The following is a 72,089-nucleotide window of genomic DNA, read 5'->3' as shown; positions in this document are numbered from 1 at the left end:
TGTATTTTTCAATTTAATTTACTGTGGATTGTGTTATATGTTTTCGTCATTGTGTTTTTCACTTGATACTTGTATAAAAGACAAAAATTAAAACAAAACTTACCTCATTATGTCTTTTCCTACTCATTTTTGTTGTTTATCATTATGTCTTTCTACTCATCGTTATGTTTTAGTAACTGTGTATTACATTTTTTGTCTTTTGTTCGGGATTAACATGTGACATTTATTTAATTTGAGAAAAAAAATATTATGTTAATTGTGTATTACATTTAAATCATTACTTATTCGTTCTTTATTAGACCGGATAGATTTATATGTAGGAACTAGGAACAACAAAGTTTGATTTTCAACCATTTTCTGTCTCTTCGTTCTTTATCCACCTTATCCACTAATCTTAATCTTCAATATGCGTATTCGAAATTGGTTTTCCTTTCTTTAATCTTAATTGATGTCACCATCATATATTCATCATCTTCACTTACTTTGTCGTATCAAATATTAATTTCCTCGATCATCGTCTTGTACACAAATATATTAACCTTTTTCTTATCATTTGCCATCATTAATATTGATCCTTTAGCTAGCTTACGTTCTTTCCACTACATTATATTGTACCCTTCTAGAGCTACTAAATCCGTGCTATAATGCCCCACCTCCAAAAGGCTGCGTATCATTGTTAAATAAGTTGAGATAACATGATTTTATAAGTTAAAAGCGTTGTCAAATCAAAGGGCTTTTAGCGATGTATTTGTCGGAAGTCTTTCCGTGAAAGTTGTTTCGTAGGTGATAATCCACGTGGCGTGGGTTAAGAATTTATCGATTGGTTACCGACTGATATTTGGGATCGATCACCAACATATAAAACAAAATCCTAAAAAAAAGAATTTTTAAGCTCATCGGTTATTTACTTGAAACATCGATGGACCTCCAAAATGAATAAAGCGACATTTTTTGACCTCGTCAATAATCCACAACGAAATTTTTTGGATACATTTTTACTGAGGTTTCCTTCAATACTTATTTTTCAAGTGAGAGTAGTTTACGACCGCAATCCATCCCAGCCTTTAAGATAAAGCTTTTTAGTATTTGACGGAAAAGCTTCTTGATTGCAGTGACCCTAACCTCAAGTTAACCCCTCAACCATCCTTACAAGGACTTATCATGACATAGGTCTAACAACAACTCGATAGAAACTTACCGTCATATTTTATGTCTTCTTAGTTAGGGTTAGATTTTAAGGGCTAGCAAATCAGGTACATGTTTAAACACGATAAGATCTGTTTAGCAAAAAATTACTGAAGAAGCGTGGATCGACTCACTGGTAGACGATCTACTTTCCTCGGGTATGATTAGACTATTTCACCGATGGTTTTCTTGGATCTGGATTCTTCCACCTACAAAATGAACAACACCGTCAACTTACCCCTCAGAAAGGGACAGAGGGGTCCTCTTTGGGGTAACCCTCCAGTGTGAGAATAAGTATTTGTGGAGAAGATAATAATATGTGAGAGTAAGGAATTCTGGAGAGTATTGCTTAATAGCTGAATACTCTGTGTGATTGTATTACTGGATGTAACTGTCTGATTGAATGTAATTGAATATGATTGAATGTGAAATGAATGTATGTTACTGGCTGTAACTGTGAATGATTGAGTGTGAATGTCTCTCCTTGTGGAGTTGATGCTGTATTTATAGTGCTAGGGTTTCCACTGATTGGGCTCAGCCTTGTTGGCCTCCTCCAATTGCTCTGCGCCACGTGTCCTCTGGGACACCTGGTGCTTTCTCATTGGTTGTAATCACGTGGTAGCACATGTGTCATGCTGAGTTGTCCACCTTTCATTTGGCAGCTGTCACATCAGCATATTCTTATTCCTTAAAAAGATACCTTCTGGAAGGTTGTCTGACGTGCACAATCAAGGTTGCCCTAATCCTGATTTGGATAAGGACGAGGTTGATTATGTGCATGTATGATATGCGCCAATCCTGAGGATGCGCGAGGTCTTCTCTTTATTCTCACGCGCAGATGTTTCATGCGCAGATGTGATATGCACGAGCATGTGATATGCGCCGCGCGCATATGTGATATGCGTGAGCATATGTGATGCGCGAGCATATGTGTGCCTGGGCATATGATGCCTGAGCATATGTGGTGCCTGGGCATATGATGCCTGAGCATGTGTGGTATGCGCCATGCGCATAGGTTTTGGCTTTGTGCCTTCGTAATGTCTTGGTTTCAAGCCTGTTGTCTATATCTTGTGGGTTGACCCGCCTTGCTCCGTGTTGAGGCGGGTACATACCTCTTCAAGCCCCCCCAGTCTAATGTGTGTCTTGTCTTGCGCGAGCGAGGCAAGATAGATATTAGACTTATCAGTTTGGTCTTTTAGTAGTGGTTTGTCTTTTTCTTCTTCTCACTTGTCATTGCGCGAAATTCTATCCTCTTGGTTGCAAACGAATCGTCCCTGGACGTGGTTGTTGTTGCTGACGTGGGCCAGTGATGGAGACGTGTCAGGCCTTTCGTGTGCTCGAGGTGCTACAGTTGCCTTTCGTGTCCCCTCACATGCTGTCAGGGACACGTGTCGCGCTCACGTTGGTCCGTTCCTGCGAGTGGTGGCGCGTGAACTCTGGCAGCAGCCGTATAGTTTCCTTTCATGTCCCCTCACACAGTGTCAGGGACACGTGTCGCGCTCGTAGTGGCTTAATCCTGCGAGTGGGGGCGCGTGAAGTCCGTTCAGCACCACAATTTCTCTCTCCTGGGCCTATAAAAGCCAGCCCTTAGATTTTTTTTATCCTTCATCTTCTTGTTCATTCTTCTGAGCTTTTCTTTCTTTGTCTTCTGATTATCTTTGTTCTGCTTCCCAAATATCTGTTGTTCAGAAGCATCATTTGTTGTTTGTCACCATTGTATGTCTGATAGCTCAGACAACACAATCACCCCCATACATTGCCGTAGAAAATCGTTAGTAATGTCTACATTGAAGAAGACCGGCAAGGGGAAGAAGGCTGCTGAGGGCTCATCGGAGGAGGTAGGGAGGACCAAGGCGGTGAAGAGGTGGAATGAAATCCCCTGCAAATTGAGGCAGGCTGATCTTGACAGCCTTATCGCCTCTCAGGGTTTTCCCACCCTGTTTGGCTGCATGTTGCCTGTGGCCGGGCAAACGGCGGCGAACCCGCCTACTGGCTATATATCCCTATATAGCCACTTTTTCACCCACTGCAACCTTCGTCTCCCGATGACAAGGTTTGTGGGTGCACTGCTTCAGTTCTATGGGATTCATATATCCCAAGTCCATCCGTTTGGACTTGTGCGCATGACTCACTTTGAGTTCATGTGCAAATCCCAGCGCGAGGAGCCCACCCCTCGGCGCTTTCAGTATTTTTACAAGCCCAAGATCCAAGACAGTTGGTTCTCCTTTGTTCCTCGCAGTCAGAAAGTGAAGTGCTCCACTGTTTCATTCAAGAGCCTTCATGACTGGTCTGAGAGGTTCTTTTACATAAGGGCTGGTGTGATCCCCATCCGTATGACCATGCGCTCGATTTCTTCTGCGCCTGCGGATGTTGGTGTCCTCAAGAACCCAACTGGCGCCTGGGTTAATAAGCTGACCGCTGAACCATCCCCCGCCAAGAACATTTGTGAGGAGGCGCTGGTGGGGGTTGGTATGAGCAAAAGGTGGGCGGACAGCGCGCTTGAGCCCGTTATCCAAGTCGACGGGTTATGTAAGTTTTATCTCATTGCTTTACCTCTGCGCGAATATAATTCTTTTTGCTGAACTCATTTGACTTGTGTTGTGCAGTCACCAAGGAGTATATCCATGCTGCCTATGATGAGCACATGGAGGGTGGCTCCGTCGCGCTTGGCGCTGGGGAGGTTGGTTTCCCGGATCGCTTTGATGACATGTTCATCCCTGTTGATCTGGGTTTCCTCTTCGACAGCGATGCGCCTGGTAAGCCTTTGTACTTATGCATTTTCCTTTATAATACCAAATTTTGCTAACACTTCTGTTGCATGTATTGTAAACTACGAGCTGGAGCTCGCGGAAGAGGAGGAGGAGGAGGAGGCGCCCCAACTAAAGCGTAAAGCTAAGGGGAAAACTGGCGCAGGGGCCAGTAAGAAACAGAAAAAAGATGTTGCCCCTGTTGTTCAGGACCCTCCTACTCAGGCGGGGGGATTTGGGAAAACCCAGGAATTTACCACAAAGGTTTCCTTGTCTTCCCTGCCTATAAAAGTGGGCAGACCTCCTGTCCATCTGAGGCATGGTGCCACTTCTTCTTCCCTTCGCGCGGCGGAAACGCCCGCGACAGGTAAACTTTGCTTATCCTTTATGGTTCTATGAGCGCGATCCTTATAGGATTACTAATGAATCTTGTCTTACTCAAATGTTTGTAGAGCCGGCGACAGCGCAACAAGATGCCGAGGCTGCGCCGGAGGTCGCTTCGAAGTCCCCCGTTTTACCCTCAAAGAAGGGTAGGATGGACTTCATGGCGATGTTTGCTGCGCGAACGGAGTTGCGCCAAGGTACGTATTGCGTTCTTATTTTCTGACTCTTTTAGATCAAGTCCTGAACCATTTCTTGTTGTTGATTTTTTCATAGAAGCCGTAGCTGGTGCACAAGCTTCTGGCGGCACTCCTGGCGCCGTTCCCAGCGCCGTTGGCTCTGCTCCTGCTCCTGCAAGCGATGAATCTCCCCTCATCGGGATTACTAAGGAGCAGGAGGCCGTTTTGCGCGCCGACCTGGCGGCGCCGAGACCTCCATCACCTCCTCCTGCGCACAGCCCTCCTCGCGAGACCGATTTTGATTCTAGGTCGCAGGAGAAGAGGCCTATTTCAGAGGAGGATGAGGAGGTTCATGCTGAAGACTCCTACGACGCCCGCGCCAGCCCTATAGCGCCACGAGGTTTCGCGGCGGAGCCATCTCGTGGGGCTGGCGCTGACTTTTCTGCTTCGTCCCCGCATGTATAGTTTCTTTTCTTTTGCTCCGCTGCGCTTACTTCCATCTTAATGTTTTGATAACTTAGATAATTACTTTGCTTTTGCAGGAATCCGATCACATTTACCGCCCGAGATGGAATATAACTGAAGACAGCACCTTTCAGTCCATGGGGGTGTGTGCGGAATTCTGGGCTCATGCTGTGCCTCCATCTGAAAGGAGGTTCCAGGAGGACCGCGCTCGCGACGACCTGCTCAACGATCACATGTTTGCTGGGTCGGCCTTCTTTGCTGCCTCCCAAGAGCTTCGCTCTGATTACGTAAAAGTACGTGATGCTCTTGCGGAAGCCAAGCAAGAGGCTAAGGTGTCTGCTTGGCATCTTTCTGATGCTCGCGAGAGAGCTGAAAAGCTCCAAGCCGAGCTCAGTGAGAACAGAGCCAGTGCCAACAGCGCCTTCGTGAAGCGCGGGCATGAGCTTCAGGCGGCGCGGGAGAAGCTGCAGGCGGCGGAGGCGGATGCGGCCAAGTTCGCGCGCAGGGCGCGCGACTTGGAGTTAGAGGCGGAGGCGCGTGACCAAGCTCTTGTCCAGTCTATCACTGAAAAATCATCACTGGAGAGTGAGGTTGCGCGCCTGAAGAGGGAGCTGGCGGCCGCGCAGGCCGATAAAGATGAAGCCCAGGCGACGGCGGCGTCTAGCCAGGAAGCACTTGATGCTGCGCGAGCGGAGAAAGAAGAAATCTTGGCGGCAGCAGCGTCTGACAAAGAGGAGCTGAGAAAGACTAAGGAAACTGTTGAGTTATTAAACTCTCAGGTTCCTTCCCTCGAGACGTCTGTTGCTGGCCTCGCGCAGGATCGCCACTGGCTGATCTCACAGGGCATGACTCGTTGCGCTTACGCGATGAAATACTCAGGCGAGTTTCAGGCCCTGGTGATGGATTGCAACGCTGCCGCGCGCTTGGTGAGCCGAGCTGAAGGGTTCACGGATGGTTACGAATATGGCATGTTGAAGAAGAACCCATCCGAGTACCCTTATCAGAGCAACGCTGCCTGCGCGGAAATGGTCGCGATGGGGGAGAAGTATATGAACACTCCTATTCCCATCCTTGCGCAGGTATTTTAACCTTAATGAGATTACCTTGACTTATTTTCTAAGTCTTTTTGTACTCATATTTTTGCTTATGATTTGCAGATATCCGCGCTTGCTGACCAGCCCGATCTCGCCGCGCTAAAGAAGTTACTTGACGAATGCGATGGGGCTGGCAGCGGCGATGATGGCGTGGGGAATGCTGGCGTTGCTAGCGGCTCTGGCGTGGCCAAAGGATCCGCTCCTGACACTGTCATGATAGAAGACTCCATTCAAGATGAAGAACTTGACTATGGTCAGTTTGGAGATGATGAGGAGCAGGCTGCGCCAGATGCTGAGGGCGATGATGAGGATGATGAAGAGGCTGATGTCAACGTGGAGACTTGAGAAGCCCTTCATGTTTTTTATTTTTATTTGTAGTTTGTATCTCATCTTGTAAACTTGTAAATTTCACTGCTTTTGAATGAAATGTTGTTTTTCCCTTCTTCGCATCTTGCGCATTCCCCATTAATCTGTTTATATCGCATGTGTGCTTGTTGAATATAAGATATGCTTGCACGTTGGAATAAGAACAAGGTTGTAAGGAATTTATTATACTTAACCCTTGTCATATTGTAAGTGACTTTGCCATATCTTGATTATGTTGACACGTGTCTTGGCGCTTTCATTATTCCTCTTTTGCGCGACGTTATCGCGCGTTTATGGAAGTATGAGTTTTTTAGCCTTACGCGTCAATGTGTTGCTAAGATATCCATTACAATTTTATGCGCGACCCCAACCTGAGACCTTAACAACTATGTTTTGGCATTTGCTTTGCCTTAGTTGTGTTTAGGTGTTTTATGGTCAGGCTGCGCAGGATGTAGGATGGATGTTGTGAGTGATTTGAGCTAAGGCTCACATTATTGGGCTAAGGCCCTGACGTTTTAGAGTTAAGACTCTTTAACGCGTTTGCGCATGTATGTTTTACTTCGTTTTATTTTGTTTTGATGTCAATATAATGTTATCATATTGCTCAAAATTAATAAAGGGAAGTGTGAAACAAGTATGCGAAAGGTAATAGAATTGGGCTAAGGCCCTGACGCTTTAGAGTTAAGACTCCTTAACGCGTTTGAGCTTGAAGCTCGCGCATGTATGTTTTACCTCGTTTTATTTCGTTTTGATGTCAATACAATGTTGTCATATTGCTCAAAACTAATAAAGGGAGGTGTGAAACATGTATGCAAAAGGTAATAGAATCCACATTAATAGAAGATAGCGCGTATCAGTATTCATAATGGCTTAAAAAGCCTTGATTACAAACTTGACATTTACATGAAACATTTTCTAAGGTGTGCCGCGTTCCATGCGCGCGGTATCTTCTTTCCATTCAAATCTTTTAAAGCATATGCGCATTTCCCCAATTCTTCTGAGATTTGATAAGGTCCCTCCCAATTGGGGGACATTTTTCCCGGGGGTATCGCGCGGCTAGCTTCATTGTTCCGAAGGACAAATTCATTTTTCTTGAAGTGGCATTCTTTCACGCGCTGGTTGTAATATTTTTCCAGCTTTTTCTTGTACTTGGCTTCACTGATGATAGCCGCCTCTCTGCGCCCTTCAAGTAAGTTGAGATCCAACCTCCTTTCGCGCTCGTTATCAGTCTTGTTCATCATGAGCACTCTATGGGATGGGCATCCAATTTCTGCTGGAATCATTGCCTCTGTTCCATAGGTTAGGCTGAACGGGGATTCGCCATTGCTGGTTTTGCTTAATGTCCTGTGCGCCCACAGGACATTAGGTAGCTCTTCAACCCACGAATGGGATTCTCCCTCCAACCTTTTCTTCAGCCCATTTAACAAGCTTTGATTTGCGCGCTCCACTTGGCCATTCCCCTGAGGGTGATATACCGAAGTGAAGACTTGGTTGATGCGCAATTCCTTGAGCCAGCTGGATATCTTCTTGTCAGTGAATTGCTTGCCATTATCGCTCACAATTTCCATGGGCAAGCCAAAACGGCATATGATGTGGCTCCAGATAAACTGCTTCATCGCTTCGGCTGTGATTTTTGCTAATGGCTTGGCTTCAACCCATTTCGTGAAATAGTCTACTGCCACTACCAAAAATTTTACTCGCCCTGGCGCTTGCGGAAGGGGACCCACAATGTCGATTGCCCATTTGTGGAAAGGCCATGCAGAGGTCACTGGAATCAAGTTGTTCTTTGGCCGCATGGTGTTTGGCGCATAGCTCTGACATGCTTTGCATTTTTGGATCTCTTTTAGAGCGTCCAAGTACATGCCAGGCCAATAGTAACCTGCGCTCATTGCCTTGGCAACCACCATGCGCGGGCCAGCATGTATTCCATAGATTCCTTCATGTATCTCTCTGATCACATAGCTTGCTTCCTCAGCATCTAGGCATTTCATTAGCGGCCCAAGATAAGAGCGTCGATACAATGTATCATCAAGCAGTTCATAGTTCTGCGCCTTGTGTCTTATCTTCCTCGCTTGCGCGCGATCATCTGGTACCTTTACCTCCTTCAAGAATTCCATTATTGGAGTTATCCATGATGAAGGGGTTGTATGAGTTACTAGGACAGACTTCGCTACCACCGACGGGTTGCTCATTACTTCTACCCTGACATCTTTGCCAAAGTGATCAAAACTGGTTGATGCCATCTTACTCAGCGCGTCTGCAGATTTGTTTTCACTGCGCGGAATATGAATAATTCTGAAGCAGTCAAATTGCTCGATGAGCTTTTTCGCCTGCTCTAGATATAGAGGCATGGTGCTCTCCTTGGCATCATAAAGGCCATTGACCTGTGCTGCTACCAAGTATGAATCCACATGGGCCTCTAGCTTTTTAACTCCGAATTTTTGCGCGATGCGCAGGCCAGCCAGCAGGGCTTCATACTCAGCCTCATTGTTGGTGCTTTTGAAGTCCAACCTGATGGCGTAAGTATACTCATGATTCTCTGGATCCACCAGTTTGAGACCTGCGCCGGACCCTTCATTGTTTGAGGCTCCGTCAGTGAACAATCTCCAAACATTTTCTTCATCATTGGCTCGCGGAGGGTCTACCTCGCGATGAGCCTCTTCAATTCTTCCTTCTGGGACTTCTGCAATGAAATCTGCCAAGACTTGTCCCTTTATTGCTGGACGGGGCTTATAGGAGATCGTGTGCTCTCCTAATTCCAGCGCCCACTTTGTCAGCCTTCCTGAGAGCGCGGGGCGCCGCAAGACTTGCTGGATGTTGTAACCAGTCAGAACTTCAATGGGATGACCATTGAAATATCTATGAAGCTTGCGCGACGCGTGTGTTAGTGATAAAACTAACTTTTCCATGATGGAGTAGCGCGTCTCAGGATCTGTCAGCACCCGACTCACATAGTATATTGGCGTTTGGATTCCCTTGCGATCCACCAATAATACTGCGCCGATGGCGCGCTCTCCTGCTGATAGGTATAATGTCAAAGTTTCACCAGGAAGTGGAGCTGTGAGCGCGGGCAGATTTATCAAACATTCTTTAATCTCACTGAAAGCTTGCTCGGCCTCAGGAGTCCATTTGAACTGACTTTTCTTTAAGCAGTTTCTCAATGTGTTGACAAATGGGGTAGATTTGGTTGCATGGTTCGCTAGGAACCTGTTGATAGAGACCAATCTACCATTCAGCTTCTGTACTTCTTTCATGGTGGATGGTGAGGGCATGTCAAGGATGGCCTCCACCTTCTCAGGGTTCACCTTGAAACCATCCTTGGTGACCATTACACCTAGAAATTTTCCCTGTAGTACGCCGAAAGTACATTTGCTCGGATTGAGCTTCATGTTAACTTCCTTTAGGCGCCCAAGGGTTTCTTCGATGTCTTTGAGCATTTGCTTTTCCTCCCTGCTCTTGATCACCAAATCATCCACATAGACTTCTAGGTTTCTTCCGATTTGCTCGCTGAAAACGGCATCCATAAGTCTTTGGTAGGTGGCGCCCGCATTCTTCAAACCAAAGGGCATTTTTGTGTAGCAAAAAACACCCTTGTCGGTTCTGAAGGCGGTCTTGTCCTCATCTTGTGGTGCCATTTGAATCTGGTGATAGCCTTTGTAGGCATCCAGGAAACATTTAAGTTTGAATGGCGCCACGGAGTCCACCTTTGCGTCGATGTTTGGGAGGGGGGTAACAATCCTTTGGGCACGCTTTGTTGAGGTCCTTGAAGTCAATGCACATCCTACATGACCCGTTACTTTTCTTTACCATCACAGGATTGGCTACCCATGTCTGGTATCGTATCGGGCGGATGATGTTTGCGCGCAGTAGATCCTCAACCTGCTCATTCATGGCCCTCGCCTTTTCATCCCCCATGACTCTCTTCTTCTGCGCAATTGGCTCAACAGACTTGAAGGTGTTGAGAGAATGTTGTGCCAGGTCTCGCGGAACCCCAGTCATATCAGAGTGTTGCCACGCGAAGACCGACATATATGCTGTGAGCAATCTTTTCATTCTCACCCTCGTGTCGTCTGATATCGTTGCGCCAATTGTGATCTTCTGCTCCGGGAATTTTGGGTTGAGAATCCATTCCTCTGGCGCGTCTTCTGCCATTGGAATTTTCATTCTCCCCTCCCGCGGAGTACTTGTCACTGCGCACAAATGATCTCTGTATACAAAAGTTACACCTGTTGGTGTTGGGAACCCCAACGCGTCGTGCGCTGGCGACGGTATGGCGTTGAATTGGGCAATCGTTCCCCTACCCAAGATCATATTGTGGCAAGAAGTGGTGGGCAGGACCAAGAAGTTGACAACTTCGGCTCGCTTGTGTTTCTCATCCCCCATAGTTAGCTCAAATTGTATTTGACCTAGGGGATGAATGATTTCATTTGAAACACCAGAGATTGGTGCATTCACAATTTCAAGCCTCGCTTGGTCTGCCGGATCCAGTTTTCTGAAACATTGCTCATACATGATGTCTGATTCGCTGCCAGTGTCCACCAGGACTTTTGACACTTCGTAATGAGCAATGTGTGTAGTGATAACAAGAGGACTGCTGATGGAAGGGCCTCCCCTGATTCTTGGGAAAATGACTTGCTGCTCGCGCCAATCTCCTTGGATTTGCGCGCTTCTCTTTCTTGATATCTGCCCCTGCCTTCCTCCCTTGGCTACACAGATTCTTTTGTACTTTTTGCTGGCTGAGGCTCCTGATTGTTCATCGTCTGGTCTTGAGTTTTTCACCAGGTGAGCCAGCTTGCCTGATTTCACGTCCTTTTCAATCGCATCCTTCAAGTGGTGGCATGCATCAGTGTTGTGCCCTGTGGACTTGTGAAATTCACAATACTTGTCACTGTCTGATGGTCCCTTGTAGTGTAGTGGCTTAGGGCTTTTGAATTGGACATTCTCAGTGTTTAACACCTGTGAAGGCGTTTTGGTGAGGGGTGTCCATATTCTTGGCAGAGGTCTGCTTGGATCTCTGCCGCCCTCCCTCTTGTCACCCTCCCCGCGATTACGAACATCTTTTTGGGGCTGGGGTGAGCTTGGTTGCGCCTGCTTTTCTGCGGAAGAAAAACTGGTTGGTTGCAACCTGGACCATACAGAGTTCTGCTTGCCCCTCTTTTCTTTGCTGCGCGGTGACTCAGCTTGATGCGCTCTTTCTCTTGCCCTATCTTGGGCAATTTGTTTTTCATTTCTCGCGAAGACTCGCGAGGCTTCCATTAACTTGGCCCACGTGGTGGGCATGCCATCTCTGCTTACGAGCGCTCGGCGGAGTTGATCACTGCGCGCGCCTTGTATAAAGGCCACTCGCAGTAGTTGTTCAGTGATCCCTCCGATCGCCAGAGACTCCTGATTGAAACGAGTGATGTAGTCTTCAATCGTTTCATCATTCCTGCGCACGCAGTGCATGATGTCATCAGGGTCGCGCGTGTGTCTGCGCTGCTGTACGAAGTGGGCTTGGAATTTTTCCAATAGTTCCTCGAACCCATCAATTTGCCCAGTCGGCAAGCTTTCAAACCAGACACGCGCCGCGCCCGTTAGGCAGCGAGCAAACATGTGACACCATGTTGGCATCGTCCAGCTCTCGAGGTTTCCCGTGTTGTAAAAACCTTGCAAGAAATCGTCTGGATCTGTTGTGCCGTCATATTTACCCAAACCACTTGGCATCTTGGTTTTGTGCTGGATGGGAGCCTGCTCGATGCGCGCAGTGAACTTTGAATGCTTTACCAAGATAGCTGGTCTGTACGGTGTGGTTACGTCCACTTGCCCTCTAACTGGTGGGCTGTACGGCATGTGCAGATCCAGATCGGCTCTGGCTCCAGGCGCCATGTTCACAGGCGCGCGGAGCTGTGAGCCTCCTGCATGAGTATCTCGTGTCTTCCTCATGCTGTGCACTTCTTCATCACTGAACTCAGTGTGTGCAGTGTGAACAGAATGTCCTTCTTCCGGCGCGCGCGGCCTTTTTGTTCCATGAACAGTTTGCTTATCAAGCGCTTGCCTTTGTGTTAAGTCGGCTAGCTTTTTCTGCTTGACCATCTCATTATACTTGTCCATTAGACGCCGCTGCTCGTTTATGAGCCATTCTTTAGGATCATTAGTTTCATCTTCTGGACCCATTGGTCCTTTTTGTTTCGCGCCGGCAAGATTTTGTAACGTAAGATCGTCTGGAGGAGTTTCAGTCTGGTCATGAGGAGTTGTGATGAAAGGACGGTTATTGGTGGCGCGCGTAGAATCACGCGGCGCCCTCAGAAACTGTTGTCCCTCATTAACATCCTCACGTTCAATATCCTCCAGAACTTGATCAACGTTATGAACGCCAGAAACCATGGTGATTTTTTTTTTTATATATAGATCTGATGAGATCTGATTGCCGTTGTAACAGTGGATGGCGCCAATGAAGAAGCGTGGATCGACTCACTGGTAGACGATCTACTTTCCTCGGGTATGATTAGACTATTTCACCGATGGTTTTCTTGGATCTGGGTTCTTCCACCTACAAAATGAACAACACCGTCAACTTACCCCTCAGAAAGGGACAGAGGGGTCCTCTTTGGGGTAACCCTCCGGTGTGAGAATAAGTATTTGTGGAGAAGATAATAATATGTGAGAGTAAGGAATTCTGGAGAGTATTGCTTAATAGCTGAATACTCTGTGTGATTGTATTACTGGATGTAACTGTCTGATTGAATGTAATTGAATATGATTGAATGTGAAATGAATGTATGTTACTGGCTGTAACTGTGAATGATTGAGTGTGAATGTCTCTCCTTGTGGAGTTGATGCTGTATTTATAGTGCTAGGGTTTCCACTGATGGGCTCAGCCTTGTTGGCCTCCTCCAATTGCTCTGCGCCACGTGTCCTCTGGGACACCTGGTGCTTTCTCATTGGTTGTAATCACGTGGTAGCACATGTGTCATGCTGAGTTGTCCACCTTTCATTTGGCAGCTGTCACATCAGCATATTCTTATTCCTTAAAAAGATACCTTCTGGAAGGTTGTCTGACGTGCACAATCAAGGTTGCCCTAATCCTGATTTGGATAAGGACGAGGTTGATTATGTGCATGTATGATATGCGCCAATCCTGAGGATGCGCGAGGTCTTCTCTTTATTCTCACGCGCAGATGTTTCATGCGCAGATGTGATATGCACGAGCATGTGATATGCGCCGCGCGCTGATGCGCCGCGCGCATATGTGATATGCGTGAGCATATGTGATGCGCGAGCATATGTGTGCCTGGGCATATGATGCCTGAGCATATGTGGTGCCTGGGCATATGATGCCTGAGCATGTGTGGTATGCGTCATGCGCATAGGTTTTGGCTTTGTGCCTTCGTAATGTCTTGGTTTCAAGCCTGTTGTCTATATCTTGTGGGTTGACCCGCCTTGCTCCGTGTTGAGGCGGGTACATACCTCTTCAATTACACTATGCAATTTTATATTTTTTATAAAAAATAGTTAAAATTAGGAGGCCGGAGTTCACCATTTATCCTTTTTGAATTTTGATACATAAAACATCTAATTGTCAGTCTGTCATCTTAAACCACCAAAGCCAAGTGATAAACAAATCATTTTTATGATTGATATTTATTAAATCGCGCCGTCTATTTTATACAATTTCAATATTTTAGCTACAATTTGAGGTTGCTATTCGTGATAAGGAAGAGACAATCGTGAAATTCACTTTTGACTTCTTTTTAATTACGACCTGTTGGATGATGAGGTACGAAGGTAGAAGGTTTGTTTTTGTGTTTATCAAGTTCCATGGGATATTATATTTCCAAATAAGGCCAGAACATTTACTATCAAAATGGAAAAAAGAAAAAAAAACAATAAGATAATAACAGGCATAATTGCTAAAATCAATCCTTTTCATAGCCTTAACTAGATAAACCGAATATACTTTATTATTAAAAAAATGAATATTTACTAGTCTAATCAATATTTAGAGTAAATTACGTGGATAACCATTATGGGGAGGATTTTTTTTTCACAAATCCTTTTAGCGCAAGAAATGTAAAAAATGTAAGAAAGTCAATTTAAGCCGTTGATTTTATTTAATCAATGGCGTATAATGAAAATGTCATGCAGATTTTAATATGAAAATGGTATTTTGTGTGACATCTATCAATCCGTTTCCTTGACATATTCTTTGTTGCTACAAACTTATTGGTGATCCTTAATATAATTAATAAGAAAAGTTGTTTGTATTGATGATTTGATGACATAGGGTGAAACTCAAGTTAGCATGATGATTCATTTATAAAAATTAACACATTTAAATGTACCATCATGCTAACTTTGAGTTTGACCCTATATCATCAATATATTAAGGAGTACCATAAAGTTTGTGGCAACAAAGATAATGTTAAGGATGCATATCTATATAGTTTTTGAGTCAAATATAGTTTATAAACATAGCACGTCGTTTACCAAACCACCATGCATGCTGACAAAGTAGAGGAAAACATATAAGTACGACGAGTTATCATTCAAACACTTCATGGTTTATGGATACTAACCTAAATAATATAACCACTTTGTGTAAGAGAAAATATCTTTGATTAAGATGATATTGTGTGCCATGACGGACTTCATGACACCAAGTCTTGGATTTATGTATAATAATTTGTCTGATTGGTGATAAAAGTTTTTGACTAGTCAATTACATAGTTTGAGAATTTGAAATGAGCATGATCGATGGTCAAACACGAGTAGTACTACAACTACTACATGTGTGTGTAAAATAAGGCATGCTTGATTGCGAGTCGCGCTTTGATACCAACCATGAAGGGGAACTAGGATTGGATGTTTTGACACTCATTTAGCTTCTATTCTTTGACCACTTTAGTTGAGTTTGAGTACTAGATATGAGCTATGACCATCTAGATTAGTTGGTATGAACGGGAAATGGTTGAAATTGTCTATGAAGACCAAGACACTTTAGAGACAGAAAAACCACTGCTTTTGTGAGTGGGTGTTACCACAAGTCAACTTCCAACTATGAGATAACAATATTATGAAAGATCAAGATGATGATGACAATGATGTAAAAAAAAGTAGTTGGTACCACTAGATAACATATGAGCATATTTCATATGTCATTCATATGTGTCACGTCTAAATGAGAACTCAAATAATTAGCTAGGAAGCTAATGACCAAAAAGTTAAAAAAAAAACGAATCAGTTGGTTCTTAATAGTTCAATGGGTTTTCGTTGAATCATCCCATGTAACGAATTTGTAGTTTATAAACACAATGTTTATACTCTTAAAAGTCACTATAAGTGTTATTTAAACGACTAGATATTTTAAGGGCGTTTTAAAATACGGCAAATGATTAGATAAAACCTAATTAGAATATCTATGTGTAGTGGGGCTACATTGGGGGGCGATTTTGATATGTGACGTCACGTCAGCAAAGGCAGCCAGAGGGGGCAATTTTCATTTTATGATGTAGTGGGTTGTAGCCCAATATTACCCCATCACATTATATATATTTTATGTGTGCATTTGTGTGTTAGTGTTACACACACATAATAATAAAAATAATAATATTATTTTCAATATCAGACTCGGCAACAAATGTATCCCCCCTTAAATTGCGCCCGGTTGGGGGGGGGGGGGGGGTGGTTCATGGCGACAAGGGGCAATTTTGTCTCCAAAATCGTCCCATTACACCTGGTCTTATTTTATATCAAGAATTGTTTCAAGCATTACGAGAAAGTCTTTATCTATAGATGTTGTATCAAAAACATTTAACCTAATAGTATCTTGGTTGGTGTATTTTAAGATGCTTCATAGTTTCTCCCTTAAAAAATCGAGCACTGTGGGCCGTGAAGTGGAATTAGTTGTATATTAGATGGGTGTATTGTGTGAATCACAGTTTTAAGAAAAGCACTTAAAACGATGTTTTCTTTTCAAAGTAAGCAACACATTAGTTATAGAGCTAAAATGAAACACAAAAATGTTACTATTACTATGCCTTGTCAAAATATAATGGGAAAGTGGTGATAAAAAAATATAGATATTTATTAAAATCTTTATGGATGGACTTTTCTTGAGTTAGCAAATTCGTTTCTTTATTAATTTTTCTTTTCTTTTGAGTTAATTATGTTTTTCACTCTGGTAGATCAACATATTAGTCTATCTTTCATAACGTTGTTATCAATGAGTAGTAGGGTGTTACGGTCGATTTTTATATCAAATCGTGAGCTAAACCATTAGTAGGGTGATATGGGAAGTTTTTAAACGCGATGGTGTGTTTCATCATTTGCCAAGATACCAGATTGACCCAATAAGTGGTGACACAAAGGCAGGATTCTGGTAAACCATGTGGTGCCGACCAAACATCATTAGTTAAGTTGACACTCGTTTCTATAGTTCAAAAAAATTCAATTAAATCATTTTTTGCACATTACCACAATTTTAAACAATAACGTCTAAGGGTAGTACGACTTAAGTGAGTGTAGCAAGGTTGAAGCGTCTCTCGAATCATAGCCGTTAACCGAGGGTTGTCAAAGTGGTTAAACGGCAAACCTTCTTGTATCACGTACTTCGTCATTCTATCATGAACCATTTTCATGTTGTAACGAAATATTGTTCCATCCCCACCCAGTTCGGCTTGATCCGATTCGGGAATTTATTTTAGCGTCTAGCAAAATTTCCTATCAATATGTTTTTTTAAAGTTGAGTTCGTATCAAGTTTTAAGAAGGGACACGGTCTTTGCAACGGGCCTTAGGTTCCCCAATGACCAACTGCACCAAATCCCAATTGCACCATATATCTTGGTTGCGGTTATACGGGACGACCCTCTCAACCTTCAGGTCATCATGTATACTGACCGGGTCGATGAAAAAGCCGCTTTCTTCCCGCCTTTCATTTTGTTTGCACTTGCCATAACTAGTCTAGTCGTGGTGTGAGTGAAAAAATGGAGGTGTAGGTGAGTGTAAAACGAAAGTAAACGAAGACTTTTTTTTGGTGTTTTTTGTGTTTGTTAATGTGTTTTCGAGTTAGGTACTCAGCCAACCAACAACTGTTTATACACAATTACACATCCGTTCCAATGGTTAGAAACGGCGATAATGCTGTAGGAACTGGTTCCAATGACTCTTTTTTAGCTGGGTATTTTGGGTATGAACTGGTAACGGGTAGGAACCGATATCAAATATGAAGGGTGGAAGTGGAACCGGGTAGGGATTTCTCGGTAGGATCAGGTTCAAATCGGGTTTTGGGCCCACCGGGTACTACCCGGAACCGGTTATTTTGTGCACATGTAATCCAGATCAATATGCATCTGAACTGGATTCAATGAATTTTTTTCCTTTATTTCACCAAATTACAAAATCAAACATTCAAACTGGGTGATCCTTTTGTCCATGACTTACCACTTTTTATCATAACTGGGTTTGAATACAGCTATCAAGGGAGTCATGTAAGTAAACCAATTACTAGTTTGAACGGTCCTATAGTTTTGAACTAAAACACAAACACTCCTAATAAGTTGAACAAGATAATGATAATAAGAAAGCACTGTTACAATGGCAACCGTTTTTCATGAGTTCATAACTTTTATGTATAATAATATGAACTTATTTAAAATCACCTTGGAAAATATTTCATATATTACAAAAACAACTAATTTTCTAAATAAGCTATATAGAAATTCATTTCAGATGTAAATTTTTATAACTCTTAACAATCAATCACTTTTCTTAACTATTTTTATATGTTAATAATTGGTTATTACATATATATCTAATTTGTTTATGTACACATATGTAAACTTATTATTTTAAATATTTAATCACAAATTTATATATAATAAAAATAATAAATTTACACTCAAATAACATTCAATATGTTAAATCCTTAGATAAATATTTGGTTTTTGTTATTACTAAACTGTAAAAAATAGTTTGATTAGCCTACTACAGGACTTTCATTTCTACACTTACTGAAGTATGCAGTATTCCACAAAGATATCCTAATTTGAAAAGAAAAAAAAATGACAAAAAGTTCCTACAGTGCTTACTACTGTATCAACAGTAACACAAACAAACAGGGAATTACAAAAGATAACAATGAATTAATGATACAAAAGTCAGCCCTGCCTATGAACCCTGTTTTGACTTCAAATTCTCGATAAGCATCAAGCAACACGCTATTCTATATTTACTCGGGAAACACGCCTCTTTGTACACTCGTAGATAGGTCCCAAATAACACTGTTATGGCGAGGTGTGTATTATGATTATTTTTATTATTATGATGTCCCTTGAACTTTGGCACTTTGAAGATTTTGTTGCTGTATTTGTGGTTCACTTGCAAGGCCCAGAGCTTGTAGAGTAGACCTGAACAAACAAGATGTTAACCGTTAATCTCAATACACAGGTTTTCAATGCTCAATAATCGGTTTTCAATATTTGAAAAGTATTATGATTCTGATTTTCGGATACATCAGGGCTGAAACTAGATGTGTAATCGACTTGCCAAAAGCTCATTTCAAGCCGAGATTAAACGAGCTCGAGCCCGATTGTCATACGAACTTTGATTAGTTTCACGAGCCTATATTTATGTACATGTAACTTTGATAACATAACACAATGTGTAATTACATCATAAATATTTACTAGGGTTACCATCATAAAAAACCAAATGCTTTCTCATTTTTCATGAAAAATGTCAAATCTAAAAGCGTTTATGGAGAATAGATTGATTCCTTTCATTGATAACAATAATCCCTTTATATAGGGAGAGAATACAATGATACCTATCTCTAATGAGGAAACATAATCACCCTATAATTACATAAGATAAATACCAATAATACAAATAATATATCTTCTAAATATATTCTAATAATATCGGCTAAGACTCCCCCGCAGTTTGAACGGGCGTAGGACAGACGTTCAAGCTGGAACGAAAAAACTGAAACAATTGGCGTGACAAGCCCTTGGTGAAAATATCCGCATATTGCAATGGAGAGGGGACATGAAGAACGCGAATATCCCCAACATGAACTTTTTCCCGAACAAAGTGAATGTCAATTTCTATGTGCTTCGTTCGTTGATGTTGAACCGGGTTATCGGACATGTAAACAGCTGAAACGTTGTCGCAGTAGACCACCGTAGCCCGACGGAGCGGGAGATGTAATTCCAGCAACAAGTTGCGTAACCAAGTCGCCTCCGCAACCGCATTAGCAACACCCCTATATTCCGCCTCTGCACTAGAACGTGATATTGTAGGTTGGCGCTTGGAGGACCAAGAGATTAAATTATCCCCAAGGAAAACACAGTACCCACTAGTAGAACGACGGGAGTCTGGACAACCTCCCCAATCAGCATCTGAGTAAGCAACCAAAGAAGTGATGGTAGATTTACGTAATCGAATACCATAGTCAACAGTGCCTTGTAGATACCGCAAGATGCGTTTTAAGAACGCAAAATGGGGATCACGAGGTTCGTGCATAAACAAGCAAAGTTGCTGAACCGCATAAGAAATGTCGGGACGAGTAAACGTCAAATATTGTAAAGCTCCTGCAAGACTTCGATATAAAGTAGGATTAGCAAATAGTAACCCATCCGAAGCACTAAGCTTGGAAGACAAGTCAACAGGGGTGGTACATGGTTTACAAGAAGACATAGATGCACGAGGGAGAATGTCCTTCACATATTGCGATTGATCCAAGAAGAACCCGTCAGATTGTTGTGTGACCCTGATCCCCAAAAAATGAGATAGCGGACCCAAATCGGTCATCGAGAATTCCCGTGATAGCATACGAATGATATCCTGTAGTAGGTCATTGGTCGAGGCAGTTAACACAATATCATCAACATACAAAAGAAGATAGGCGGTTTGAGATCCCCTTGAAAAAATGAACAAAGAATTGTCGCACGTGCTGCTGAGAAAACCTTGCGATACTAAAAATGTGGCAAATCTGGTATACCAAGCCCGAGGCGCCTGTTTAAGTCCATAAAGAGACTTTTTCAACCTGCATACAAAATTAGGATAACGCCGATCCACAAATCCTGGTGGTTGATGCATAAAGACAGTCTCATTTAAGTTGCCATGCAAAAAGGCGTTCTTGACATCTAACTGATGTACTGGCCAAGAACGAGAGATAGCAATAGAGAGAACGGTGCGTATAGTTGCCGGTTTGACCACCGGACTGAAGGTATCGTCACAGTCAAGTCCCGCAGTTTGTGACTTACCATTAGCCACTAGCCGAGCTTTGTAACGCTCAAGGGACCCGTCAGATTTAAACTTATGGCGAAAAAGCCACAGGCACCGGATAACTGGCCGATCGGCCGGTCTAGGGACGAGTTCCCATGTCTCATTAACCTGTAAAGCACTAAACTCAGCCTGCATGGCAGACATCCAATTAGGGTCGGCAAAGGCTTTGGCATAAGAGGTGGGGACCGGGGAGATCGTGGTGGTAACAAAGGTACAGTGGGCTTTGGAGCGGGTGGTCATGGGGTGTGTGTTTGTAGGTTGGAGGGGTACGGTTGTGGTGGCAGGGGACGGCGTGGGGGTGGGGTTTGGATGGGACGGAGCGGTATTGGGCTGTTGTGAAGGTTTAGGACGACGAGCATATGTATATAGGACTGGGGGCTGCGGTGAGGGCTGCTGGGTGGGGCTGCTGTGGGGCTGCTGTGAGGGCTGAGTTTGTGGGTAGGCTGTGGGAGATGCTGGTGGACTGAAAATGAACCCGGGGGGTATGGCATCATCAAGGAATGAGTAGCGGGATGTTGGTGTAGAGATGGTGTAAGGGAATGTGTGCTCGTCAAAGGTGACATGACGGGAAATGTGGACCTTACCCGTGGTAGGGTCAAAACACCGATACCCACGGAAGTCAGATGGGTATCCGAGAAAAATGCACCGGACTGCCCGTGGGTGGAGTTTATGTGGTTGGTTTGCCGATGTGTTAGGGTAGCAAGCACAGCCGAACACTCGTAAGTGGTCGTAGGTAGGGTGGCGAAGGTATAAGGTGAATGTGGGAGTGTAAAAGTTTAGTCGTTTAGTTGGAAGTATATTGTGTAAATAAGCGGCGGTGTGAAGTGCTTCTACCCAAAATAAAGGTGGAAGATGGGCGTGAATGAGTAAGGAGCGTATGATGTCATTAAGTCGACGAATCATGCGTTCCGCACGGCCGTTTTGGGAAGAGGTTTGAGGGCAGGAGAAACGGAAGAGAAGACCGTGTTGGTGAGCAAAGTCTTTGAAGGCATGGTTATCGAATTCCCCCCCGAGATCACACTGAAAGGTTTTGATGTAGCGGTTAAACTGGGTGGCTATGAGGCGGTGAAATTTGGTAAATGTGGTAAAAGTTTCGGATTTATATTTTAAAGGGTACACCCACACGAAGTTGGAAAAATTGTCTATTAGGACCATGTAATATTTAAAGCCGGTTTTACTAATAATAGGAGATGTCCACAAATCACAATGTATGATATCAAAGGGAGCAAACGTAAAAGTAGATTCATAAAAAGGTAAACGTTTACTATTGGCTAAATGACAAGAATTGCAAAAAGTAGAAAGCTTGTTCGAATTACATGGAAAATTAAAATTGCGAGACAAAATATCAAAAACTTGTTTGCCGGGGTGGCCAAGACGGTCATGCCAAGGCAAAGTAGCAGCGGTGATGAAGCAAGCTTGTGGTGGTAATGTTGGAGGAGTGACTGGATAGAGGTCGCCCGTACTATTGTGGCGGGAAAGGAGCCGCCCCGTTTTGAGATCCTTCAAGGAAAAACCAAAAGGATCAAATTCAATAGAAACATTGTTATCACGGGTGAATCGGCGGACAGACAATAAATTTTTAATGATATGTGGGCTATAAAGTAGGTCAGGTAGGATATAATTTCGGTTATGTATTGGTAGGTAACCAGTGCCGGAACCCGCAATTGGTAAGTACTGTCCGTTGCCGACTAATAGTTTAGTGTTAACAGGAAATAAGTCAGGGCGATGAATCATACCTTGGTTGTCAGTGACATGACGTTCAGCACCTGTATCCATGAAGGGAGTCGGGTCCGCGTATCCAAGATTAATGTTGTTCACGGCAGCACTTAAGTCAGATGGGCATAATGCATTGAAACCAGGAGGAGCTGCCATTTGTGGGCTGTAGGGTGTAGGACACGGGTACCCGGTGAAGTTGGCGGAGGGTGCCGGCTGAGGTGTATTGGGCCGCCAATTGGGCTGAGTCGGGTATGGGCAAGGTGGAGTATTCCACCAAGCCCACTGTGGGTAATATTGCTGGCCCGAAAAATTGTTAAAGGAATGAGTAGAACTGTTACCTCGGTAGCCTCTCCCGCGGGATCCTCTGCCACGATAAGGTTGATTGTTGCGTCCTCGACCACGACCACGGTACGGAGTTCCGGATTGTGGGGGCGGGATGTTGTCCCGAGGCTGTGGAGATGGATGTTGGGTATCAGCCGAGTGTTGAGGCTGAGGTGCTGCGGGGGTTAGAAGTACCGTGGAGCCGAGTGTTGAGGCTGAGGTGCTGCGGGGGTTAGAAGTACCGTGGACTGGTGTTGTCGTGCTGCCTGTCGAATGACTTCATCATTCAGCATAGCTACAGCCGTGTCCCAATCAACTGCTTGAGAGTTGATCAAGGAAGCGGTTGTTTCGAATTCCTTAGAGAGGCCACGAACAAGCTGTAGTACGAGACGATCTTCGGTTATTATCTGGTCTACATCAGCGAGTTGATTGGCAAGATTTTTGAGTTGCTTGCAATAATCATCAACGGAACTGCAAGCGGGAAGAGTGAGGTTAACAAACTGAGTTTCGAGGGCAGCAGCTTTGGCACGCTTGTTACTACGAAAAATCTTTTCGAGTTTCAGCCATGTTTGACGAGCCGAAGCTTCGGTGTCCAATATGCGGTGTAGATACTCATCTGAGACGCAGCTGTAAATCCATTGCGAGACCAGCGCGTCCAACTCTTTCCAGGCCGGGTAAGCAGGATCGGTGACAGCCGGAGGAGGGGTATCATCGAGATGATCGACCACCCTATAAGCAGTCGCATTAAACTTGAATAATTTGATCCAGGCTGAGTAGGTCACCTTATCGCCATCAAGGGTTCGAATTTTGGACTGAATATTGTTTACAGAATATGCAGGATGTAAAGAAGGGTTTGAGTTGGGAAGAATGAGGGGCGTATCTGGTTTAGACATGGCTGCCGAATGCTTTTGTTACAAAACTAGGGTTTTGTTGGAAGAAGAAAAGAGATAGGTATTCAGAACCGAGGCTCTGATACCATAAAAGCGTTTATGGAGAATAGATTGATTCCTTTCATTGATAACAATAATCCCTTTATATAGGGAGAGAATACAATGATACCTATCTCTAATGAGGAAACATAATCACCCTATAATTACATAAGATAAATACCAATAATACAAATAATATATCTTCTAAATATATTCTAATAATATCGGCTATGAAAGGAATCAATCTATTCTCCATAAACGCTTTTAAAATCGACATAAATTTGGCATATTCTTTACGCATTTAATAAAAATATGAAAAAGTGACTTAAACAAACTTTGTTGTATTAAAGTCCCTACACTTGTCTAGTATGCTTGCACTTGTGAAAAGAATATTTAAAACAATGATCACACGTGTTTTTTTTTGTAAAAAGTTAAGCGTCATGTCATCAAACTTTAAATTAAGACATAACGGGTCATTGTGTTACAATTTTTTTCATAAGTACATGCATTCTAGAAAACTGTACACACCTTAATATAGCAAAATTCGATTGAGTGATTTTTTCATGTTCTTTTTTACATGTGCGGGGACTTTTTGTCTTTTTGATGCTAAAATTATGTTTGAGAAGCTATGTTTTTTGAGATATTATCCTTTACTATTAACAAATGACGGTGGTTGTTATATGAAAAACATGTTATATGAAAAACATATATACCTAGGCAAGGAGACTTTTACACTTGGTTGGTTTGCATAGGCAGCAAGTGGGCTCCGGAGACTACCATATTTGTTCAATGCACCCTCGAGTTGTGGTGTTGGCAACTGAAACAACAACTTGATATTAATATTTAAAACCAACAGCTTGAAAAGAAAATAAGCCATTAAAAGACCAACAAGATGATTGAAAATACAAAACATACTTGTAATAATACACGAAACGAATGCGGCTGCGTTTGTGAAATACATTTTAGAAATCCAACCCACAATTTTGGCATCCTCCAAACCTGAAGAAACACGAAAACAGTTATATGACTGGACAAAGTTAGATTATTGTTAGAAACATAATATTATTATTTTAGAAAATATGACTAAACGAATATAATCAATTTAGATGAAACTTTTCAAGATAAAGAAATTAGCTACAAAAGCACTTAGCATAAAAGAGCAAAAAATTGGTAAACTTTGGATCAATAGACATCAAATTTATATTTTGAAATGCAATTTAAAAGTACGAGTAATTGCATAAAACCACACACCTGTCTGCTAACAAGTTTGGAAAGTATCTCCATAACAAATTCCAGCTGCCAAATATACCATCAAACATTAAATTTCAAAGTATTAACAGAAAAATATAAAAACAAAAATATCTATCTAAATATCTATATATATATATATATAAATATGTGTGTGTGTGTGTATTATTGTATAGATAGTTAAATACCAGCATGGGGAAAGCATCAATCGCCTGGATTATTGTCCTCATGAATAAAAGAGGTAAAGGTGTTTGATCGACCTAAAAGTTATAAAAAGATTACAATTACGAAAAATCTCAAAACACATGATATATACACTAATTTATAAGATGAAAACGAAAAATAACAATAATACCATTTGATTCAATGCTTTTGCCAGAACTTGTTGTGTGAAAACAGTACGCTGCTCAAAACAAGCTGAGCATGCATCCATTACCTGCAATAATGTACAAGGTAAAAGTGTAAGTCAAACAAACAGTTTACTTTACAAATAAGTTAAAGAGTAAGCGTGCCTTTTTAAGTGGAACGCCATCTTTCTCGGGGTTAATGTCATGAATTGCAACCAATACTTCTGCTGGAGTTAATGCAGGACCCATATGAGCTGAACCCTGCATAAAATTACAAGCTTTTAAGTACTATTCATTGTTTATTTAAAATCTTTAAATTGGCCGGTTTGACTAGAATAACTGAAACCTGTAGTATATGAGCCATAGCCGTCTGAAACTTGTCTAATGGAAGCTGGACAAGACGAGGGAAAATAGGCAAAACCTGAAATAGAAAAGTAAAAAGATCAGAATTCCAAGAAAACTAAACAGTTTCACATTACAATACGAAAAGTGAACTTTTAACCCGAAAACCTTATGATTTCTTATTTAACCAAATACCAACCAATAAACATAGTAAAGGTAAGTAAATAACCTCGCTTTTGGTAAAGGAATTCAAGATTGGAATAAGTATTGTAGCATCCTGCAAAAGAGATAAATAATAAAAAAAATATTAGAAGTTCATGTCATGTAAAATATTGGCAGTAAAAAAATCATAAAATATATATTACCTTAAGTTTGGTTTCATATAACTGCTTGACAATTGAAACCAGATCAGGGGAAGGAGTTGTGCCTTCACATAGAACATGCAGCACCTTGTAGAAACCATAAAATTATATTAATAAATACTTTGTCACAAAAACATATTTAGAAAAAAATAAGAATATATACCTGTGTCAGGAGGTTTTCACTTCCTTGGGGTGGATCGGATATTATCTTGAGTAAATAGGAATATGATGGACCTAGGGCCCGAACAAGAATAGGAACATGGCGATGGATAGCCTGGATTTATTAAAAAAATAAAAAGAGATTAGTGAAATGTGGTTTCTTAACTGATGTTATAGCATACAATAACATACACGAGAGAAATAATGAAAATTGAGTTTGGATAACAAAAGAACTATAATTCCCACCTGCTTAACAGCCTTTGGAGCATGATCGTATCTATCAAATACAAGTTGAAGAAGACTAGGTTTCTGCACAAAAGTAGAACACACAGTATGTATGTGACATCAGCAATGCAAACAAATTGAAACAGTATGTGTGACACCAGCCACGGGGAGCCCGGGCTCAGCTCTTTCATCTTAACAGGCCGAAATGTTGAGCTCGGGCTCAGCTCAGTTTATCAAAAACTAAAGCCAGCTCAAAGCTCATCAAGCCAGGTTTAACTTTTTTTTTTATTTACACATGGATATAGGGACGCATTCTTTACAAAACCAATTTTATGTTGAGAGTTGTGAGAACCGCATAAAGCACTTGTAATCTCGCATACATCTTTTGCAAGAATATGATGATCTAAACAAGTAAATGAATCATAACTTCTGCTTATTTTTATGATAAAGCTGTTGGTTGGTATGTGATTATTAATTATTGCTACACTCACAAATTTTGTAAGTTAAACGACTCAACAAGCAAAATAATGAGAGAGCCACGAGCTGAGCTGAACCTGGCTCGTTTACAGACCTAGCCAACTCGGCCCGATTCGTTTACAATTGAGACGATTTCAAGCGAGCTATTTAAACAGCCCTAAAATTTAATACGAGTAACTCTAGTGTAGTAATAATATAAATGACAAAATAACCTTGGTACATAATGCAAAAAACAACGAAAGGTGTTGCTGAGCTTGAGCAAGTGACATTGATGAATCACTTTGCGAATCAGATTGTGGCACCGTCGCTGACTCATTCTCAGAAGTCCCGGACTCTGAAATTTGAGAACCACTAATGGATGTTTCTTGTCCTGTTTGCTGTTCATTTGCCAGCTCAGCATCTGAAACTGGTCTGTTAACAGCTGAAAGCAACTTGTTTGTAGCAAATTCCTCAATTTTCTCTGATATGAAATCAATAACATAAAGTTTGTTTGCCACCTGGTAAAAGAAACAAACATATCAAGCATTAACTTATAACTTGCATCACCAAAGTATCAAATTGTAATTTGCCTTACCAGTCGAATAGCTTTTGCACGAATGTCATCTTTTGGATGAACAGCACACTGTATTTGAAAAGATCCATCAAATGTGAGAAACAATACAACAATCAACATATTTTGTGGAACTTGTAGAACAAGTTACCTTCAAAGCAATATCCAAAAACGCCTGACGGTTATTAGGGCGTCCTAAAATCAAGCTCCACAAAGAACCGAGACCTTGATGCACACGATCACCGTCACGAATATCTTTTCCATAATTATTATCTGAGCAACATATTTCATCAAGCAGCTTAAATGCTGACTCAGGCAATACAGGAGCTTCACAAAATAATTTACTGAACGATTTATCATTTGCTGGCAAAACATCCAGCAAACACTTTGCCTACAATATAAAATCGCATAACAGTCAATCTCAAGTTTATTGTAAATTTATTACGTCAGTATATTTTATTTTTTTACCACTCCCAGAAGGAATTTCTCATATACAAAGGCCACTGAAGAATCTTGAGATGTATCTGACATTGTGAGAGCATGCAGGTGATATAGCACATGCATAACGAGCTCGTGTCCCTGATGAAAATGCAAATCAATAATTAAAAAAAAGTTTTTAGAGATTTAAATATATTTAAATCAGATACCTTTTGATTTTGGTAGTCTGAAACTATATGCTTTTGTATCAAGACAATTACATCGTCATCAGCATCAACCTGCAGCATTTAAACGCACAAATTATCGTTATGAGTTTATTATAATTAACCCTAGAATTATAACTAAAAATCAGATTTAGAAACTGTCAGTTGTAAAACTTCATTATAATTTGGAATAATCTTTTACATGAAACTAAGACATTATATGTGAAATAGCTTTTGCTTGTTACTCACTCTTCTTAACTATGTTTCAGGTTGACTTACTTCTGGTCAAAGGAATCAAAAGTTCTAAATTTAGACAAATTCTCCCACAACTGTCAACTCAACTTGAGATTCTTTTTAAAAACAGAACTTGCGTTATCACTGAAACCAAATTTATTAAAATTGTACAAAAAGTAATGCTGATTTATATATTGCTCGTTGATCATAAAAGCTCACACGATAACATGAACATGCCACGTCACAAGAACCACATTACACTCAAAGCATTAATATTTTATAATAAAAACATATTATTATCTCGGATATAAAAAAATGTATGGTCACTTTTACAAAGTTTTCATACAATGTTAGAAACGATAACAATACCGCCTCAAAAGCAGAACATAAAAAGCAGTCAAACTCAACCCCCACCTGAGCAACCAGCCGAGATAGTAATGACATACGGGTCTGCATAAACTCTGAACCGCTTAACTGTTTATAAGAGTCAATAATCCTTGTAATTGTCAAATTCTTTATATCTTTTTGTTGCTGTTCTGTTAATTCCACATAAGATGGAACCACAGGTAACTCAACAGAAGTTTCCTCCAATACCGGTGTGCCAACTGGACTTGGTGAAAGCTGATCAGCTTCCACCAACGGAATTGGCAGGTCATCATCTGCCATATCAACATCCATTGAATTCTGTGCATTTGACTTTTGTGTGTTTGACTCCTTGTTGACAGAATCACAATTAGGGATATCAAACTCCATGTCAGCTTTAACTTCATCTGGAGCCTGTTCTTGAAAAACTGTTGAATTATCTGGTATGCGTGTCTCGGTTTCTGCTTTGGGTGTAAGAATATCCAATGAATACTCGATACCAGGTGGCATAGGTTGTTTATTAATCAAGGCAGACACATCAGCCTCGGACTCGGTAACATCTTCCATAAAATGCTCAGATTGGGTTCCAGCTGGCGGTGTCACACGTCGCGGGTCATGACGCCGCGGGTCCTGTAAAACAGTTTGTTAGGATCTAACTCCAATATTAAACAATATTTTACTATTAACGAATCGAACGAACACGAACAGAGCACGTTAGTGTCCGTCCATTTAACGTTAACCGAACAAACAATCGACATGAACAATTTATAAAACAAAGTGTCTTGTTCTTGTTCGTTAAGAAAATGAATGTGTCCATGTTAGTTTATGTTAGTTCATTACATATAAACGAAAGGTTCACAAGCGTAAACAAACAAACAAACATAACTGAACATAGATGAAGCAATATAAAAAATACTAAAACCAATTAAAAGTACTTGTGAAACAATGTGTTTAAAAAAAAATAAAAGTAAATGTGAATAACAATGTGTTGTGCCAAACTAGACTAAATTGCAATGAGACGATAAAAGTTAAATGGGTACACTAACAAACGTAACCAAAAAAGCTTAACTAAACCTACAGTAACGAATTTAAATGAACAAACGTAAAAGAATGTTGACGAACATAAATGAACATCCTACCCAACGGTTCCCTAAACGTTCAGTTCGTTTACAGGCCTACCGAAAACACAATTCTTCTATGCATAAGTACAGTGCTCTTCAAGGATGATTTGAAGAAATATGTAACGTTGCAAGTTTAGAGGGGGGGTAATATGAAATTTCCCCATTCTTATTACAGAATATTATTACTTCAACAAAAATCCAACTTTTCAGATAACAAGATTAAGGTGGTTTAGAATCAGCTTCAGGTGACTATTAAAACGTTTACTTACTAGCTAGCATTTTCTAATATTATCCATTTAACCTGTAAATGAGTCAAAAGTGTCACCTTTAAGAAAACAAAATACAACCAATCACCATAAGGGTAAACTCACCCTTCGGGAATCACGTTTGGGATCTGTTTGGAGGTTAATTGCAGTGGATAAGGATGTGCTAACTGCATTTGTAAGCACGGGATTCTGTACAGTTGGTGAAACCTGGGAAGTGTTTGAAAGACCACTTTGCCGGGTGCTAATCTTGGTTAACGGTGGAGGGTTTTTAGGCAAATGTTTCATATTTGTGACAACGATTTCAGCTAGTAGTTCAGGGTGTATTTGAGATATCAAAATCTCAAGTGATTGAGCACCCCCGTTCTCCTTCAGCAAGCAACGCACCAATCGCGGAAATTATTTGTTCGACAGGTGTCAGACCGTTATCTTGTGATGGCCCCTTGGTGGGGGGGCCTCGGTTTACTGAGTAATCATGTCTTGAATCACTTTGAATTACAGTGCTTGTGTTGGTATTAAAACCAGAACCGTAACGACTCCTCTTTGATGCTGAATCATTGGAAACTGTGTGCTCTTGGTCCATAGGGGTTGATCGTTTAAGCATGTGACTTGGCTGTTGCTCGTCCTGAAGAAAAATTAAAAAATAAATAAGTAATAGATAGGCGGTTTGGATGTAAACATTATTTTTAGTAACCTTTCAAGACTTGAAGTAAAAATACCTTGTTTGCACGAGAAGCCCGCTCGTTATTTCTTATCATTTTGTCAACTTGCCTCATCACCTGGTCAGCTGCATCTCCAGCATTGATTGCCTTCAAAGCCTTGATCAGTTTGTCTCTCGACTGGTTTAAAATTAGAATAAATTATCACATATCATCTAACATCATTATCATAAAAAGAAACATAAATATGATTCATTTACTTATTGAATCATCATATTCTTGCAAAAGATGTATAATATGCAAGAAAAAACATTGGACAACACTATGGAAAATTACCTCCATAAGAACAGGGTGTGTAGATCGCAAAAATCCTAAGAACGCAGATCTTAAAGAATATCGTATGCTAGGATTGTGGGCCCCTTTGACTTCGAAACTAGCATCAAAATCAAGTAGTGCAGAAAGAACAGAGCTATAGAGGGCCTGCCTCCTTCGACCTATGATAGCAAGGCTGAAAAAAGAAAAACAAATCATAATCAAAATTATTTTGATTTTATTTTGTTCTGATAAAAATAATCATGCAAGTAATTACAGATTAGATGATCAACCTTATTAATATAAATAATGTCCATAAAAAGAGCTATAAAACTTATAATATCAGATAACCAACGTTTAATCACATTACTATACCACATCACACTATGTAAACTTAAGAAGAGTATATACTACCAAAACACAATATCAGGTACTGAAAGTATTTCATTGATGTGAACTAAGTACAATGCAGCGAATAACATAGTAATAGCAGTGCACAGTAAAACTGCAAATTAACTGTCAGCAAGCACGCGTCACCCTAAACTTATTCCGTCTGTACAACCAGAAACAATTATTAGTTGTACTGTAAGCTACACAACTGTACACTCATCAATCTTCACTTTGCATAACCTAACTTTAACACATCAACTTGGTGAAATATTGGTTTTGAAATATTAGTGTTTGCAGCATGGCAGTATGCATCAAAATTGTGGCAGGAACAGCTGCAGTAACAATCCCAAAAGATCATATGCGGTGTCAACTTAAAATGTATTCCCGGCTCATGCAATTTAGTTTAATATTAATTAATTTAGAATTTCTGTTTCCCTTAATAAAATGTGTTGGTTTCTTGTCCGTTTATGTTTTAACTTCTTGATTACCATTTGCACTAAAAAACAATCACTTTTGGTAAATAGTTGGAAGTATTTAGCATACTTTTTTAAGACAACCCCGTAAAGCAAGGTGTGACGGATGACAACGAAGCAGTGTCATAACAAATATAAGAAGCTTGATTAATAATGATTATTCAATGTATGTCAAAGGTCAATTAAGTTACATTTGTACAAGAGTATGTACAGTTACAATAGAACACTGAGAGAACAGTAGATCTCAAAAACAGTTTAAAACCTATAAACTGCATTGACATGCTACCAAAGCACTCAGCAAATAAGCTATCGCCGATTGTGCATGTACGCTTTATCTCCCAATATCTGTACCGCCAATTCAACAATTACATGCATACATCCGATCTGATTAACCTTGCACATTGCTGCCAAACATGCTGCTTACTGCAACAATATTACAAACAAGCACTTCAAGGTGTACTAATAACCTTCAGTTTGTTTTAAGCGCATTTATTTTCATAAATCCCCAAAGCTATATGTTTTACAGAGATGATAATAAAAGTACAGCTGACTTCAGCAATAGACATTCACAGAGATAAAATCAATTAGCATCGGTTACAAATATGTTTTCCGATGTTTTCCGTAAGTCAGCAATAGATCTATAGTTCTACAAAAAGAAGCACATAACGGTAGACATAGTATCATATTCAGTTACAATTGTATTTTAGAAAGCGTGAGACGATCCAAGATGATGGGGTCTACGGAGCCAAGACGAAGGTGCACGCAGTACAAACACAAAGCACTAGTTTTCAGAAAGTGCTATAAGAATATGCATCTTAGTTTCTACACCATTGGTGCTTAAACATCAAAAAGATAAAAATATGCATAAAAAGTAGTCCAGAAACAAAGTGAATGTTACAATCCAAAACATAACACTCTGTTAGCTGAAAAAAAAACACAAACGCACACATTTAATAGCATATGTTAAATTTTTGACAGAAAAAATTTTGACTGTTAATAAATATATTAAAAATACTGAGTTTTTAACTACTAAATAAAATTTTACAAGTATGGTACATATTAAAAACGCATGTATTGCCACAATTTAGAAGTAGGCGAGCTTGCAACTTTCAATATTTCCTTTTTTACTTCTCAAGAATTAGATTAAAAGAGAAAACATGGAATATCTAATCCAACAAACAAAAACTATACATAGGTAAAGCTGATACAAGTATTCAGTGTATACTCCATTCACACCAAATTTGGCAAACAACACTATCAAATAAATGTATACAATTACGTATATTTTTTACATTTGACCTAAATATATGTATCACAAGAGAACCGTGTGGTGAAGATGAAGAAAATGTCAACTTAACGCACACAGACAATAAGAACATATGGGCAGTATCTCACCTATTAATAACAGAAATTGTAATGGAACCCGGGAGACCACCAGACAAACTCAAGAGGTCAAGTAAAACCAAGAAGCATCTATTAGCTTCAGACTGGAGTGCAACTGAATCCAGAACAGGATGACCACCAGCCACCCGTATAATATTAAACATGTGTGCATTTCTACCCACTGCGATTAAAACCAAGTGTGATTAAAAAAAACATGAACATATATGCAGGATAAACAATACCTTCTGTAATTTGCCCTCTAGAATCATTGTCAGGCATGAAGAATAACACACAAGTTTCCAAAAACTTTATAGCAAGCAACCTTGGCCCAACAGACTTAGCCTAAAACAGCAAATGCAAGTTAAATTCATTTCAGAAAACTAAAATGCAGTTGTTGAGGCTTGTTGCAATACCTCTAATGCAATCCGAAAGACAGTGTCCTTAAACTTGATCATCCAAGACCAGATTTCTTCAAGCCATCTCTCCACTAAACCATGCCGCTGAAACTATAATTTACCATAATAAAGTTTCAAGATCTCAAGGTATGTGCAAACCAATAAAATTAACACATATATAAAGTAGTATAGCCCCCATTTTTATTGTTGTATATGAGGATCCAGAGGCAAAGAAAAAAAAGAGTGAGAGACAGACCTGCAACGCTAACTCGTCCAAAGCCTTGCAAAATATATGTGAGCCGGCAACAATGGTTTGTCTAGCAACAACAGAATCATCATCATTCAGTAGCGTCAACAACACTGGCATCAGTACTGGTGAATACTCCATTGTTTTTAAACTAATTTCCTCAATTGTCCTACAACAGCATAAAATCATATTAGCATAAAAAAAACCTAACAATGGGGAAATATCCCACGTTCATACAGCAACACCAGCATTCAATCAGTCATAGTATTTGTTGCATGGAACATTCAAATAAAAAACATCCTTCTGCCAGCAAGTTAATTTCATTCAGATGCATAAATATCAAATAACAAACCTAGTGGCTAGGGGTACTTCAATGATATATTAATGTACTACGTTCAATAACATACGTCCCCGTATTAAAGTGACATCTCTTAATAACTTTACCACGTTCTGATAGATTAAAAAAGTGCACTATAAATTAACTCATCAAATCTCAACCAGAAAATAACCATCATCAAGACGTCTGTCCATAGCCGATAACCGACTCAAATCATTGACATTAGCATAAACATGTAGCACGCATCACACACTGCAAAAGTAAAAGTTTAATAACAATAGCTACTCTATGAAGACAGTTGGCATGTTAAGAAAAGACAGAGGCTACACACGAACGTCCCTTCTTCGTATATAACAAAACAAAAAACAGTCTTTTAACACTACTTATAATGAGAGGCTTATTCCTACAAGAGCAGTTGTATCCTCTTAAATTAGCCATTTTGACCTTCAATGTCAAAGTGACTAATTTGTGGAAATCATTCCTACTATTTCAATTTATATAAAATGAACAATTAAACCTAACTAAACTAAAATTTAACCCTAGGGCTCTACCCTATCAAAACATCATTATCAAAAACACTACATCACCAATTTAATTCCACATAAAACACATAACCACTCACTCGACTAGGGTTTTTCGAACAAGCGGTTCATGAGACGATTGAAGCTCAACCAAATACGGAAACAATTCAGCAGCAAGCACCGATAGATCCGCAGCGAGTAAGATATCCTTGGCTTGCTTCAAAGACGAAAGCTTCACGGCCAAATCGCCGTGATTGTTTGCGGCGGCGAGGAGCGAGAGCGTCTGGTCTCTCTGTGACACAGCCATGGGGACACCGTGTGTGTAAGACCTTGTGATGAACGGAATCAAACGGACGTGAATGAGTATGAGTCGGATATAAATAAAGGTTTTAAGAGTCCAACCTTTTACCCTTTAAATTCTTTTTTTGCATTTACAAGTTGCATATCTAATAAATGACTTTAATATATGAATCATAGAACAATTATACTTTCATTTAATAACATAGTAAAAAATAACTTCGAAATTTTATCAATCATTTGAACTAATGCAAGCAATATTCACATTCACAAATTACTTGTAGATAACTATTCAGCGATTTCCATATATATGTTTCCATTCAGTAGTATGACCCTTTATTTTTATTTTTCTTAGTAGTTGGAAATTTCTGATGAATCATATATGAAATACAAACCTCTCGTAAATTTTATATTAATCGTGAATCTGATGTATATCTATCTAGTAAAAGGGTCAACCGTTTGAAAAAGGGTCGGACCCTTGAAACCATTTTACCCTTTAAGGTGAAATTTAAATACCCTTTACTCTACCCATATTATTTATTCGGGTCTAATTATGGGTTTTAAGAGTCGGGTAACCGGGTTTCAAGGGTCCGACCCTTATCTTGCTCACTCCTATGAATAAGGGCATGTTCATGTTTGTTTATTTGACTTTAAACGAATGCTTAATCGGATAATATTTGTGTTCGTGTTCGCTCGTTTAGAAGATGAAAATGTTTGTGTTCGTTCATTTAAAATAGGTGTATTGGTCTTTTTAATCCCAATTATCATCTTTTGGTTCATGTCGGTCCCAACTAACGAATTGGTTGATAAACGATTTCACCTTCTATCATATTTGTTCCCAACAGTCCGCGACCAACAGAATATAACGTCGTTAGTTGCAAGTCGCCGGAAAAGTCACAATTTTAGCTAGAAAACTCAATCTGAACACTACTACCACCACCAACCAACCAACCACCACCACTTGAGCACCACCGATTCCAACAATGGTCATAAGGTTTCGACGACCTCAATAACTATGAGCTTTTTAACAAAAATGTGTGGGACTATTTGAGTTTTCCAATCAAAAACGTTTTCCCGGCGACCTGCAACTAACGACGTTAGCATTTTGTTAGTCGCAGATCGTTGGGAACAAATATGATAAGAGTGAGATTGTTATTAGCTAATTCGCTAGTTAGGCCAACAATGACCAAAAGTTGATAGTTGGATTAATAAAAACCAATACACCTTTAAAATATAAAATTCACGAACATAAATGAATATACGTAAAAGAACACCCATAAATGGATATAAACAAACAAATATAAAACATATTATGGTGATATATTTTATAAAATACATATAGTATTTCATTATTTTCTATTAATATGTAAAGCAACATGAACGAACGAAACATGTGTTCATGTTCGTTTAGTTAAATTAACACAAGCATTTTGTTCATGCTTTCCACCGAATAATTTACAAACAATATATTGAAATTTCAGTTGGCTTACAAGCCTAGGTTTTATGAAATTGATTAACCAACTAAGCTAGATCAGTTATGTTGTGATAGAAATCAAACTTAAACTGACACGTTTGTAAAACATCCTTATCATAGTGTGATGCATGTCATGTGTGGAGTTGAAAATATGTATCCTTTTAGTTGGGGGCGTGTTAATGGTACATGCCTTAACTAACCACGCACGTGTCCATGCTCACCTACATGAAGTTTTGATAGTTGTCATTGCTAACTCATTATTATCTTTGAAGTGTTAGGTGGTTATAGTTAATATTGAGAGGATAATAATGAGAAGCACAAAAACATTTATACACAGGGTTTGACAAGTATAACGGGAGAGATATTATTATGTGGCCACATAATTATTATCACGAATGCCATAGCACAATCCAGCAAAAGGGGGCGCTAAGGGGGTAGCGCGAGTCGGCTCGCATATGCTAGTGGGAGTGGATGGAATGGATAGGGGGCGTTATTGGCTCACCCATCACTCCATCACAACATGCTCAGGTGAGGGGCACGAGTGAGTATGGGTGAAGGGTCAGGTCCATTCAGCGCCATATGACGCAATATGATAGGATGAATCATGGTGGTGGCTTCAATCACAACGCATAGTCTTATGTATCATCGTTAGAAAAAGTATGTATAAAGTATCCAGACCATAATAAATAAGCAGCTAGAGAACACTTGCCCCCGTTCTATTAGTATCTAAATCGGAGATAATTTTCTGAATTATAGGATACGCGTATATATGAACTTTGGGTATTTGAGTTTACCACAACCCGTGAGAAATTGTTCTTATACATGTTACCAAGTATAAAAGGTGTGTATAAAGTATGTATAAAAAACGCATAGTCTTATGTATCATTGCTAGAAAAAGTACGTATAAAGCATTCATACTATAATAAATAAGCAACTGGATAACACTTGTCCTCGTTCTAGGGTATTCACCTAAGCAAAAAAATGCCACCAGTCAACCCCACATACAAACTACTCAAATCCAACCCATTAATATACTTGGTAACACATGTAAGAACAGTTTATCAAGGGGTTGTGGTTAACTCGAATACCCAAAGCTCATATGCACGTGTATCCTACAATTCAGAACAATTATCTCCGATTTGGACATCAAACCCCTCATCCACTTTTTCCGATACGCTTCGTCTTCCATCTAAACCTCTAAGAACTGAATTTGAATATCAACATTCATGTAACAAAGATCTATGACGCTAAGTTTACTTCATTGGTTGTTTTGTGTTCATGATTTGAAGTTATAATACAAATCGTAAAGGTTTGTACTTTCTTATTATGTGTCTTATTGGAACTCGACATTTGAATGTGATATCAAAACCGTACTAATGTATACTTTTGAATGTGACGTGTTGACATTCAAAGTAATCGCAAGTTGTTTAGTAGCATTAGTGTTTTCATCATTTGAGTTTAAAATCCAAACCTTACCGGTGTAAACTTTCCAATTACCTGCACGTTTCGGATTGCAATTGAAATTAAATACTATACAATTTATGTTTTTTTTATTTGGGTATCAATCGTATCGGGTTGATGGGTTTCGAGTTGGCAAGTTGGCATGTTGAGATTCTTCAACCCTAGCCAACCCATATATTTATTCGTGTCGACACATTTAAATTCTCATAGTGTTTGGCTCGTGTTACAGGTCAACCATTTTACATTCATTTACAAGTGCATAGTGACTGCATAACAATTTAAACAATTAATTCCTCTTATTTATATAAAACAATTTATATATTTGTGAAAGATCTAATTGTGTTGTGTACTTATTTCTTATTATTCCAAATTAACAAACCCGGGTTTACATATTTAGCTTAAGATAAAAACAAACGAATAGAGATAATAAGAGAAATGACATTTAGAAATAATAAAATACAAATGTTGAAAGTGAATAATAGATAAAGGTAGTTTAAAAAGAATTAGTTTTACTTTTAAAAGTTAATAGAATTATGAAAAACTATAAATCTAAGTATTTAACTTTAAAATTTAGTACTTCTTTTCTCTAAAATCAAAATATTAGCATCTCTAAAAATTTTAAACGAGTTAACATGTCAACTCACTTTTTATCGGGTCATGTTCATGTTGACCCGTTTTTTAAACGGGTTGTGTATGGGTTGACCTATTTAAGAATAAAGGGTCGGATCAGCCGATTCAAAACCTAACTTTTTCGCGTATGGTTTTTCGTGTTTGGTTCGTGTAGTGCAGAAATTGTCACCCTTTTTTTTATCAAACATTTTGGCATTTGTTTGTTAGTAAAAAGAAGTTAATTGATACATATGCATTATTGAAACATGTAACAATATGATATATTTCAAACACACGAATTGATGTATTTTTTTTTCATAAATAGTTGCATGGTTTCGGGAAATTTTAATTGATACACAAACATCAGTTTTTGTGGATTGACCACCTTCACCCATTTTGTTCTGACTAATACACATACTTACCAAATACATATATCTCTTGATTCTAAATTATTCCAGCATCAAATTGAATAAGAGATCAAGATCAAAAGAAGAGTAAAAAGAAGTTATACTACATCATGCATGCATTGTTGTGAACTTGTGATGTTGAGGGAACATCATTAGAACTTGTTCTAGTGATTTTGTTAGATGAGTTATTCATCATCTGTTGATGATATGAGAGAGGAACGATATCTTGACATAGTATTGTATTGTTGATTGGGCTGGAACAACATCTAGATGTAGTGTTGTTTAAGTGTTTAAGGTTGTACACTATCTCAATATCTTGATATAGTATTGTGAAGCTTCACTATAATGACTTAATGAATACTTAAAGACTTATAAAGATATATTATCTTGACATAATATGTTGAAGAAGGTGATCGATACCTTTGATTAGTGAGACGTTGTATTGGTGATTGTTTGGAGAAACGACTAATAAAAAAAACTCTCAGTCAAAGATCGGAAAGAGGACTAGAATGCATTAATTAACATACATTCTAACCTCTATAAATCAGTTATATCATATCTATCTTTTAAACTCTTAACTTATTAGATATATTATAATTGAATTGAGTTGTAGAAAAATGTTAGCATATTACATTTGTATTTATATGATATAAAACGAGGTAGTGGAGTGTCATGATCAAATCAGAAGATAATACACCACTATCAACTTGACAAATAGGTTCTCTTTTTTCTGGATGTTTGTAATTGACTAATGCAACTACTTGATTAATTTATAATTCTTTTCTTCATAATATATTTTTAAATAACAAATAGTAGAGAAAATGTCAACAAAGCTTTCAATTTACCTTTATCGTAATTATAGAAAAAGACACTTTAGAATTATTATCGTCGTTTCTTTTATTATTAAAGAACCATGAAGCTTCATTGTCTTTCAAGCTAAACAAGACAAAAGTATGTTCTAACTACACAAAACAAAGGTGTTTTTAACGGTTAGGACAAAGTATGAAGTTTAGTGTTTTATTAACATTGCCCTATACAATTCAAGTTTTTTGGTTCAGACTATACAACCATCCACGTAAACACCTTGTAAATAACTTTAAAGGCTATAATTTGGATGAAAAATGGCACAACTCCAAAACTTTATATTACGAAAAAATTGCATGACTATTGCGTATGGGAAAAAAATCTTAGCCAATTGTTAGCTATTTAAAATGTATGGTTAATAGCTTGAGTTGATACAACAGAGTGCATTTGATACAACAAAGTACTTGAGCCGAACTTATACATACATTTGAGGCTCATGTAATAAGGGAGTTTGTCACTCAGTCACCTTTTTAAAATTCATACGCTGTCCTTGAATATTGCGGGCAGGGGCGGACCCACATGGTGTGGATCGGGGTCCCAGGACCCCAACGGTTTTTAAAAGTTTATTAAAGACGGTATATTAAATTTTTTATGGATCCTATAAAACTTATTAGATTGAACCCATAATATTAATACTAATATGGTGTGATGATAAGTCCCTTGTTTTATATTTATATATTTGAAAGGTCATGGTTCACATCTTATAAAAATCCTTGTTTTTTTTCCTATTTTGTTAAATACTACTCAATATTAAACTTCAGCATCGTATCCAACATTCATCAGAGTTCAGATGCAAGGCAAAGCACTATGGGAGACTGAAGACTTATCGACACATATGTCTAATGAGATAATGATGATCAAATAAAGGAGTAGAGCTTGACAATAAAACCACTAAGAAGCATGTGACTAAGTGACTTAAGATGGCGAAGTCAAATAAGAGACCATATCTATATCTATGACACTGCTTAGACATTTTAGTTAGGGCTACACCTTATTTGTATCAAATTGTATGGCAATATCACATATCCTATATATGAGGATCTCAACAATGACTTTACTTTTATTATTGTATTCGGCTCATGTCTGATTGTAAATGTTTGTACAGTTTTCGTATGATTATGAAGTTCATTCAGTTGGTTAAAAATTAAGCAGGATAGAAAATACAAAATTGCTTAGACCAAAACAATCGATAGGGTCTGCCTTCAAATTAAAGGAAAAAAAAATAACGACGAATATAAAATCCGATTAAGCACATCAATTCTTCATGCTCAAGCTTTGCTGAATGGTGTGATAGTTTTATGTTGTCATTGATTAGTCTGAAAATTCAAATTTATAAAGGACATTTCCTGAAGTTTTCAAAATTATTGGGAGATTTGGCATCGTATTTTGTGTGTTTTATTATGATGTTGTCTTTCATTATGTTCCTTGTCTCGACCCGAATGAAACAACGACCAACACGAAAAATACAAGCATCGAAAAAATGGGAAACCATTGGCAAAAATATCTTGGGCCCGTCACCCGTATGATTCTAGACATACAAACACTTATGTGATACACTCTTTTTAATCACCAAAACAACCTTTAAACACGCCGAAAAAGCCACAATTCACAAATCCAAAAAATTTAAGCATAATTTATAATTTACGATGAATGCGACTTTCAAATATTTTACATGTATAGTAATTGGTTAATCACCATCACCACCAGGTCATCTACTTATCATATAGTTATAAATAAAAAAATAAATAATTAATATACAATTAATAATGGTTAACACTTGAGCATTTGCTGTTCAATAGAAAAAAACATAGCATTTAAGACATGAATTAATCAATCAACATCCAAGCCGACATCTCATTTCCATTCCACCATCGCCGGAGACAACCACCAGCACCATAATAATCCGCCGCTGCATCAAAAAGCATCCATACATCTTATCTTTACTCCGTCAAACCCGCTCTTTATCCTTTATTATTATTATTATTATTATTATTATTATTATTATGATTTCTAAATTTGCCAAACACTTTTTGACGCAGAAGAAACTTTCCCCTTTTATTTTCCAAATCGGATACCAACATTAGTAATAATATTAATATTAATAATAATACCACATCCACTTCTCATCCATTCATCTAATTCTACTCTTCACTTCCAATCAAATGCTCCAACAGCAATTAGGTTGAATTTGAATAATAATAATAATAATAATAATAATAAAGATGGTGGTTCGGAAAGTGGGAAAGTATGAGGTCGGAAGAACAATCGGTGAAGGTACGTTTGCGAAGGTTAAATTTGCTCAGAATACGGAGACTGGTGAGAGTGTGGCCATGAAGCTTCTCGATCGAGCTACTATTATCAAGCATAAGATGGTTGATCAGGTTAATTTGCTTTTTGATTTTAAAATTAGGTTAAATTGGATTAATATGTAATCGGAATTGGAATCTGTTTCGGTTATTCTGTTAGGGTTAGGGTTTGAGCTGTTTTGTTATGATTGTTTGCAGATCAAGAGAGAGATTTCGATAATGAAGCTGGTTAGACATCTGAATGTTGTCCGTCTGCATGAGGTATGCTTTCGTCACCTATAGTGGATGCTAATTAACTGTCAGCAGGGCTGTAAACGGTATGGTCCGCCTACCAAATTTGTGTTGTTGTTTTTTTAACATTCGTATTCAAATGTTGATTTACATATAAATCAATTACATAATACTTAATGTTTATTTTGTTTTATAGTTAATACTTTTGCTTAAATCTGTATGATAAGATTAGAAATGCCATTAAAAGAATATTAAAAACCTCTAGTGAATATACATAAACAAACAAACATTAAAGAACATAAACGAACACCTTATCAAACGTTCATGGACACAGTTGAACGAATATGGCCTCTGTTCGTGTTCGTTCAATTAGTTAATCAAATGAGCTTCCTTGTTCGTGTTCGTTCAATTAGTTAATCAAATGAGCTTCCTTGTTCATGTTCGTTCATTTACTAAACAAATGAACATAAACGAACTTCCTGTTGAACAGTTTGCAGAAAGTTTGGTTCGTTTACAGCCCTAACTGTCAGATTAACAGTTTTAATGGAACCATCAAGTCAATTAACTGCTGAAATTTTGTTTAGGTACTAGCTAGCCGCACAAAAATCTACATAATATTGGAATTTATCACAGGTGGTGAGCTGTTTGATAAGATTGTAAGTCTTCAAGCATGGTGAATTAGATGTGTTTTGATATTCATAAACTCATAAATGTCATGTGTTTTACATCAGGTCCACCATGGACGACTCAGTGAAGCAGAATCTAGAAGATACTTTCAGCAGCTTATTGATGGTGTAGAGTATTGCCATAGTAAAGGAGTGTATCATAGAGATTTGAAGGTGTTTGTTGTGCTTGGTTTTACTTTACTTTTCCATCTTCAATGATTTTTCATAGTAACAGTTTTCTTTCCTTTTGCAGCCTGAAAATCTTCTGTTGGATTCTCAAGGAAATTTGAAAATTTCAGATTTTGGGCTCAGTGCATCGCCTGGAGAAGTAAAATCTCAATATCATTTACATTTTTTGTATGATTAGTAGATAATATTGTTTGATTTGTGTATATTTGCAGGGTGTCAGCATCCTCAGAACAACTTGTGGGACTCCTAACTATGTTGCACCCGAGGTAATTATTATGGTTAGCAAAATAAGTCATCTTTGTTATCTTCCTTATTATTATGGTTATTATTTTAAATTTTGGTAGTTTTATGTTCATTAATGTTTAGGTACTTAGCCGCAAAGGTTACAATGGTGCTTTGGCTGATGTTTGGTCATGTGGGGTCATCCTATATGTACTGATGGCAGGATACCTCCCGTTTGATGAAATGGATCTCACCACATTGTATGATAAGGCAAGTTAAAATTTTAAATGTGTTTATTTTTACTTGTTATATCTTATAACTGTCTGTTTTGCATAAGTTCCTTTGTGTACTTTTACCAAAGAGTATTCTTTTTTTTTTTGTTATTGCTTTATGCAGATCAATAAAGCTGACTTTTCATGCCCATCATGGTTTCCAGTAGGAGCAAAATCATTAATTCATCGAATTTTAGATCCAAATCCTGAAACAGTGAGTAATCGATATGGTTTATGTTATGTTACAGTTCTCGTATAATATTTGCTGTATCTGTGTGTATCTGCAGCGTATTTGTATTGAAGAAATTAAGAATGATGAATGGTTCAAAAAGAATTATGTCCCTGCTAGACTTCTTGAATATGAAGATGTAAATCTAGATGATGTAAATGCTGTTTTTGATGACTCAGAGGTTGGCAAATACTTTTTTGATTTTCATAAATTGGTAAAAAAGGGTTAAATGCTAAATTGCAGTTTTTATACTTATGTGTTGCATCATAGGAAGAACGGCCTGATGAGCAAAACACAGATGAAGGCACGGGTCCTTTGTCTCTTAATGCATTTGATATGATAATTCTGTCTCAAGGCTTGAACCTGGCTTCCATGTTTGATCGTGGTCAGGTTTGACTTCTTATCCCAGTAAAGTTTGTTTATTTATTATTTGGGATAAACTGAGTGATTACATTAGTAATATTATTTTTATTCTCCTAACTGCATGTAAAAATATGTTTGTTTGACAGGACCCTGTGAAACACATAACTCGTTTTGTGTCTCAAAAACCTGCAAATATTGTTTTATCGAGCATGGAAGTTGTATCTCAGTCAATGGGTTTCAAGACCCACATTCGGAATTACAAGGTTACATCACTTAACTTGTGTTCACCGTACATAATATCATATCAACAATTATGTAACGAGTACAATGCGTAAAATAGTAATTACTATACTCATTACATGCCATAATTGCTAACTTTCAGATGAGGGTTGAAGGGCTTTCTGCCAGCAAGACATCCCATTTCTCAGTTATCTTGGAAGTGAGTTTATAATTCTCCAAAGTTTAATCCTCCTTTTGTATCTTAGTTGTAATATTTTGAATAATCAGTCAAGTATCAATTTAAACCAGGTTTTTCAAGTGACCCCTAGTTTTGTCATGGTTGACATTGAGAAAGCAGCAGGAGAAAGCGGTGAATACCTTAAGGTATGCTGTTTTCTTTTACTATGAAAAATGTGATCTTTAGCCTGTTTTAGCTATTTAAACGTGACCCATTTTGGCACGTTTACCCTACTCATATTTAAAGTTTTTCAGCTGAGATCACACACCATTTTTTATTATTGCAGTTTTACAAGAACTTCTGCAGCAATCTTGAGGATATTATCTGGAAGCCACCTACCGAACACCAAGGAAAATCCAAGATCACTAAAAGTAAGAGCAAGCAGCGTTAGATGGTATAGAAGACCTTTGACTACCAAAAAATGAAGTCAAAATTAAGTTTTTGACCGAAAAATGTAGGTAAGTAAACTTGGTGTGGTGTGGAAGCATAGTAATGAAATGAATCATGATATTTTTGTCCTTTTGTTTTGGACCAAAGTATGATAGCATTAAGATTGAAGACCTAATCTCTTTCTATCCTCCCCTGTAATGAGTAATGGCTCCCCTTTTGTTTAGTTGGTTTAGATTGTGGTTCTTTTTGTATTGATTTGAATTCAAAAATGAGCAAACTTGAGCCATGGATTGTGAATGACTCAAGTATGAACTTGATTTTTAGCTTGGCAGGGTGATTTCGAGCTGAGTCGAGTCGAGTCGACTTGTATGGTTTCAAGCTACAAGTTTAACATAAAAGGCATATCTGATTATGTAACAAACCTTTTTTACTTTGTTGTCTCATGAAAGTATACCTTAGATGCAAGCATATGAAAGTCAATAATCGGGAACGAATTGATATAATTCACTAAAAGAAAGCATACATGAAACAAGTATTGAATGACTGTCGAAATATTAATTAGAAAATATATCTAAAAAACTGATTACAGTCTTTCAAACCATAACTCGGTTTCTCTTTGTATAAAACCTAACTCCGTTGCTATTCAATGTTTAACCACAACTCAGTTAATGCAAAGTAACTCTAACTTACTTGCAAAGACGTTACCAATTTTAATAACAATACAATTAGAAAACATAAGCAACTATAATTTACTTGTCAATATTAATCCCTCAATTCACTAACTTGTACTTCGAGCATGATATTAACAGAAAAGACTATCGTTTTAACTTTCTTTCATTGGAAAAGAATAACAAAATTCAAAATTGTCATAGATGCATAGATAGTAGACAATCGATCTATTTGTTGGAATGACAATAATAATAATAATAATAATAATAATAATAATAATAATAAATAAATAAATAAGTATTAACAATCTAAGTTATACGTGTTTTCTTCTTTTGATTTATGCCATAAATTTACGTGTGACAGGGTGTAAACGAGCTAAGTCGGGCTTGAGCTTGACTTGTTTTGACTTTTGAGGCCTTGAGCTTGAGCTCTGCTCCGACTAGTTTCATTTGTTAATTATTAATTAATTTATATACGTTCTTAATTATCTTTATATATTTTGAGAAAAAAACTTTAAATGAGTCTAAGTTTGGCTCTAGCTCGTGTAGTACCTTAAACAAGACAAAGCTTAGCTCGAACTCGACTGGGTAATGTAAAACTAATACATAGAAACCTAAAAGAGACAAAACTAAGAAACACATAAGGCTCGACGAACCTATTTGAGCTCCCAATACAAGGCTCGAGCTCAGCTTGACCTCCCTGATTAAACAAGCTTTAAATTAACTATTGAACAATTTTAGATATGTGATAAAATCATAATTTACAAACTTATAGGACGAAAAATGTGATTATTATTATATATAAAAAAAAGAAGTTTGGTGTCGCTAGACCATGATTGGTCCACTTGACAGCTTCTGATTGGGTCATATAATTTATGTTGTTTTTTTGTTTTAATTTGATATGTTTTTTTTTTGTTTTTTTGGTTATAATTAAATGGTTATTTGCGTCGTCTCACTATTCAGGATTGACTACCGGATTTACCGGCATATTTGTTTTAGTTCCGGTACCATAATGAACATAACTGAAACCGACCGAATTCACGTCAACTCACTGCCGTAACGTCCAGGACCGACAACGCTCGGGTTTTACCAACGTCTGCGCTTTACCGATTCACCGTCCCGACGTCCAATTCCTACAACGCTCAGGTTTTACTTATCGAATAAGCATCGTTTTAAATATTTCATTTGTTTATAAGTTAATTTAAAAAACTTATTTATTAGGTCGTAACACTTGGGTTTCACCAACATTGATTATACTGTAACAAATGTAACTAATATCGAACAAATTTACGTCTAAATTTGCGTCTACTCACCGTCGTAAACGTGAGGATATAAACTATTTATACAATTTGTTACTCAAAAGATAAATATAAATAGTAAAAGCACCGAAGAGGCGAATTAGGGCTTGCAATCATTCATTCATCAGCTGCTTGATCATCTTTTCAATCAATCATGTAAATTAAATAATAAATTCATTCATTCGATCTTCATCTAACCCTAATTTATACAATTGAATTCGTTGATTACATTACAGATACCTAAATTATACATTAAGCTGAGACGATGGACGTAGCTCCTGATCGCTCCACATTTGTTTGCAGTCACTGGTAATTATTAATTATTTTATTTTTCATTTGATTACCTCTGCTCTGGTATCTGATTATTATTATTAGGTTTACTTTATGGAGCTTGCTAATCTGTATATAAATACAAATATTTGTTTCTGTTATTTATTTCAATATATTTGCTTTATGCTCTAGTGTTATTTTTATGGCTAAAGGCTTTTGTAATGCAAACAGAAAGGCTAGGTCACAATATGAGCTTGTTACGTTTTCAGTTTAACGTTATATCGGAGTTAGGGTTCAATGACATCCTCTTTTGATATTCAGCAATTACTTGAGTGATTGGTTTTATTGAGATTGCTCTGTTATTTAGTTTCTTGATAATGAATTACAAAACATATGTGCTCCAAACACTTGACTCTGTGCATAGTTGCTTGACGCGCACTTTTACTAGTGTAAATGTTTCATGATATAAATATACTATAAAGTGATTTCACTGAGTTTGGGTGGCATACTTTTGTTCTAGAATTATTTATTATACACTTGAAAAGGAATATATTAGACTTGAATTCATCAAATACTCTAGTAATTCATTAATTAAGGTTTTGCGACTTTATGTTTTAGTTTGAGCCAGCTTATTATCTCCACACTGCTGTCACCTTATAAGCTTCACATCACTAGATCTGTGCTCATCATCAAATATTAGTAGTTTCTAAAAATAAAAAAACCACACACGCAAAACTACCAACATCACCTACGTAAACGCGAAGAACACAGAGTTGATATTTTCTGGTCCTTGTCAAGCTGTTTGCAGCCATAGAAAAACAAACAAACAGCCAATTTGAATAACTTGTAAATCTTGTATCTGATACTCAAAAGTCAACTTAAAATTATTGAAGTGAACCTTGAAGGAACACAAGAATATCAAACTCTATATTGTTTTGGAGAATCCAAATAAGGATTGTGCCAAGCTCATAACTGGTAGCATCAACAGGTCACTGCATTAAGTTCATCAGCAATCACCAGTTAAACATGTTATTTTAATAGAGAGGACTGTAAGTAAGCTCATGAATTTTACCTTTTTCTATTTCCATGTTTTAAGTCAATGGATTTTGAATGCTTTATTCAACGCATTAAATATATGTTTGGGGACTGCTATTAAAACTTAAAAGTGGAAGAATTAAAAGCAACTAGAGTCTAAGAAATCAGTTAAGTGTAAAACCTTTTAAGAATAAATCACATCACTCTTTTTTTATTTATTTATATATAGAAAGGCTATGTCTTCAACCTGACTAAGCATAAACATAAACACAAACTAGTACCACGTCACCTTATTTTTGTTGCAGGAACTAGGAAGGTAGTTACATTAAATGAAAAAAAAAAACACTGAAGTATGTTAGTTTCTAGACCTTCAGTGCAAATTCACCTTAAGCTCAGTGCTTCATAACCAACTTGTTTTAATACTTGATTTCATTGTTCTAGCTAAATTCCTGGTAAGTTTGAAATAAAACTTTGTTTTGCTTACTCATCATGCTGATACATACATAGTTGAAAGTTACCATAAGATGATTGTCTTTCATTTATTTTTTCGATCTTTGGTGTCCTTTTTCTCATATTTATTTATGTTCTTTGGATTGCACACACTTAACAGATATACGTAATGTTGGAAGTGTGTATATATATATGGTGGTGGGTTCAAATGAGACTGCTAAATATTTAGGAACCATTTTAGTGAATGCATGTATTCATACAAACAGTTTATTCTTCTATTCATACGTGAATACACTATTTTTGAATTTGTTTGGAACTTTAAAATAAAAACAAAAGTTTTATACATTAAGTTTTAACGTTACTATTTTTACCATTAGCTATGACATAAGATTAAGGTATTTGTTTTTATTTTGAAGTTACTATTTCACCATTATACATAAAGTGTTTTTATACTGTGTTGATGTACATAGTAAAATGCTAAACAACCAAAATGTTACATGTGCAGTGGCAAAGCCATTCTCTCCTCAAATATCGATTTGCATTATTTTCACTGCTCCCGCAACCTAGAAAAATGTAAGATCTGTAACGAGATGGTTCCTAAAAAGCACGCCAAAGAACATTACTTGACCACCCATGCTCCAGTATATTCTCTACTTAAAATTTTCATTAATAAATTAAGAAAACAAATAATCTATTCTTGACTGTACTTATGGTTGAACAATTGTTGTTACAGGTACCTTGCTCGCTGTGCAATGAGACAATGGAACCTGAGATCCTAACTGCACACCAACGTGAAAAATGCCCGCAACGTATCGTGACCTGTGATTACTGTGATTTTCCTTTGCATGCGGTCGACTTACATGAACATCAAGTAATCACCATTCACCACCACTTCTTTAACGGATAAAACCAGTTGTTAAATATAATATCCTAATACGCTATATCTCCCAACTTTCAGGAAATATGCGGAAACCGGACCGAACTCTGCCACATTTGCAACAGATACATCAGACTACGCGAGATAATCGCTCACGAAGCCTCATGTAATGGTGTCTCGGACCAACGTAATACTGCAGAAACTTCCAGGTTAAAAAACATTATCCTTTTTGTGGTTTTTAAGGTTTAAGTTTATGATCTTGAATGTTTTTATTGATGTTTGTGAAGGGCTGAAAGAGATGGTGATGGCAGAAGAAGGCCTCCGCCACAAGACTTTAAAACAAGGCGACTTGTATTCACCATAGCAATAACTGGTATTGCAGTTGTTTTAGGGTCTTTACTTTTACCCAAAAAGGCACAAAACAATGAGCTATAAAAAAGTGTTTCTGCATTGAAGTCGTTTTAGGTCTTTCGCTGTACTTATTGTACCCTTTTAAGTTATTTTGTGATGTATAATAAAAAGATAAAAATAATTATTGTTGGGTGGATGATATCTTATTTGATTTTGCTATTGAGATCGTTTGCGAATAGCGTGTTATGATGCATTCTTGGGTTTGGTCTAGGGTGTTAAAACTGGTTGTGTTTGTGGTTTGAGAACTTGACATTGATTTGAATTTTTTACATGAAACCAAACATGAAGTGCTAATCAGAAATTGGCTTTTTATATATTATAGTACTTTATAGTTCTAGATTTACATATTGTTTAGTTTCTAGGGAAATACGCCCTGCTTGCGGTGCGCACATATAATGTATATATGTGTGAACCCTTGGGTGGGCAAAAGTAAAATTGCACTAATTTTGACGTTATTTTACTAATCACGTGAAAATAACGTTAAAAGTGGCGGAAGGTTAATCAGGCATCATGTGGTGGCGTTGATAGCCGAAAGACAAGGGCACATGCACCAATCAGCCGGTGTCCCGATGATTGAGTGTTATGTGTCTTATGTCCAAGGCTTGATTCAAAACTACTATCGAGCCGGGGGTCTCACCAGAAGCAGCCTCTCTATCCCTATGGGATAGAGGTAAGGCTGTCTACATCTTACCCTCCTCAGACCCTACCATAGCATTGCTATTGGTGGGATATACTGAGTACGATGATGATGATGATGATTAGTTTCTAGGGAAAAAGATCAAATAGAAGTTATCATAACACTTTACCGAATAAAACTTTGGGTCTTTGTTTGTTTTTTAAGAAATTGAGTTTGTTCATGTTCGTCTTTGTCCGTTCATTAATATTGTCAACATACTTTAATGGATACTAATGGACGTTAACAGACACACGAACGTAACTGGACACCAAAAGTACATTAATGGACACAGACGAACATGTATTACTTTGATAATTATTATCATTAAATCAACACAAAATCACCCAAACGTTTGAAAGTACACTACATAAAATATTTTAAAAAAGCTTAACATAGTAATCGTAAACATAATTATATCAAAATAGTTAGTGATAAATAAACAAGTAAATAGATAAAATAGTAATAGTAAAATTCAAATAAACGAACATATATATATGCAAATGAACATAACTGGACAGATGTAAACGACCGTAAAGGAACATTCGTGAGCAAACCTAAACGAACACAATTGAATGAACACAACCTCTGTATCATGTTCGTTTGTTAAGCTTACCGAACAAAATTGTTCATGTTCGCTCATTTATTAAATGGACGAACAAAAACGAACTTCCCATCAAATATTTCACGAACAGTTCGCCAAACGCTTGGTTCATTTAAAACCCTACTCACTTAGGCAGAAAAACAAATAACTATCTTGATTATCGGAATAAAACCACCAATAACTAAGAAGTCAATGACTTCAATCACGTGCTCATAGTAGAAACTAGAAAGTATCAAAATTCACAAATTTTATACTAGATGAAAAAGTGAAACGAGACATGATGGTGCAATTAAACAACACATCAACTAAACCTCTCTAATCCAACTTAATGTTTACGAACAAGGAGCCGATAACTCGAATGACAGACTCAAATAAGGATCAACAGGAATGCGGATGAAGGGCGAAGAAAAGAACATAACTTATTAACTCTCGTTTCTTTTAAATTCGAATCAGAACATTTTTAGTGACTTCTCGTGATAAAGAAAACAAGAGTTATTACCAACGCATGCGATTTATTAATTGTTATAGATTTGCCTATAAAAGTATCCTAATTTAATTATCATGTTTTCATCATTTTCTTTGGAAGTTTTCTCTATTCATATTTTGCAAATAGTTGACAAAACCAAAACAAAATATCATAAAATTCGTTAAGGGAAGGGATGTAAATTGATGGTTAAGTTTATAAGCCACTATATCTTGGCGTCCAAATCAAGTCAATATCCATTATCCAATATGCTGGGATGTATCTTCCACATTTTACCTAATAATATATATAACGAACATCTAAGACTAAAAAACTTGTAAATTATGCACCAAATAATGTGATGGCTTTTAAGTTTATCAAACTCAATTGTTCTAAGAGTAAAGACACTACAACCTTATAACTATTCTCCACATAAAAAGCACCCTATTCTTTTCCTCCATGTTAAGAAATCAACTAGCTAGCTAAACATATTTAAAGAAACAACCTCTCTAAAAACATCTATTTAATTTGTGTATCTCACTTCACACATATATATTTCTGTGCTCAATTGCTATTATTTTCAGTCTCATTTTTTTTATCAAAGAAGGTAATATTTGGGTTTATTTTTGGATTTTATCATATGTTACTTTAACTCATATTAGATGACTTTGATCGTGTCGATATGTTTTCTAGCTAGGCTACGAATATCAACAGATTTGGATATCAATGGCGCCTATAGGAGTTCGTTTGCAAATCGACGATCACCATGTAAATATTCTTTTTTCTAAATACTTATGAGCACATCAACACTACTACTTAATAGACTATTCACAACTTTCGTGTAGCATGTTCTTTTCATATGATAAAATAAGTTCTCCCAAAACTAAACCTACATCATTGTTAAGTTAGCTAGTATTTCATGATTTATCCCTTAAATATTAAACTGACATTGATTAGTTATAAGTTTTGTATATCATATTCTTCTTTCTCAAAACATAGAAAAGTAACATACAAATAATTTTTTGACAAAAAAATTCCAGGTTGTGATCGATAATGGTATCCTGCAAGTAACATTATCTAACCCTGAGGGTATTGTGACGGGCATACAATACAATGGACTTGATAATGTGCTTGAGGTTCGTAATGATGAATCTGACAGAGGGTTAGTTTCACTATTGTACAAACAATATCTATATGTTATATCAGTAGATGAATAAGAACATTTTCATTTGCAATTTATTCATTTTTAGTCGAATCACCTTCTTGAAAAAAAATGTAGGTATTGGGATGTGGTTTGGAGTGCTTTAGATGGCTCCGGCAGGACGGGAGTTTTCGAAGTGTATGTTCTCAACATTCTCATTTTCAGTTGATTCAACCTTTTAGTTTCTGTAACTCACTACAAGTTATGTTTATTTATGATTGAGCCTTTGTACATAACATGTTCCCATGTCTGAGGTCTAAGTAAAAGTATGCTAAGTTTTGAATATCAGTTCCATCAACTACTTATCAAATACGATACGACAAAACTGAAAATGTTTTCTTCCAAACAGGATCAAAGCAACAAGTTTCAAGGTTATTGTGGAAAGTGAGGAACTTGTTGAGGTTTCCTTTTCTAGGCCATGGGATCCGTCCCTTAAAGGAAAATTTGTTCCTTTAAACATAGACAAAAGGTTTCGTTGCCTCGTTGGTGTTTTTCATACTTTTTCCCAAATAAAAGCATAGTAGAATCAAATCGAAACTCTCGTGTAACATATTTAGTTCGTTTATTCATTTTCAGGTTCATTTTGCCTCGAGGTTGCTCTGGTTTCTACACGTACGCCATATACGAGCACTTGGGTTCACAAGAATGGCAAGCATTTAGTCTCGGTGAAACACGAGTTGCGTTCAAGCTCAGAAAAGACTAGTAAGCAGTTTCATCTATATAATATATATATATATATAGTCTTTTTACCAGACTTGTGTTTTACATATAACCTCAATGTATAAAAAATGGTGCATTAGAAAGAGCATACCACATTATGTATTATTGATAGTTATTTTGTAACATTTGCATAGTTTTCGGTATATGGCGGTGGACGATGATAGGAAAAGATACATGCCATTGCCAGATGACCGTCAATCAGATAGAGGCCAACCGCTTGCATATCCCGAAGCTGTTTTGTTGGTCAATCCAGTTGAACCTGAGTTCAAAGGAGAGGTGATGTTATTGTTAATTACTAGGCTAGTTAATTTAATACCACAACAGCTAAACAATCTTTATTAATAAAATGCAGTCCTTGAGGCTTTGTTTTCGTATAATTTGTGTAGGTGGATGACAAGTACCAGTATACATGCGAGAATAGAAATCTTAAGGTACATGGTTGGATATCAAATGATCCTTCCATAGGGTTCTGGCAAATCACACCAAGTGACGAGTTTCGAACAGGTGGGCCTCTGAAACAGAATCTTTGTTCTCATGTTGGACCCACCTGTCTAGCGGTAAGTTACTTTAGCCACGTTGTCAGCCCCAATCTAGATCGATACACAAGCGTTAATAAGTTAGAAACACATGTTTTGTTAAGGTAAAACCTATAAACGAGAGAAAATTTGTTATAATACAAAAACTTTTGTTTTTGCATTACATTTAGATCTCTATATATTGCCTACACTAATAACCGAAGCATTAAGTTCGGCCAAAGTAAGATACTTAAATGAAATAAAAGAACATAACCGAATTATTAATTTCGATAACAAACATTCTAGACCTAAGTAAAATAAATAATAGAACCAACAATTTAAGTAAAAACCATTTATCTTGAAGAGATCTTAGACCATCCGTAGTGGGAACATTATGGTGGCGTTTCGGTGCCATAATGTCTGGGAACACCGCCCCCAGGCATTATGGGTGGCGTTTTGGTGTGCAATTTATGTACATAACTTTGTGATGGCTCACATTTTAAGGGTTGTGTGAGAGAGAAGCGTTTTGGGAGCATTTTTTTCACTACACGTACCCACTTTTTGCAAAAATGCCAAAAGTTTACTAGGCGGCACATGACGCAAAATGTCCGGATGTGCCTAGTTTTGACTACGCATGGTCTTATAACGGTTATTTTTACAGTTGCTGACCTCTTTCTTCACTCTTTGTTCACATTCCCATCGATTCATATACGAGTAAAGTTATCAGTCCTCATTAGTATATATGTATGTCTGATATTAAGCTTTCATGTATATGATGAATGTACCGACTAGGTTTTTGTTGGTGCACACTACGCCGGGGATGATTTAGTTCCAAAATTTGGTCAAGGTGAGGCATGGAAGAAGGTATTTGGACCCGTTTTTATCTATATGAATTCGGTGATAGATGGACAAGACCCTCTTACCCTTTGGGATGATGCAAAAAGACAGGTACAAGACATACTTATCAAACATTAATGTATCCACATCTATCAAGCATACTTATCCAGTTATCCAATATTTGATTTCTAATCAGATGATTGTTGAGACCAGCAGCTGGCCTTATAGTTTTCCAGCATCCGAGGATTTTCCTAAATCAAATCAAAGAGGCATGGTTTACGGAAAATTACTAGTTCGCGATAGGTAACCATACGCTTTACTCAAGATCGATGATGTGGTTCATTTTCAAAAGATCAAGTTATCTCAAAGTAATTGATTTTAGATTTGTAGACAGTAATGATATGCCAGCCAATGGGGCATATGTTGGTTTAGCTCCACCAGGAGAAGTTGGATCATGGCAAAGAGAATGCAAGGTGAGTCTTTGAGTTATTTTACTTATTTTTTCACCAGATAAAGGAGCTATAGTTTGACCTTGGAGGTCAAATATACGAATTCGTGAATCGGTGTAACCTCATAAGCCAAAGTAAATGATTACAAAATATTTTCGATAGTGATCCAACGGATGTTTACAAGCAGGCTTATCAATTCTGGACGAAGACGGATGAGAATGGAGATTTTTCTATTAACAATATTAGAACCGGCAACTATAACTTATACGCTTGGGTGTATGGATTTCTTGGTGACTACCGAAATGACAGTTCTTTAACTATCACTCCAGGTTAGATAAAGAAGTATAAAATTATTTATGTGTTACAAATTAGTAAGATCTTAGGAACTCAATCTTGCATCGTAACAACATATGTTCTTATGATCCTCTAGAGTTATTTTGATTTAATTGATAATCTTATTCAACTTTGTAAAATACTAGGTTGTAATATTAATGTTGGTACACTCGTGTACGAGCCACCAAGAAGCGGACCTACACTGTGGGAGATAGGGATCCCTGATCGATCAGCCGCAGAATTTTATGTCCCAGATCCTAATCCGCAATTCGTGAACCAGCTCTTTCTTGATCAACCTCAAAAGTTAGTTTTACATATTTAAGATTCAAATAGATTCATTTTTCATGAGATTAGTCACGCGCACACCTTCCAAAGGTAGATATTGCTAATATGGGTTCTTCACGAACCCTTGTTACTAGTGACAACGGGTTCGTGTGCCCTATAGTTATATTATACAGTACAAACTATATATATCCAGGAAATGAGTGTATCGTATAGCGTACAAGACATTCATAATGTAAAAAGTTTTCCGAGTTAAGAACTATTTTCAACTAATAATAACGATAACAACGATATGCTATTATGCATAATCCTTCCAAGTTATGTATTTTTTTGGTTTCTTTGTATGTGCATCATGCATAATTAGGAGTTATTCATGTTACATTTTTCTGAGACCGTTTTTTTTTCCTTGGCCATTCTCAGCAGATTTAGGCAATATGGTTTGTGGGAAAGGTATGGGGAGTTGTACCCTCAAGGAGACTTGATATACACAATTGGAGAGAGTGACTATAGCAAAGACTGGTTTTATGCTCAAGTTCCTAGGTACAAGTCTCTAACGCGTAGCTAATAAAAACTAGCTGAAACTATCAAATTATTAGAATTAATTTCATAATCCTTGAACTATTTCTTAAAACGATGCCCATGCATGACCTATTGGTCTAGTGATATGAACTATCTGATTTATAATAAACACCTTAATAGTACATCTCTAATAGAGTTAATTTGCCATTAGGAATAATAAAATGAGTTTCGTATATTTATTTCATTAAACTACTCACATTATAGAAAAAAAGAGGATAACTCGTATGAAGGAACAACATGGCAGATTAAGTTCAAGCTAGAAAACGTCCGACAGATTGCTATATATAAACTACGAATAGCGTTGGCTGGTGCATCTGTAGCGGAACTACAGGTATATACAATTTAACCTCCACAAGCGCGTATTATGTATAACCATAATTGACATGGTCATGTAACAATAAAAAGATGTGAAAGTAGTCTAATTATAAGTAAAATTTCGTAGAGTTTCCATTTTGCCATTTTTTTTTCTATTATAATAATTAATTATCTACTAATGGTACACTTCTATTTATAGGTTAGGGTAAATGATCGAAATAAACCTCGTCCTCTCTTTACAACAGGGCTGATAGGGCGTGATAATGCGATCCCAAGGCATGGGATTCACAGGTTGTATTGTTTGTACAATGTAGATGTTTTGGGTTCTCTGCTGTTAGAAGGAGACAACACCTTTTATTTCACACAACCACGATCGCAAAGCCCGTTTCAAGCTATCATGTACGATTATATTCGGTTAGAAGGTCCCGGCAGTACATGAACTATATAGATTGTTTAAATTGTTTACAATAAGGGTGTTTATAACAACTCACATGATGCTTAAATTTCAGTAAAATATTGTTACTTAATAAATATATAAAAAAAAGGAATAGTGTTTTAAGTTATTGCTTTACAAAATACAAAGTGAAATAAAGGAACATGGTGGAATGTAAACCAGAGCTATAATATACATATTATACATAATAATTGAGAGGTAGTATCTTCATTTAACTTCATCTGTTTTAATCATTGCACTGAATAAATATATTGTCACAAACATTAAATCTTATTGATCCCAAACCACAATGGTTTTTTGTTCAAGAACATCAATACAAGAATGAAGAAAGACAAACATGATGATTACTACGATAAACTAAAACCATTAACTCAACGATCTGATAAACAAACGAATAGATCCATAATCACAAAAGAACGAGACCAGAATTGCCAACTTTGATGAAACTCGATCTCTATAAATAGATGAATATTGAAAGCGAAAACTGCAAGTAGTCTTGAGATCTAACTATCTCAGATAGCGGATCTAGTCTAGTCATTTCCAACTTACATGCACATCACGGCTTACTTGGCGTGCTATTAGATCAGTTCCTCCATCTCACATAGAAGAACACCTAAAACCCATTAACACTCTTATCAGACACCTAGAACCCACCTTATTTTGATAAAATTAACCTACTAGTTTGAAAAAAAATACTCATTAAACCTATATATATATATATATATACTAGATGGGTGCCCGCGCCATGCAGCGGGAACGCAAACCTTGGTAATCACGTAATAAGTATGGGTGTTTATTGTTCGGTGAAACCGTAAAACCGTTCATCGGTTTGATTTGACTGTTGATTTTTTTTCCTTTCATTTTTGGCTAGTTGTTTTCAATTTTCAAGGTTTTCGACGACAAAAAAGTTGTTACAAAAGGTTTGGTTCACGGTTTAATTTAAAACCATCAAAACCAGACCGCAAACACACCTGCATAAAATGTATTTTTTTTAACTGAAAAAAACTATAACAATATCATACTCAAATTAAAGATAAAAATATGCTCGTTTTTTTAGTGTAACTTTTTTTAAAAAATATTTAAGTATGAAAAAGTTATTAACGTTTAAAAATTATGGGTGAATTTGGGTTAAAAGTGAAAATTAAAACAATATATAGGTAATAGATTAAGGGTTATTGTTGTAACTATTCTTTAATTTTAAATATAATTGAGAAATAATCGTGAGTTTTATTGTGACAATTACTCTTTTGCCCTCATTATATATATATATATATAAGACCAACAACTAGAACTAGTAATCTTATAAATACTTTTAACTACTCAATTAAAATATCTATATATTTTAACACATGTGACTATTTTTCTATGTGTATAAAGCCAACTATATGAATCCATATCTGTGTTTATAAAACAAAATTTATTATCAATATTAAGTAGAACAAAGAGTACATCATATCCTAAATTATATTAACCACGAAGAGACATGCATTTTAGCGTCCAAAAATTAGAATAACCAAATACATTTCGATAAGGGTGAACACTTCTAATGTGAAATTTGTTGAATTGCCATGTGGCATCTAGTGATTAAACCAACTTTTTTAAATAAACATTTAAACCAATTTACATTTCTATCCCAGAACTTAATAAAATTATCATACAACTCAGGAAGATTAATAATTTTTTTTCTTTAACCAATTTACGTATCACTGAACTTTAATAGAGTTATCGTATGACCCTTGAAGTATAATAAAGTTATATTATTATTTTTCTTTTTCTTTTTCTTTTTTAACTAATATTTTTTTAATCTTTTTTAAACGTTTATTTTTTTATTTAACTTATTATAATTGAGTTTAACCATGTGTGTTGCTTGTTTTTAACGTTGTTTAGGTTAAAACCTCCATAGATATGTTACCCTACCTAATTGAGCTTCGTTACTTGCTTCACACATGCAATTATGCTATTACTAATTAGACAAAAAAAAAGGAAGTGACGCAGCTTGAAGAGGTCATTGGAGGAAGTAAGTTGATCATGGATCCACGTATATATTTATAAGAAAAAAAAAGACATGCATAAGGGAAGAGAAAGTAGAATTATATAAATGAGAAGTTTCGTGCTCATCGCTAATCGTTTGTCATAACATTTAAATACACACTCTCTAACGACATGATTAAAAAGTAATGCGCGAGTCATGGTCACATATCATGACAACTAATTAAGTCGTGTATCTTATCAATGCCGGCCGTACGTTTTCGGTTAAAGAGATATAACATACCCGTGAATTGACCACTTACACATAATTTTATCTAAATACATATATAACACAATTTAAATGAATTTGTTAGGTGAAATAATATATCTAACTTAACACTATTGTATGCATTGAATTTTAAAATATAACAACTTCAAAACATTTTTAATACAATTAAGTTCTAAAACATGTTTTCTTATCTAACTAACTTATTACAATTTTGTATAGAAAGATCTCTTTTCTTACCTATATGCGCATAAAAGAAAAATGAGATGAATCCACAATCTTTATTCTTTGAATTCATTTGAATATTTTTATGAATAAAAATCAAGTGAGAGTCATATTTTTTGTTCAAGAACATCAATACAAGAATGAAGAAATACAAACAGGATGATTACTCGATAAATTCAGACCATAAACTCAACGATCTGATAAACAACCGAATAGATCCATAATCACAAAAGAACGAGACCAGAACTGCCAACTTTGATAAAACTCTATAAATAGATGAATACTGAAAGCGAAAACTGCAATAATCTTGATAGAGGAGATGACAGATGATCCTTTGGCGTTAATCGAACACACTGTGTCTTCATCTCTTTTATTACACCAGCAATGCATATTGGGCTGAAACACACGAGGCGAGGCCCGCCTACTACCACTACTACATAATCCTGCAGTACTTCGCTGCTCGATCATTTTGCATATCAACTGCAAGCCCAGTTTCCAGTACTCTACACTCAATGCAACTCATTAAACATATAAATATAAAAGGGGAACAACCAGAACTAGTAATCTTATAAATACTTTTAATATTAACTAGGATTTAGACCGGCCACGTTGCGGCGGGAGGCATAAAGTTGTAAAAAAAGAAAAATTACAATTTTATGTTACGAAAACATATCACTACTATTAATCTGTATTGTTACAACTCAATTATTTCATAAATTCCCCTGTTAAGAAAATCACCAAAGTACGTTCCTTAAGTTTCCAGTAGTCGGGATCTATGCATACATGCTTCACTCTTGATTGCTGCAATCAATTAGATGTAACATAAACAAATAGATAAAAACACCTTACTTTTTGTATTGAAGTAATTTAAAAGTTTTTTCCAAAAATTTAAATAACTGAGACCTAAGTAAAATTTTACCAAAATCAGATACTTCAATAATTACAAATAACAATAAAAGTACCTCATATAAAAGGCATTTCATTCTCTCGGTTATGAAGCCAGATTTTATCTCTCAAAACCACCGCTAACGACACATGCCGACTGCCCTCCCACAGGCCTACCGAACCATAAACCGATTCCTGGCTTATGAAACCTCCTGGAATAATCAATCGAAAAAAATAGGTTTAAAATAATTGGAGACTTAACGATCGTTACTAATTCAGTGGAGCTCAGAATCATTATAGAAAAAGTAAAATTACATCAGAACAACCATAAATAAAAAAGAAAAAAAAGTAAGAACAGATTCATATATATTTCAGTCCACAGTCATGCTATATTTGTCGGGAAAGTATGAAACCCATTTCATATTGCAATTAGGGTTAAAATTAAGCATATCCTATATTCATGAGCAATGACATGGCATGAGTCCACTTTATAATCAGATAGAAATCAATTGAATTACGTGTAGAAAAAGAGCCCCAAATTGTACCCAACTCATCTGCTGATTAAAAGTTTAAAACTGATCCGACTATACCCGAGCATCAACTACTGCAACTTTGTATATATTATTAAAAAGACAACTTTCTAATGCATTAACTGTTGTATGTATTAAAACTGACCCGAGTACTAACTAATGCAACTTTTTAAACACTAAAACGACAACTTTCTTATGCATTAACTGTGAAGTAAAATAAACTTGTAAACAAAACTTAGAACGCAAATTCAAAGAAGAAATATATAAACAATATAAAAAACAAAAAACAAAACGTGACCTAACTTACTCGAGGCTCGAATAGCTGTTATGGCTGCAACATTGGTTGCCTCGCCAAGTAGCGAAGCGTCATCACAGCCAATACTCAAGATTTAAGCGACAAACCAAGATCAACATTTAGCAATCCACAATTTACAAATAACAGTAAACTACAAATATAAAAAAAATGATAATCAAATGAACAATGACATTAGTTATAATATTACCTGTGTATCCTTAAGCCACAACAAAGTACAGCCCTTCACCATCCAACAGTAACTTAAGCTTCACATGGTTTGAATAACTCGAACCAAAAACCACTTGCAACCCCTCGATCAAAAAGGGTGGAAACCATTTTAGGTTCAATTTTAAAAAAAATTAACAATTGAAAAATTGATCAATTAAAAAGAATAAACATGGGACTAATGGACTATACCGACGCCACGATACACCACCGCTATAAACAACCGCATGTCAGCCAACGACCGTCACCTAGGGTTCCATTTGGAGCCTGGCAACAGTTAAAGCCTTGTTGTCGCCTAGAGTTTCCAAAATGGAAGCCGGCAACAGACGAAATCGGACACTGAGTTACTTCCGCCATCACGATCCATCGCCGTGTCACCGTGTTACCTCAACTACCACGTGTTAGAAAGGAAAGAATCATTTTGAGAAAATTATGGATCAATTTGACATTCTCTCCATATTTGACAGCTCACAATCCGGTCATCAACTTTATTGTTTTTTCATTATTGATTTCCTTCTTTAATTATCTTGTAAAAGCCAAGGCTCATTTTCTCTTTGTAAAATACAATTCAATGAAAAATAACACCAGTCATTCCCTCTAAATATTATTATTATTATTATCCCTTAATATCATTGTCAACAATAATCACCGTCCATCTTTTTTTATCCCTAATCAGAACACGAAGGCAACAACATAATCAAAAAGGGTGAGGGTGTATCACTAACCGACAGATTTGAGAGGACGGAGAAGTCGATGGTGTTACCTTATGCTGCTCCAAATCAAATCAACACTCACAAACCTAAAATATATGAATGCTTCAAGTGACTGGAAACCGACGCCGCCATGTAGCTTCAAGAGAGTTTGAAGAGCCGTTTGGAAAGCATACGCATTTCTGTTTATATGATGGAAGACCGACTGATTAACGAACGGGTGTAAAAGAAACATGTGGAAGACCAAGTATCTCTAATAACAAATAGATACAACAAAAACAACCCTAAGTACAATACTTTGAGCACAATGCACAACAAAAATAGCCATATGTACAACCTTTAAAGCATCTTTTTGGTCAAGAAGGTTGTAATTTAGTATATATACTAACTAGGTTATTGACCCGTGTAACGGGTGAAAATATAAAAATTTTGAAGTACACATATACAATTTGAAAGGAAAACATATTTTTGAATATGCTTATTAAGATGGCAATATAATTTATAATTGCAATTCATATTTTATAATTCATATTTATAATTGCAACAAACCAATTACATTTCTATTCCCAAACTTTAATAGAATTATTGTACGGCTCAGGGAGATTAAAGACTTCTACTTTAGCTAATTTATGTTTCTATCACTGAACTTTAATAGAGTTATTGTATGACCCTTGAAGTTTAATAAAGTTATATATTATTTTTCTTTTTCTTTTTTAACTGATATTTTTTGATCTTTTTTATATGTTTAATTCTTTTATTTAACTTATTATAATTGAAGCTAACTTTTAACTTCATACATGTTTATTTAACCGTGTGTGTTGCATATTTCTAACGTTGTTTAGGTTAAAGCCTACGTATCTTTCCCCCCTGCCATGTATTGGCTCTCTTTCCGTTGATAGAGCAGTTTGCTAGTTTACATTCCTCTATCTGAATCTCTAACACTAACAGGCTACAATCACCAACTTCATCACTGCCTTCTTGTTACACTTAGATTTTGTTCCCACCCCAACTCTAAGTTCACTATTTCAGAGCTCTATCCCTTTCTTTCTCCGGGTCTATCCTCTCACCCGAAAGGTGGCTAACTCCTTGGTCTTACGAGCCGCTTACACTAACTCAAGTAGGTACCCGGGAGGGACATCTTAGGCAGTAGAATCGAGCGGTGCCGTTTAGTGACTACATACGAGTTTATGAATCAATTCAATTTCCTCTTCTATTGTAGCGATACGAACTCAGAAGCAATAGTAAAAGAAGCTATCATCTCATGGGAGTCAGATGATTGTCTGGACTGGTTCTTTTGAAGGAGGCCTATAAATTGCATGGGTCCAAGCTTGATTGATTGATTCTTTTAAAACTAGCTCATGGAACCAATCTCACCATTAGCATTTTAACCATTCTAATGGAAACTCAATTCTGTGAATTAAAGCCCTTCTTTAAAGAAGTCCTCTAACTAGATTAGCTAAGTAGGTAGCTTCGCTCAATTGATTCTATAACTCACCATAGCAAGGTAAGCTGCTCTGTCTGAGTCGTTACTAACAACCGAGAAGCCAGTCTCTCAGCTGATAGCCCATCGGATCATGCAGCTCCTGATCTGGTCATAGAAAGAAGGAAGTTCAAACTCAAAGCCAGTGTCTGAGCCAGCTGTCCTTAGTAGACTAGAAGCTAGATAAGGAAGTCTGGTCTAGCTCTCGAAAGTGGAAGGCAGAAAATAAAAAAAAAAGGATAGCTGAAAGTGGGGGAAAGTAGGGCTACTCACATTGATTTACAACCAAAAATCCTATCTTGAAAATGACATCTTCGTGAAATAGAGAAAGTCGCCCTGTCTCCAACTGAGGTCTTCTTGCCCGCTGCCAGGAAGTAGCTCGGAGTCGGTTTGACTGGAGGAGATTACCTCTTGCGAGAATAGAGATCTTTCAATTCCCGACTCCATCAGTATTCACTGGAATGCGGCTATGACAATAAAGAGTGTGACCTGACGGGCGAACATGATCTTTACATAACCAAGAGTTTGGTCGGTTCTCCGATCCACCTTGAATGAGCTATCCTTGCCCCCTCGAATGAGTAGATCGGCGATACAGGAATTGGAGTGAATGAGGCCCAACATAGAATTCTTTCTCGGGGGTTCGCCCGACGCCTCTCTTCTCTGGATCCGCTCTCTGAATTGGATTTGACATCACGGGGGCCATCCATTAAGGCTATTGAGGTCGAGCTCGTCTCTTACAATACAGCCCTCACTCAAAGTAAGGATTTCAGGGGGTTACTGACTAGATAGATCTATTGAGTGAGAGAAAGTGGCCTATAGCCCTCTCTAAAACTGATGAATCAAAGCCTATCGTCTTAGCCTTTCCAGCAGCCTAATCCGATAAGCCTAAACATGGTCCAAGGAGTTCTAACAATCGGGGAAGCCTTTGTCCTTGCTTTAGTTGACCCGAAAGCAGGTAGTTCAGTTCCTGACCTCGGCTCATTCCCTTCAGTTTTGAAGTGAAAGCACGGTTACGGGTTTCCTTTTGTATCAGCATTGGCGATTGATTTATCCTTCTCATCCGGTCTATATCGAATGACCTTCTTTTTTGCTCTGGCTGCTATTGACTTGACTGCATTGTCTCACTGAGGAGTGTTTTCTCATATCATAGAGGAAAGAAAGATGGGCCGAATCATGCAGGTGGAAATTTCTGTGATCACCTATGATATATCTGGTTGTTCTCTCTCCTCCACCTTCTCTATGTTCCTTACCTTCCACCTACAAAAGCAAGAATGCAATCTCGAGCACGTCCCTCTTATCTTATTTCGGAGAAATTGAATAAGAAAGTGATGTTCGAAACCCTGATTAAGTAGAGTCAGTCTGAGGATTGGATCCGGGGGAACATAGATTTCATATCGGTCTTGACCTTCTCAGAGACTTGCCAAGATAGGGATCTGCTCTTATATTATAGATATTATAGACGAGAAAAGGAACCCCTCTCTCTTTTCTTTCTGTGCGCTCTCTCTTCTGTCATGTGCTTAAATAATTGAAAGTAAAAAAGACGTGATCAACTTTCTCGATCTGCTTCAGACTCATCACTCTAATGTCTCATCCAGTTCGGGGGGTGAATCGGGCCCTCTGAATGAATGGTGAACCAGTCCTACGAGTGGGTTGATCCGCCGCAATTATTGTTATATATATATAGTCCTGAACCGAAAAGGTACTAGGCATGGGTCACGCCACCTTGTTCAAGCGAAAACCCATCAAGTGAATGAAGTCTAATTCCCATTCTGGGCCGGCCCAGGCCTGCTCGCTATCCGAGTGTAGTCAGCAAAAGCAAAGAGAAAAAAATTACGTAACGTAGGACCAATAAGATTGAATCCTCTTAGAGAGAATGGATTCAGAGTATACTTATTATATATATTGATCGAGGAGAGCGGGGAATAATCCGGATAGGAATCGAAATCGTTGCGTACTAGCTTCAGTGGGAATAAGCAAGTGTCAAGTTAAGGAGAACTAATATTGACCGGGGAAAAAGGGGAGAAAGTAAAGTCTAAGCGCATATGGCACGAAAAGGAAATCCGATTTCGGTTCGAAACTACCAATCTATTTTTCTTGATATCTTAGTATATATCATTTTTCTTTCGATCTCGTTGACCTTCATTAACCTAGGAATACCTATTATATTATGGCTTTTTGTGACTCCGGGGAGGACGACGAATCGAGGATTTGCGCTCATCCTCCAGCAGAGGGTTCCTCAAATGCCCAACTCGATTTGGACTTAACTCTGCGTCCGCCAGGACCAACAGCAAAAGAAATAGAAATGGAGCTTTCCTCTTTTCTTTCTTCCTTTGGAAATAGGGGAGTGACCTCAAGTGTACTCCAAAATACTAAGATTAAGCTACAATTGGACGTCGCGTCCCCTTTTGAAGATCCGGGAACTTATGCGGGATCTCCAAAGTAGAACGGTTCCTGCTTTCCAAGCGAGAGATGCTTTATTGAAAGCTCTCACCCAATGGGAGAGGGACCAGACGCGTGATCCATGAGGTTGGCTGCCTAGCGTCGGCTCTACGAACTAACAAGGGGTCGGTCGCGAGAGATAGAAGGGGTGGTCCGGCGGGTAGGCTGGAGGGGGTCGTCAGGGGGAGCAAATCGAGAAGTCCTTCGAAAGATAGGGCTTCCCGGAGAATTTGGTGTCTTTCTATTTGGAAACAAAGGACCATAAGTATAATTAGACACTTCGTCTTTATTGTTCCACTAGCTAGGCTAAAATGATCATATGTCCCTTTCATTATTACAACCTTCTTTTTTGATGTCAAAGACCAGAAGCTACGCGAAAATTTTCATTGGATCTCGGTTGTTCTTAACAACGATGGCTATTCATTTAAGTCTTTGGGTAGCACCACTAGACCTTTAACAAGGTGGAAATTCTCGTATTCCTTATGTACACGTTCCTGCGGCTCGGATGAGTATTACCCTACCTAATTGAGCTCCGTTACCAGTTTCACACATGTCATTATGCTATTACTAATTAGACAAAAAAGAAAGAGATGCCAGCTTAAAGAGGTTATTTGGGGGAATAATTAGTTGACCATGGATCCATGTAAATATTTATAAGAAAAAAAAAGACAGACAAAAGGAAAGAGAAAGTGGAATAAAGAGAAAGTGGAATTATATAAATGAGAAGTTTCGTGCTCCTTGCTAATCATTTGTTATAACAATTAAATACACTCTCTCTAACGACATGATTAAAAAGTAATACGCGAGTCATGGTCACATATCATGACAACTAATTAAGTCGTGTATCTTATCAATGCCGGCCGTACGTTTTCGGTTAAGGAGATATAACATACCCGTGAATTGACCACTTACACATGATTTTATCTAAATACATATATAACACAATTTAAATGAATTTGTTAGGTGAAATAATATATCTAACTTAACACTATTGTATGCATTGAATTTTAAAATATAACAACTTCAAAACATTTTTAATACAATTAAGTTCTAAAACATGTTTTCTTATCTAACTAACTTATTACAATTTTGTATAGAAAGATCTCTTTTCTTACCTATATGCGCATAAAAGAAAAATGAGATGAATCCACAATCTTTATTCTTTGAATTCATTTGAATATTTTTATGAATAAAAATCAAGTGAGAGTCATATTTGCCGGGTCAAAAGAATTGCTTCCGATCACGTATTTGCAACACTTAAAAGTTATATTTCCCACCAAACATAAGGTGGCTGTTAAGTAAAGAGATCAATCACAATCATTCTTGTTAAAGCCTAATATTCGATTTTAAAAAACCTTATATTTATATAAAGAAGAGACTTCTTGATCTATTTAAGCTAAGAATCTGTCATATTTGGTTTGTGAATAATTAACAGAAAGCTAGCACGAGAAAAGGTCGAATGGCAACGATGGGAGTGAAGATGCATTTCCGAAAGCACCATGTACGTAATCCCTACGCCCAACGTAACTTATCTAGCCATTTCTGAATAATAGGTTGTATTGTATGTTTTAATGTAGGTGGTTATTGATAACGGCATTGTTCAACTTACTCTAACAAGTCCAGGAGGATATGTTACAGGAGTCAAATACAACAACGTCGACAATTTACTTGAAAGCCATAACGATGAATCCGATAGAGGGTAACGTTAGGTCTCTTATTTATGTTTTATTTGAATACAGGTTAGTTAAGGTTATAATGAAACCAAACTATATATGCTAGCCGTATTCATATGTTGGTGACACATAAAGCCATCGCACTCTCTAGGTTATATTGTTCTAGTGTTAGCATTTGCAATGCAATGCAAACACTAGAGCATTACAGCACTCTTCACAATTAAATTCATTACAAATCCTTAATTTCTCATGGTTGAATGGAGTTAGATTGAAAAGGTTATTTGGCTTAAAAATGATAGAAAGCAACCATGGCTAGATAAGTTACGTTGACACTATGAGATACCTTTTCTTAAAAATGATAGATAAGCAACCAAACTATATATTACCTTTTTCAGAAAAAAGGTTATACCCTCATTTGAAAAATGTTGACACTATGCGTAAATGATAAAACACAATGTTCAAACAAGCCTAGTTCAACTTTAATTAACACGTTTATTTAATTATAACTATATTATGCTCGTACTAAAGATGTAAACACTAGATTTTAAGGTTTAACTTTTTAAACAAAATAAAAATGTATACAAAATATTAACATCTAAAAATCAATGTTGTAAAAGTATGTTTACAAGGCCGAGTAGTCCCCGAGTACTCGCTACAAGGTATGTCGCCGAGACGAGTTTCTTTAACTCCGCCTAGTATTTAAGAATCGATTAAATGTGGTCAACTTCAGCCGGAATCACATCTTATAAGTGAACTTGGGCCAATTTTTACTCAAAAAAAAAACATAATTCGTATTTCTATAACATTAGTGATTAGTAATTTTTAGAATATTTTTATTATTTAAATATGTATGTCTCTTATTTATATTGATATTCACCAAGTTTGTTATAAATTTTAGTAAACTTATTGAAGAAACACGGATCTACTCCCCAAGTATGGGTCCTAAATCCAATGAGTCAACAGGGTAGGATACGGTTAACTGCCAAACGATATGAACCCAATTGCCTAAAGTCCAGTGACGAACACCTGCAAAACAGACACCGTGAGCTCGTTACGGGAAGAACAAGAGGGGGGGTCTTCCCGTAACCACCATCTGGCGTGAGAATAAGTACTGTTCTGTAGGAGATAAGCACATAAGTAAATTGAGAGAGTACTGTGGGAGTGAATGAATACCTCATGGTGATTGAGAGAGTATTTATAGCCGAAGAATGTAGGAAGGTGATTGGGCCAGCTGTCCTTTAAGAAGATGCCTGAATAACCGTCTGGACACGTGTCCGTATGTGATAGGTTCATCTTAAACGTTGCATGTGCATGTATAATAACCTGGACACGTGTCACTTTATCATTGGTTAACGGGAGAATATTGGCCATGTGCACGGTTATAACGACCTTGCCAGATGTCACTGGTTGATTGGCCGAAAGATCACGTATTGCTCAAGAAGCATCTTGGCAAGTCTTCTAGAAGATAATTGGTTATTGACAGCTATCCCGGGGCATTTACCTCGTGGTTATTTACGCGGAAGGATATTCCTTCTTGCGGATGCCCTTTGAGGGGGCTGTGATGCTTCCGCATGCGCTATGAAGGTGTTTCTTCCTCAACTGATTATGCAGGTGGTTTATGTGTCCCGCGGGTGCCTTATGAGGGACTTCTGATTGACCCGCGGGTAATCCTTAAGGGTATTTGGGTCTTTTTGGTGCCCTACCTCTATAAGTCCCCCCAGTCCAGTGTTTCTTCCGTGTGAAGTATTTTATGCGGGTGAAATTCTGGACTTAATGTGGATTTGGGGGTTTTTGACCTTACGAGTTGGTGGGAAATATCTTTTGTTGTTGTGGATAATCATGAAAAAGGACAAGTTGACCACTCTCAGGCGCGTGTGCAGGTGACAGGACGTTTATGACGGCTGTAATTGTACCCGACTGTGCATCTTTTTCACTTTTTCGAATTTCCCGCGTGACGTGGCGATCATTTACTGGATTGCTTTTTCTCTCTCTACTGTTTGTATCCCATCGCATTAATTGCGGCGGGTATAAATAGATGGAGTTAACTTCTTTTAGAAGTTTTATCGTCTTTGCTTTTTGAATATTAACTTCCTTTCTTTCTTTGAACCTTTTGATTTTTCCTTTGATTTACTTTAATACTGTAACGAGTTTTCTTGTAATGGCATCTGTACAATCTGAAGTTGAAGAAATAGAGGTCTGCTGGGACCAAGGGGAATACTAGAAGCTTATTATGACTTATGGCATTCCACCAGAGTGGGAACCGAAATTCCCTTCTACTGGTTCTATAGCCAGCTTTCCACCTCCAGGAAAAATGGCCTTATATGCCGACTATTTTGTTCACGGGAATTTCCATCTTCCCATCACGAAGTTTTTTCAACGAGTGATCAAGGCGTTTGGGATTCACTTATCTCAACTCCATCCTCGTGCCGTTATGCGGGTATGTCACTTCGAGTTCATGTGTATGGCGCATGACATGGTACCTCGGTTAGATCGATTCGCTGTCTTCTATAAGATGGCTAACCGGAATGGGCGGTTTACTTGTCATAGCTTGCCTGATAGGACTATCGGTAACGTTATTGAAGAAATTTCCAAGGACTGGAAGAGGAAGTTCTTTTGGATCTCCGAGGATGTGATATCGGAGGCCATGGTTCGTCGATCTCCGAACAACGCTCTTATTGACATTATGCCGGCTGCTTATGAGAAGCGTGATTGGTTTCGTAAACTTACTACTCCGCCTACACTGATGCGAGCACTTCCTGAAGAAGCTCTCGTGTGGGCGGGCATGAGTCTCTTGTGGCCTGCTCCCGATATGGAGCCTGTTTTCGTTGAGCCGAACGGCCGTAAGTTTTATTGATTTTCTTTGGGTGGTCTTCCAAAGTTTCTGTTATTTTAATTCTGCGTTTGTTTTTCAGATTTTTGATCTATGCTTAACGCCTTGTATGATGACAAGGGGTGTGTTGGGAAAACTATCCGCACCTGTTAAGCAAGTGTCTGTCATGGAACGGAATGCCAAATATTTCCTCTTTCCTGTGAATGTGTGGGCCGAGCCAGTTGTCTCGGATACTATCTTTGAAACAGGTGCGTACATCTTAAACCCACCTCCTCTTAATGTGCTGACCTCCGACGGGACGATCGTCATTCTTAGTGATGACTCAGCCATCCTCGAGGAGGAAAGCTCAGATGATGCTTCTAAGGTTTCATCTATCTATCCTTTACTAGCAGAGCTTTACCGGAAGAGGCCTTTCCAAGAATCGCAGGCGAGTGATGCGGGTACTAGTGCTTCGGATGCTGGGAAAGAACCGAAAATGAAGAAACGCCGGACCCATCGTCCGCGGAAACCACTATCGCTCAGCCTTTCAGAATGACTGGGGCAGTGACCGGTACGTTTGTATATGTTAGCTTTTTGTTGTATAAGACAATGGGATCTGACTTTGATTGTGCTATGCAGATCCGTCCATTGTTAAGGGTCACGCATTTGGTAGGCTATCAACGCCGAAACCAAATGTTGAAAAACAACCGTCGCCTCCTCCGGAGAAAGAGGCAGAGAAGCCTGTTACCCCTCCTGTTGTAACGGTTGTGGAGGGGTCTAGCGTTCAACCGACGACTGTTGGGCCGTTGGATTACCTTTTTGAAGGCGGGGACGGCACTGGTTCTCAACAAGATAACCCTGAAGTCACTACAGAAGGCGCTGATGAACCCCTTATGCAACCTGCCCAGCCATTTTACTCTACTTCTTCGCCCTTTGTGTCGGGCGGGGGAGGTGAGTTTTTCTTTGGACCATCTGTCCATGATATTGGGGGAGGTT

The 72,089-nt window shown here is 37.7% G+C and overlaps 3 protein-coding genes and 1 pseudogene across 5 annotated transcripts; 3 read left to right on the top strand and 1 right to left on the bottom strand.

The window, feature by feature from the left end:
* Positions 1-18,368: 18,368 nt before the first annotated feature.
* On the bottom strand, positions 18,369-35,018 carry LOC143557699 (uncharacterized; annotated as a pseudogene). The gene is made up of 26 exons (XR_013139616.1): positions 34,800-35,018; positions 33,850-34,009; positions 33,612-33,704; positions 33,441-33,540; positions 33,211-33,379; positions 30,977-31,148; positions 30,701-30,820; positions 30,090-30,606; positions 28,649-29,227; positions 28,007-28,075; positions 27,828-27,938; positions 27,511-27,750; positions 27,384-27,431; positions 27,022-27,306; positions 26,354-26,416; positions 26,112-26,222; positions 25,952-26,035; positions 25,816-25,863; positions 25,591-25,665; positions 25,410-25,505; positions 25,253-25,333; positions 25,086-25,157; positions 24,901-24,945; positions 24,565-24,648; positions 24,363-24,466; positions 18,369-18,801 (listed from the first exon to the last, which is right to left on the bottom strand). The product of XR_013139616.1 is annotated as an uncharacterized LOC143557699 (transcript).
* Positions 35,019-41,840: 6,822 nt separating this feature from the next.
* Positions 41,841-45,356, top strand: LOC143557698 (CBL-interacting serine/threonine-protein kinase 8-like). 2 transcript variants are annotated; one of them, XM_077046706.1, is made up of 14 exons: positions 41,845-42,191; positions 42,315-42,377; positions 42,932-43,003; positions 43,079-43,186; positions 43,266-43,340; positions 43,414-43,467; positions 43,568-43,693; positions 43,820-43,909; positions 43,983-44,105; positions 44,195-44,314; positions 44,434-44,550; positions 44,670-44,726; positions 44,816-44,890; positions 45,031-45,356. In XM_077046706.1, exons 1-14 carry the CDS (start codon positions 42,033-42,035, stop codon positions 45,133-45,135), a joined length of 1,344 nt encoding a protein of 447 aa, XP_076902821.1. In that variant the 5' UTR covers positions 41,845-42,032; the 3' UTR covers positions 45,136-45,356. The 2 variants fall into 2 exon arrangements, with proteins under 2 accessions (XP_076902822.1, XP_076902821.1); XM_077046707.1 differs by lacking the exon at positions 45,031-45,356 and having other exon boundaries at positions 41,841-42,191; positions 44,670-44,747; positions 44,826-44,890.
* Positions 45,357-47,185: 1,829 nt separating this feature from the next.
* Positions 47,186-50,271, top strand: LOC143557689 (uncharacterized). The gene is made up of 6 exons (XM_077046697.1): positions 47,186-47,256; positions 47,337-47,409; positions 49,361-49,496; positions 49,589-49,726; positions 49,814-49,941; positions 50,020-50,271. The coding sequence occupies exons 2-6, from the start codon at positions 47,366-47,368 to the stop codon at positions 50,165-50,167; spliced, it is 594 nt and encodes a 197-aa protein (XP_076902812.1). The 5' UTR covers positions 47,186-47,256; positions 47,337-47,365; the 3' UTR covers positions 50,168-50,271.
* Positions 50,272-52,584: 2,313 nt separating this feature from the next.
* Positions 52,585-57,568, top strand: LOC143557688 (uncharacterized). Its single transcript, XM_077046696.1, has 15 exons — positions 52,585-52,651; positions 52,924-53,045; positions 53,163-53,222; positions 53,434-53,553; positions 53,661-53,786; positions 53,939-54,080; positions 54,191-54,361; positions 55,112-55,267; positions 55,353-55,459; positions 55,539-55,629; positions 55,793-55,934; positions 56,085-56,241; positions 56,641-56,760; positions 57,004-57,130; positions 57,314-57,568. The coding sequence occupies exons 1-15, from the start codon at positions 52,610-52,612 to the stop codon at positions 57,551-57,553; spliced, it is 1,923 nt and encodes a 640-aa protein (XP_076902811.1). The 5' UTR covers positions 52,585-52,609; the 3' UTR covers positions 57,554-57,568.
* Positions 57,569-72,089: the final 14,521 nt, after the last annotated feature.

This window comes from Bidens hawaiensis, unplaced genomic scaffold (genome assembly GCF_021521415.1).
Source record: "Bidens hawaiensis isolate Kalapana, Puna unplaced genomic scaffold, B.hawaiensis_p1.1 tig00019083_1, whole genome shotgun sequence".
In the NCBI taxonomy this organism is placed as follows: Eukaryota; Viridiplantae; Streptophyta; class Magnoliopsida; order Asterales; family Asteraceae; genus Bidens; species Bidens hawaiensis.
Note: the sequence above shows the minus strand (reverse complement) of the source record. Positions and strands in the feature narration are given on the sequence as shown.

Excerpts from the sequence above, each read along its gene's own strand:
- LOC143557698 (XM_077046706.1), top strand. The coding sequence starts at position 42,033 with ATGGTGGTTCGGAAAGTGGGAAAGTATGAGGTCGGAAGAACAATCGGT. Across the intron at positions 43,910-43,982 it reads TAGATCCAAATCCTGAAACA|CGTATTTGTATTGAAGAAAT; the intron begins GTGAGTAATCGA and ends GTGTATCTGCAG. Across the intron at positions 44,106-44,194 it reads CTGTTTTTGATGACTCAGAG|GAAGAACGGCCTGATGAGCA; the intron begins GTTGGCAAATAC and ends GTTGCATCATAG.
- LOC143557689 (XM_077046697.1), top strand. The coding sequence starts at position 47,366 with ATGGACGTAGCTCCTGATCGCTCCACATTTGTTTGCAGTCACTG. Across the intron at positions 49,497-49,588 it reads ACTTGACCACCCATGCTCCA|GTACCTTGCTCGCTGTGCAA; the intron begins GTATATTCTCTA and ends TTGTTGTTACAG. Across the intron at positions 49,727-49,813 it reads TCGACTTACATGAACATCAA|GAAATATGCGGAAACCGGAC; the intron begins GTAATCACCATT and ends CCCAACTTTCAG.
- LOC143557688 (XM_077046696.1), top strand. The coding sequence starts at position 52,610 with ATGGCGCCTATAGGAGTTCGTTTGCAAATCGACGATCACCAT. Across the intron at positions 54,081-54,190 it reads AACCTGAGTTCAAAGGAGAG|GTGGATGACAAGTACCAGTA; the intron begins GTGATGTTATTG and ends TAATTTGTGTAG. Across the intron at positions 55,935-56,084 it reads TTCTTTAACTATCACTCCAG|GTTGTAATATTAATGTTGGT; the intron begins GTTAGATAAAGA and ends GTAAAATACTAG.